Source organism: Abrus precatorius, unplaced genomic scaffold (genome assembly GCF_003935025.1).
Source record: "Abrus precatorius isolate BTA unplaced genomic scaffold, Abrus_2018 Scaffold11, whole genome shotgun sequence".
Taxonomy (NCBI): Eukaryota; Viridiplantae; Streptophyta; class Magnoliopsida; order Fabales; family Fabaceae; genus Abrus; species Abrus precatorius.
This window is the reverse complement of record NW_020874303.1, coordinates 28463485-28530274: the sequence shown is the minus strand read 5'-3', so window position 1 is coordinate 28530274 and position 66790 is coordinate 28463485. Positions and strand designations below refer to the sequence as shown.

Here is a 66790-nt window from a genome sequence, read left to right as displayed (position 1 = left end):
TTGTGTAAGACTGCTCTAGATCTACTTTAAATTGTTGAAAGGTTCGTTATACTGAAAATATTTAGCATTAAGATTATTAAGCTTGCATGTAAAAAGTGGGAAAAGGATAAATTTTAACAATTTTTGAGACATGCACGATTTGTCCTGCGGAGTTCATCTTTTGTAGGCAGCTGAGATATCAAAGAGTTATTGCCAAATTGATTTTTAACAATAAAAAGGTGCAGCCGTGGGGGGCCGTGAAAAGCAACCATTTACAACATGGCTGTGCTATTGGCCCGACTTTTGAGAATTAATATGCAGAAATAGGTTCATACCATGGACCAATAACTGTCATGATAAGCAACTCTGTTCAGGTATGCATCTACCAGGCTGTGGGCATTGTTTGGTGATGTTAAAACATTGCTCGACGGCACATTTAGAAGGGTATAACTCCTTTGCGGCCATAATGTTGTTTATTATAGAGAAGTCTCGACCATCACCATCTATTGATAGTTAAAGTTATAGATATATCTAGTAAATTGGCATATTACTGACATTCTAAGCACGTTTGAACAGTTTTTCAGTGCCTTATGATCTAAGCATGAGAGGGAGTAATGAACAATGGGCAAAGGCTTTTCTGGCTCACATGCAGGCAAAGTGGGAAAGATGTGCAAATGCTTGGAAGTCATTAAAGATGGAGGTTAGTGAATGTCATCCTCAAGCTATCGTGTTATAGTATTCAGAATAGAATATGGATCCCACGAAGTGCAGGACGTACTTAAAAGAATAGAATGTATTTAACTTTAATAAACGAAAACATGTCAGAACATAAATTGCCCCGTGAACTATTATAAAGTGCGACATTTTATATGGAGTTTTGAACCAAAATAACTTGCGTTTCAGATTGTTTGAGCAGAAGCACTCATTTATTACATCAATTTTGTCAACTCCAGTTCCGTTGAATTTAATCATTTAAAAACAATAATTTTTATTGAATTATTTATTATATTAAAAATATAACTTTTTTTTAATAAAAACTTATTATTATTAGTTATTTAAACTCAATTTTGAAAGTTAAGGCTAATATTCTTTAAGTTAAAATACATATTTGATTCATGTAGTTGTGGATCATTACTAAATTAGTTCTTGAATTATAAAAAAAACTTGCATTTCAATTTTTATACTAATCTTACATTTTAGTTTATGCGTTATAAAACCATTAATAAAAATTATTATTCACTGAAGTGTATTTTTGCTATTGGTGTTATAACAAATACTAAAACGTAATAATTTATTACATTTGTGTAATAACTAAAATGTAAATTTTTAATGTATATAGACTAATTTGAAAAAGAGTATCAATTAAATAAATATATATTTTAGCCTCCTCTTATTATATTAAGCAATTTGATGAACACCTAAATCTAAAATAAATTGATCTCAAGACACATGGAGTGATGATTGTTTTGACACCAAAATACTAGGCATAGGGAGTGTCACATCCAGGAAATATTGTTGTGGAGTCGTGGACAACATCCATGAAATAGAGATTTGGTTCTTCAAGTAACTTAGGTGTGTTTTGGTAAATAGAAATAGCTGTTTCGACTAATACCATGAAATGGTGAATAAATGACACTCATGGATCATTTCTTGTTCTAGCTGCTACTGTTTTTGAACTGGATGAAGTCCACAAGTTGAGCATTCGCTCTTCTATTTTCTTTAAATGTTAGGTTGATTAGTAAATTATGAAGCTACTTAAGAAGTTGCAACTATGGGCCGAGCTCATGAATCGAATTTTCATTCAATCACTAATCTCAAAACTTGAAAGAAAGCATTATTTGGCTGAAAAACAAGTGATCTTGCCGCCAATGCATAACAGGAAAAAACAAAAATACAAAATAAACTGGAGACAAACTTCCTCTTAAATTGATAGTCATCAAATCTAAAGGAAAAGTGAAACATGGGGGAAGAAAACGAAACCATGCTAGTACTTGGGTCAAGAGATTTTATGCCCCTTTGATGAGTTTGAGAGCATCCTCCTCTTTGGGAAGGGCGGGGATTGCTCCCTTTTTAGTAGTTGTAATTGCTCCACATGCATTTGCAAACTTGAGTACTTCTCTTAACCTTGATTCATCCTGCAACCAGTAAGTGAAAATGAATCAATCATCAACATATTTTTTATCGTGGCAGTTAATGTGAAAGTTTATTAAGCGGTGTGATAGCTAAGCACTCACTTCAAGGATAGACTGATCATCGACAATCTTGGTCAGTAGAGCACCAACAAAGGAATCACCGGCGCCAGTTGTATCAACTGTATTGACATGAAATGCATCTACTGATCCATGAAAATTCTGGTTTATTCAAAAATGGAGAAAAACTCGATCAGTTTTACAAAACCAAGATATACCGACAGAAAGCAAAATTATTACAAACTGGACCTGTGATAAGTCCTTCCGGAACATATTGTTTTCTGTTTAAAGGTGAAAGCTCAATACCCAATATCACCGAACAAATAAAAAAATGCAGAAAGGAGAAATTTAGTGCGTAGGCCACACAGCACACGGATGGCTATAGCCTAGAGCACATTGGTTTATGCGGATAACAGTTGATAAGCATATTCCACGAAAGCACATAATAGTATAATCAACCACTAGCTGTACATGAATCCTTTTTTTCTTAATAACGCTAACTAGGCCTCAGCAATTGGCGAGAGTTGGCTTAATGACTGAAAGCTTTGCTCTCGTCGTCCTCCCCTCATTTACACAGGATATTCAAAATTTAATAAGGTGAGCTGGAATTCCAGAGCTACCCCGAATCCGTTGTACGAAATGACGTAAATAAAGCGCAATGAGGATTAATTTAATTAATAAAATGCCGGGAACAGAAAAACACGTGGTGGCCCTGCCTCAAACAATGCTGTGAAAGCAACTTGATTCATGCCTTGCAAGTTGCAATTGCAAGCATTCAGAATGACTACGACTCGTCATAGATAACCAAACAAATATCTACGGATCTACCATACCGTGACAACACTAAAGGAGCTAACAGTCAAAAGAATAGTATTTTTGACAAACAAATAGGAATAGGTATTTCAAGTTTAGGGTTTACCTTGGTGTAGTATCTGGAACCATGCTCCCCAAGAGTGACAAGGAGTAACTTCAAATTGGGGTGCCACAATGACAGAGCAGAAGCATCATCAATTTTGTCACTTCCGGTGAGGAACTCAAGCTCCACATCACTGACCTTAATCAAATCAGCCTTTTCCCATATGCTGAGTATTTGCTTTCGGGCTTCCTCGGCCGAGGGCCACAACGGCAGACGAAGGTTTGGATCATAGGAGAGCAAGCAACCAGCCTCTTTGGCAACTTCCATTGCCTTCAGGTGTGCCGATCTGCATGGCTCCACGATCAAGCTTATCGACCCATAATGGAAAACTTTTGCCTGACAACACCAGAAACACCCAGTTAGTCACCAACCTCATACTGGTAAATGCTAATTCACCAAATCCAATCTTAACAGTCACTTTAACCATGGTGTTAATAATGTTCATGAATACATAATTGATTTACTTGTACCGGCTACCAAATAAGGTACCTAATTATTTATCAAAGACGTACTTACTAGGGTTTAAAGAATGGACCTACAGTTCTTCCTTGGCAAGATAAATAATTCAGTGATACCCCACCGACGTCTCGGGATTCTATATTTCTTAAAAGGACAAACATACCACTAAATTCAATGCAGCTAAAAAGACAGAATAAACAAATTTTTTACTGCGAGTGCAATGATATATCTATTAAATAATACTTTTTTATTAAAATTTTTAATTCCACTAGTAGAGTTGATATCTGATTTTGAATGAAAAAATTATACACATAAAATTTAATTAGAAGCAACATTAGAAAAAACCATTACACAAATAATCCACAAGCAATTTGGAAACAAAGCTGTAAAGTATATAATGCATGCTATCAATTAGTTAAGTTAAAGTAAACAATTCAAAAAACAAAAGAGAATAAAAAGGCTAGAATCGCGTGGGAGCGTTGGTCAAAGACAATGATTCCTATGCCGGAGTTTTTATCTTCTTCAACAAATTCTCTTAATAATCCTTTTTTAGTTAATAAAGCAAATATTCAATAACATATATATATATATATATATATATATATATATATATATAATCTTCAAAATACGAAAATATTTAATAACTTCTCAAGTTGATAATTGAAAGAATTTACAAACGTAAAAAACTAGAGAGAGTTAGAATTATTCACTGAAAAAACAAGGGAGAAGACAAAAGTATAAAACGGATGAGGAGCAAACAAAGTAGATTAGATGACAACAGGAGACGTATAATTGATCCTCCAAAGACCCAACCTGGTCCTAGCGCGTGGACAAGCATAAACTGAAAAAGAAAAAAGGAGGAAAAAAATGAAAAAGTAGAAAATTGAAAAATCCAAGACTTTTGTTGGGTTGTTGGATCAGAGGGAAACAGATCTGATTCCACTAATGGCTGCATAGCCATAGCTATCGAGGAGAAGCACGTGAAGCACGTCTCCATAACACACCAACCCCACCCACCCACCCTCTTCATTATCGGTGTTTTCGGCGTCCCCATTTCGGACCAAAAAAAATTCATCGGATTTCGAGAACTTTAATAATAAATATTATAGTCAGGAGCGTGAATCCTAGATCTAGGAAAGGGCCCCACTACACTGAAGCTGATGTGGCAATATCTTTCACCTTAGGCCCACGTGTTCCTACAGGCGCGTGACATCCCGGGCTCTCCCCACATAGCGTGCACCCATCTCAATCTCAGAGATCATAAAGCATCACACAAACACTTCATTTTCAGCAAATGGTTAAAATTTCAGTGAAAGAAGGATTAGAAGCTTACAGATCTGATGAGTTCGAGGTTCAGTTCTTCGGGTTGAAGAAGCATGTCAGCGCTGGGGTTTCTGTAGAACATAAACTCACGCTCCCCGTCGGCGCGTAGAGTCACGAAGGCCAAAGCAGTGCGTGCGCCTTGGTCGAAGGTTATGCCGTCGGACCGGACGCCGTTCTCCTTAAGGATTCCGGCGAGCATGTGACCAAACTCGTCGTCGCCGAGCTTGCCGACGAAGGCCGATTTGCCGCCGAGTCTAGAAACGGCGATGGCGACGTTCGCCGGGGCTCCGCCGGGGGCCTTGAGGAAGCCCGGTGCCTCCGCCAGGGACACGCCGGAGACGGTGGGAACGAAATCGATTAGCATCTCGCCGAAGCTGACGATGAGACCGTTGCCGGTGGCTGGCAGGCCATTGTTCAACGCCATGGCTACAGTGTGTGTCTGGATTTTTCTGAATGACTTTTTGGGAGAAAGAGAAGAATTGATAGAGAGAAGAAATTGAGTTTGGTGGACTTTATATAGAAGAAGTTGTGCACATTAAGTCAATTAAAAATGGGTGGAAGTTTAAAAAATTTTATATTAAATTTAAATTAAATAAAAAATTTAATTAAGTATAAAAAATTTTAATTGGTAGAAGAAGGTTCTTCTTTTATTTAATTTAATGCTATAATTGCTCCTAATTGTTGAAAAATTGGTGATAAGTCATTGGTTTTAGTTGGGGCATGGATGTTGTTGGATTTGGACTCAATTCTCAGCTTTAAATTTAAAGTTGTCTTAAATAATAATATGGTATTTTTTTACGGCTCTAGTATTTAATCAAATGGTATCTCATTTACTCTCTCACTCTATTTATATAAATATTTGATGTGTGCTTGCTGACCCTGAACCGTTCACTATTTTTTAATTTCAACTTTTCATTTACTTCAATATATTAATTCAGAATACACGTAATTAAAAGCAACTTAATGTTTTGTATATATTATAAAAAATTATGATGAGATGCTATATTTTCTTACATAATTATGAACCTTATTGGTTGAAACGTTTGGTGGAATGCCCAAAACGACACAGAACATGTGAGGTAGGCCAATTTTTTAAAAGGGATTCATTCCTTACATTACAAATTTGTCGGATGATATGTGTGTGTAAGCTTTTTAATATATTCTGTCTATGAAATTTTTGCATTATTTGATACCCTATAATGATTTTTATTTACTTAAACTGATTCATCATCACATTGGTGTTGTATCATGTTTATGTTGGCTTAAACGTAAGCATGCATGCTTTTAGTTTATCATTTTCATAATTTTAATGAGAAAACGAAGCTTTGCCTAACTCTGTGTGCCCAGTCCTCATCGCGTTCTGGGACTTGCCTTTTGCCTTTCTAATCTGAATGGTACTAAAAATCTGCACCAAATTTGGTAGCTTTGCCTAACTGTATGTTTTAATCACATTTAGTAGCTTAAATTAACTTTATCAGGAATTAAAATAGACAGATAATTATTTATGCATTTTTTGTAGTGTTTCATAAATTTTATTTTTAATACTGTTAATTTTATAAAATCAGTTTTGATCTAAATGATTTTTAAGTGAAGTCATTTGTTTTTTGAAAAAATTATTTAAAAAATTTGTGTGTGATAAAAATTAATATAAATTTCTTTAACTAGTTAAATATATATTTTTTAGTGTAATATAGTCCCACTAGTGTTTTCATATATGATTAGTAATTTTGTTTCAACTACTTTCATATAAAATTTTGATCATTTATATTTATAACTTGTTCAAAACTACAAAACAAAAATTTTCAGGATATATATTTTTATAGTGATGATTAAACTCATAAATTATGGTCAACAATCGATTTCAACTGCAAGGCACATTGGATTAAAGTTTATGGTTATTTTATCTTACATATTATTTACCTGTAATTATTAAACATTTTTGTAACAATAACCATAAATACATTTATGCGATAAGTATTATGTGCCTTCACTTTTTGTCCAGTTTATATTTTATCTCCTTAATTAATTAAATAACAAAACAATGTTTTTATAACAAGTGATTTTTAAGTAATATATTAAACACTAAACTAATTCATATTAAGTCAAGTATAATTATTTCGAAGAAAAACATTTTTTACTATATTCATAATAACTAAATTTAAGACTATTAATTAATTTAGAAAATTTTACTAGACTCGGTGAATTTCTCCCCCTCCAAAATAAAGAGTATATTTTGAAAACATCATGATTGATCACCACATTGAATGGTGTTTTTTAATCTGTTCTCGCTTTCTCTTGTCAACTTGTCATCATTTTTATCTTATAATTAATAACATGGGTAGTGCATATTTAACTTTAGAATATGACTTCATAACGTGTTTATTGTAATTGCAATTTGTATCGTTTCTTAAATAATTTGTTTAATATCGATTCTTTTGAGTTATTTAAATTAAGAAATACTAATTTGTGTCCTTAAAACGTTAATTAAAAAAAATTATTTGCAAGAACTTTTAAATTATTATTTTAACTTTGTTTTTATATCAATTTCATGCACCACACATAACTATAAGCTTAAAATAACAATTCAATTTCATTAATTCAAACCTACTTCATTGTATTTGTGTCGTGTTGTATTCCAATCGGTTCAATTGAATAGTAGGGAACAAAACTGCTTCGGATTTGAGAAAGATAAGGAGAAGCAAATTCATCCTTAAATGAGTTTTAGTAACTTTATGTAGTAACGACAAAGTTGCCATCAAATGTTAAAAATAAGCTCATTATTTACAATTTTGAATGATCTTTCTCAACACAAATATTTTAGTCCCTACATAAAAGATTCTTTACAGTTCTAAAGAGAACAGAAATAATAGAAAGGGAAAAGCATAGTATTGACGCAATGTCCAGTTAATTTTCCTAAAGCTTTTCTATCCCCAGATTCTACTGGTAAAGTATAATTGTCTCCATATACCAATTGCTTTTCATACAGAAAAAACGATAAAAAAAGAACAAGTACATAGACCAAAAGAAAAGGGGCATGTATGACATATGATATGACAAGGTTTAATATACCATTAAAAGTGAACATTTTTAAGTATTGTTTTTAATGTGTATTTTCAAAATGAGTATATATGTACCAAGTTTGAGCAGTTCAAATGACATAAACTCATTCAAAATTCATATAAATAGAATTCAAAACCAATAATTAAAAATTCTAACAGTATATTTAAACTTACATTAAATGTTTATAAGTTTATATTTATTTTAACATTATTAATTATATAATTTTTATATTAAATTTATGTATTTAAATTATTTTAGCTCGTTTTATTTTTAATGGAGTTTGATGATATGCATATATTGGTATTGTTGTTTGAGTAGACACAACCATATTACCATATCATCCACATCGTCTCCTTCACGTAAATGGTTTGGGTGAGAGAGTCAGTTTGGTAACTTTGCCGTACTTATCACGGATCATCCATTCCATGCAAATTGCTATGCGTCCATCTTTTTACCAACCTTTTAACATTCCTTTTTTCTTTCTACCTCAATTTCAATTTCAATTTCAATTTCAAGAATATAACACTTTTTATCAAACATTCGTAGCATTCTTTCCACCAGAAATCGTTTCTACCAAATAAATAATTAATCGTTTAAAATTGAAGTTAGTTTGGTTTAACTTTTTAATCCTCATTTATTGATCAACAAGTGTATGTTCGATAAATAAACTTGGTATATTTTAATTAAATATACCTGTTTTTTTCACCATCTCTTCAGTTTGGAATCTGATAGGTTGTCATCTTCAGAATCTGATTCATTCATTGACGAGTTTTGGTATTTTTCAAAGTTATCTTTGGTTTTATGAAAGCTCTACATGTGTGTGAGAGTGGAATCAGCTTCCACCCAGAAAGATGTATAGAAAAAGAAAATTAATTGCCACTCAAACCGATTGAGGGATACATTCTTTGATGATTCCCCTTTTATCATGGAACCGTGAAGTAGTGAAAAGGGAACATGAATATGGTTGTTTTGGTCTCTAATTGATTATAAGCAATAACATTGCATCAATAAAGCACTCTTCGAGACCCAGCGAGAGCATAATCACATGTAAGTAATAAAAGAAAAAGACACTTATCTTAATAAATATAAAAATGACTCTAAAATTATTTATGTTTAATTAACAATGAATGAGGATTCATATTTATAAGGCTGAATCATGGGATCTTTCTCCACGTAATTCTATTTTTTCTTCTGTTTTCTGCTAATTAATCCTGTAATTGGGTGAGGAACATCTTCTACATTTGTTTGCTGTTTTCATAAACTCGTTTAATTTTCTTAATTCCTTACATGGGCCATGGATTATTGTATAATGGGCCGGGTTGGACCGGGTGGATTATTACAATGGGCCAGGTTCCTATAACAGGCCCATATTGAATATAATGTCCTTGACATGAGGCCCATGTTGACTTTTGTAACTGTAGAAGAATAAGGTACACAGAAGGGTCCATACGGTTTTCCTTACCTGAATCCCTCTCCTCTGTTCTGAATCTGCTCTCTCTGCCTCTGCACGGAACACAAAAATAAAAATAATTTTGCACAAACACGGACCCTTCCTACGACAATCGAATTTGCGTCAGCCTCAATTCTCAGTAAGTGTTTTGATTTACCTCATTTTCAACCTTTTCCCTTTTCCCTTTTCCCTTTCGGTACTCAATTCAACCAATTCCATTCCGATTGAGTTTTAGGGTTTTCCTTTTTCCGGTTTGTTAATGTCATGGACACCATCATTAGTGTTGAATTGAAGCGGTTAAATGCTTTTTTTTTTTTTCATTATATTTCTTCGAAGGGAGTGAGCCAAGTTACTCAAAACTGAAGCTTTATTTTTTTCACTCCTGTGTTTTCTGAAACTGTCGTAATGCCTATTTTGCCTCTCTTTTTACTATTACGCATTTCGTTAGTGGTTTTGATATTAGCTGAATGTTTGGGTTTTATTTGAACTGTAGTGTTTAGGGACTTTTGCTGAAGACCCGGGAATTCTTTTTAGCGCTCTGTTTCACGCGTGAGAGTTTGGAAAAAGGAAAGGAAAAGCCATCCAAAATGAATATATTTTTTTTTCCCTCTTTTTCTTTTTTGAAAGGGTGAAACATTCTTTTACTCAGTCTGACTTATGGACTCATTGATCTCATTTCTTGGCTTCGAATGTTACATTACGCATCTGTAAGAATGATGAATTTTTGAAAATTTTACTCAGTCTAAATTTTTTTCTCTTTGCCATATTGATTTGCCCATGGTTGTTAACTCTTGGACGGGTAAGTGGTTCTTACCAATTTATCGCGCATGATTTTGTCAAAACTTCAAATTCTGGCAATTTCTTTTCTAAATGTGTATAACTAATTATTCATATTTCATTCACAATATGCGACCGGAAAGTGCAAAATAAACAGAGAATAAAGTTTGAAATGCTTCCTTAAATGAAAAAAAAATTATATTGATTTGTATGTTTTTAGTTGTCATTTTTCTGCATTACTTAAGCTAGGAGAAATGAATTATGAAGAACATATTCCCGTTACTTTATCCCACCTAATAAGATCAACTTCATAAATAATTCAATATCATTACTCATTAGGCTCTACCAAAGATCAATTTTTAATAAATCCATGTAAAGTAAGTTTTGATAAAGAAAATAAAAAACACCCTAAAAATTTTTATACTCAATCTCAAGTTTTCATTTAACTAATCAATCTGAAGTTTTCATTTAACTAACACCTAATGAGTTATATGTTTTTAGGTGTCGTTTTTCTGCATTACTTAAGCTAGGAGAAATGAATCATGAAAAACATATTCCTGTTACTTTATCCCACCTGATAAGATCAACTTCAATAATCATTCAATGTCATTACTCATTAGGCTCTACCAAAGACCAATTTTTAATAAATCCATGTAAAGTAAGTTTTGATAAAGAAAATAAAAAACATCCTAAAATTTTCTCATATTTTCTCTTTTTTGCTTTGATATTTATTGGAAGTATACTTTTTTATATATTTAAAAAAAAGGAAGGATCTTCTCACACTAGTGTAAGTCTAAAAGTTTTTACACTTAATCTAAAGCTTTCATTTAACTAACATCTAATGAGTTGTATGTTTTTAAGTGTCATTTTTCTGCATTACTTAAGCTAGGAGAAATGAATCACAAAGAACATATTCCTGTTACTTTGTCCCACCTGATAAGATCAACTTCATAAATCATTCAATTTCATTACTCATTAGGCTCTACCAAAGACCAATTTTTAATAAATCCATGTAAAGTAAGTTTTGATAAAGAAAATAAAAAACACCCTAAAATTTTATCATATTTTCTCCTTTTTGCTTTGATATTCACTGGAAGTATACTTTTTTATATATTTAAAGAAGGGAAAGAATCTTTTCACACTAGTGTAAGTTTAAAAATTTTTATACTCAATCTGAAGCTTTCAATTAACTAACATCTAATGAGTTATAATTTATTACTTTACTGATTGTTAAATGTTAAGTTAAAGTGTAAGAATTTTTTAATTTCTGATAGTGTAAGAAGATCCTGTTCCTTTAAAAACAGAGTATTTGTTTTTCCTTCACATTGACTTTGTGAAAAGTCTTTTGGAGTCAGCTTGGTTACTGCCTAACTGGTTATCCATTTTAACTGTTTTAGTGGAGTGTACTTGTGTGGTCCTCTATAAATGACTTTGGCTTGTATGGCTTTCTTTTTGTGATTCTTTGTAGTACTTATCATATACCCTTCTGCTGTTTAACTTTCCTTTTCAAATTTTTATCTTCAATGGAAGAGTATTTCATCAATTTTATACACTGTTCTTTAGGATATCTCCTGGAACTGAAAATCTTATAGCAGATCTTTTGTTGCTGCAGTGGAGTTTGGGATTGATGGCTCCATTAGTGCTGAGACAGTTGGCAATGCTACTGTGGGGGAGATTAATAGCAGCATAGCTGATGAAAACAAAGTGGGCTGCAGTTCTTTTAATCCTACTTATAAACAAGATCAAGATGATAATATAACTCAAGATTCTTCTGGAGGGGACACAATACCATCAGCAATTCCTGCAGTATCGGTTGTGTCAGCTGAAGAGCCCTATGTGGGTCAGGAGTTTGAATCGGAAGCTGCAGCTCATGCATTTTATAATGCATATGCTACACGTGTTGGATTCATCATACGTGTAAGTAAGCTCTCACGATCAAGGCGTGATGGATCTGCTATTGGACGAGCTCTTGTTTGCAATAGAGAAGGTTACAGAATGCCTGACAAGCGTGAAAAGATTGTAAGGCAAAGGGCAGAGACAAGGGTTGGTTGTAGGGCAATGATTTTGGTGAGGAAAGTAAGCTCTGGTAAATGGGTTGTTACGAAGTTTATAAAGGAACACACGCATCCTCTGACCCCTGGAAAAGGTAGAAGGGATTGCATTTATGAGCAGTATCCGGTGAGTTAAGTTCTTTTATTACTGAAAGATGGTATTTACAGTTATGTTTATTCTGTTAATTGTTGTTTTATGCTTGATAGATTAGTCAGTTACTCATATAGTTCTATTTGCTGTCTATCAGGCCCATCACACGAGTTCGAATTTTGCACTTAATAAAGTTCCCATCTTATACCTCTTCACAAATTACCCAAAATTGCTTTTGGGTAAACATTCCCAATTATAAAACTCAGTTCTTCTGAAAGCAATCAATGTTCTGTGAGTTAACTGGAGTTCCATAAAAGCTTAGATGTGTGTAGATTTATTTTTAACAAGAAATAAAATCATTTTTGGTTTTGAAAAAAAAGCATTGTATTGTATTAATATAGAATATAAAGGACCTTGCACTAAATTTTGTTAAGATGTTCATCGATCATATTTCTAATACTGTCGATAAATAAGTTAAACTTACTGTTAAGGAAAGGATAAGTGAGAAGAGAAACAAAGCAGGTTTTAACGTTTTATATCTATGCCTATTGATTGCAATTTAAACGATGTTCAATTTTTTTTTTTCAAATAATTGGAAAATATTTTGACAACATGTTCTGTTTGGCAATATATGCTTATGTTAATGACTAAAAAGAGTAACTTGAGCGATTTGTTAATCAATTTTTCCCATCCTTACGTCTTTGTTCTATGCAATTTCCAGAATGAACATGATAAAATTCGAGAACTATCACAGCAGTTGGCTATAGAGAAAAAGCGATCTGCAACCTATAAAAGGCATCTTGAATTGATATTTGAGCACATTGAGGAGCATAACGAAAACCTTTCAAAGAAAATACAACATATAGTAGACAGTGTGAAGGAGATGGAAACCAAAGAACAACAGAGTCATAGATAGATTCAGCTCTCAGTAGTCTTTTAATTCTTTTTCAGTGGATGAAACACGGGAATCAATTGTGAGGGTCAAAAGTGCTGCTAGACAAATTGTGCAATAATATAATTGCTGACATAGGTATCTGCTTCGTTCCAGCTTTAGGTGTCAGGTGAGTTCTGTAGTTCAGTTTGTTAAGTTCAATGGAATTCAATAATTCATTAGATTGCTTTATATGCTATGATACTTTTAGTTGGCAGAAGAAACTAGTTCAGTTAATGTACAGGTCCTTTGAATCCATTCTTCTGAAGTTATGCTAACAATGTGCTTCTCATAACAGGGCATTCAAATGCCTTGATAGAATTAAATTGTTCCATTGCTGATTTTGTAAATTTTGATCCATGGCTCTCTTCTTTGTATAGAATGAGATTGTTCGAGAATGTACAGTCCCCATGTTCATTTTATTTTCAATAACCAAACTTTCTTCAATGGATTTATTTTATTGGCCGCATTTCATTACTATATAAAATTATTGTTTTGCTGTAATGAGAGGTATCAGGTGTTTACGAGAAGAATTTGACTCGGCTTGAATCCATCCCCATAATCTAACTGGGCCTGCTCTTTTGGATATGATCTTCTAGACAAAATGAGTGATGGTTTTGCTACCACAAGTCTACTTTGATTTCCTTCTTCCATTTAATATATTTCTAAAGCAGCGTTTAATATTCTTTTTAAAATTTAATTCCAAAGGGGATTTCTAAGTTATTACTTTTTTTAAACTAATTTTTTTTAAAATAATAAAAATGCCCAAGTAAAGTATGTATCAAGAAATCCCCCCATTAGCACGTGCGTACAGTTCTGTCACTATATATAGTAAATTATTTCATTTAATGTTATTATTTCTTAATGTGTAAGTTCTTATCTTTTTTATAGTAAATTTTTTTTTATGGATACTTACTATATGCAGGACCGTCACTATATATACCATACTTTTTTTTGGCCTAAATTAGAAATTTTTAACACAATTTCAAACGATAATTTTTTATCAATTAAATTATTTATTAAAGAATTTTTTTAGTTTATATGTTTAATACTTTACATGTATTCAAAAGTATCCATTCGCACAAAAAAAAAAAAAAAAGGTGTCCATATAATAGATAGGATACTTGCTAATGCTAAATATAAACAGAGAAATCAATATGATTTGTGCATTCGGGTGCGTGCCACCAGGAAGCTCATTTTTCTCACGTACAAATGCATTGAGGACTTATCTTTTGAAGGAATGATCAAGCATGCCCCAAATTGACAAATGGCGTCAAACTAAGAAAAAACTCTATGATAAATTATCAGTTCCATATGAATGTTCATGTACAATCAGAAAAGCGTCTTAGAGCTAGGTATACCTTCAAAGAAGAAACAAAAATTTCTACCGGAAAAGGCTAACTTGCATTTTTTTTTTTATATTATTCAGTGAGTATAAATCTTCCAAGAGAATAAAGCAAGCTGTTGCAGCCAGTTAACATGGTTTACATAATCAACTTAAATTTTAATTAGTTATATTAAACATTTTTGTGGGGAGATTGCCTCAGAATATAGTGTCCAGATGCAGAAAAATAAGCTGCATAAGAAAGCCAACAGCAGCAACAAAGTACAAAATTATAGGGCATGGATTTTATGTGTATTGATTTCTAATTTCTGTTTTGTATGCTTCCCAAACACAATCACGTACAGAACAATTTTCGAAGTGCTTCTCCACCCACACAGCCATCCAAGTCCAAACCAAGGATTGAAGTTGTTGATTCACAAAGATTAGAATTTCATGTAACCTGATATAAAATTTTAATTTCATGACTTTTCTCACTGCTTTTCATGGTTCTCAAAACTAGATGAAATCATAGTTGTAGTTCATACCTACTAAATACCATTCTTCAATTTTAATTCGTTGAGAAATCTGGAACTAACGCTTCCAAATGAAGCGTACAAGCACCTCATGAAATCACTGAACAAGTAAATCGAAATCATAAAATGTGGTAGCATCAAACAAGTAGAAGAGAATTTCACAATCAAAGTAATTTATTTTTAACAAATATGTAAATAGCACCTAAAGAAAAGTATGAAGAAAGCCTTTCACAAGCTACGCATACCTGTATAGTGTATTTTTACCATATGTAACCAGGTATGCAAGAGTACAAGTGAACAGGTTAACTTCTACGTGAAAGACAAAAGGGCAAGGTTGGATCGTATATAAGTCAATATGGCCAATAGTTTCTATTCTAGACTGAAACAGACTAATTCTGTGGCTTCAATTGGGAGCATTATTAGGTTTTGAGTAGTAATAACGAAGTTCAGTTCATGTTAAAATTAGCAAATATAAATGCACCAAAAGACCAATACGTAAGTGGTTTAAAATATCAGGTAATTACTTTTGCCAACATCTGAATCGTATTATTAAAGACATTGAATGCTGTAGCTGCAAAAGGATTCAATAAGTAGGTTGAACGATTGTATATTCTTCTACCTTTTACGCCTACAAATCCTCCTAATTACTAAATGAAGAAAGTGTTAAACGCTTATTATGTTTTCAAAGTAATAAATACACGTACTTCAATACTTACTTTACAAAGTAGCAGGAGGAATATTAAGAGGATGTGTATACTTTCAGGTTTTGTTATTCACTGTACTTAATGCTGTAACTGTCAAAGCATGCCGTTTAGATCTTCTAGGCATCACTGCAATATTCTTCATGCTTCTTAAAAACATCACATCAGGTTTATCACTGGAACTTTGAACCTCAGAGTGCATGTGTTTCCCCTTTTTGCGAAGTTTCATTCTAGATTCCTGATCACCATACTCTGGGCAAGACCTCTTAAGTGGGTCATCAAGTTGGGAGCATCTGGAAGAAGCATAGTATGAATATGCTCAAATCAGTTGTATAGAAACTTAAATAACTTTGAAAAATGTTGCTGGGGCCTGGGAAGAGTAATTAGTCTGAACTCTCCCTTCCATTAACAAACTTGCTCACCTCCTGCAAATAGCAGGATTTTTTATATACTTGACACAAGTGATTTCATAAAAGTAAAGACAAATATTAGGCACAGGGGAGCAATGAGAAAATGTATGCGACTGTTTAGATAGTCAATTTATATTATTTTCCCTAAAAAGTTGTCTTCATAGCGAATGGATTAAACAGGGAATATCATCAAAATATTATGTTTAGAAACATCCAGCAAATAATGAGAAAATACAATAGCAGGTAAATACTGAACAAACTACAATGAAAATATACCAATTTGACTAATAAGCTGGAATCTTCAACAAGTAGAATGAGCTAGGCAACTACATTTAGTAATAATATGAATTTGTGTAATGATGAGATTAAATTCAAATTTTTCACACATGTAAACCAAGCATCAAATCAGCATTCTAACTGAAGAGAAATAAAAAATGAAGTGAACATACACATCTATAAGGATAGAGAAAGCACCATACCCCTTCTTCAGTTAGTGATGGGAGATTCTTCCCTTTAGTATCGTTATTAATTTTGCTCGAGTCAACTAGTCCACCCTGTTCCATGTCTAACGTGTTTTCAGGATCACTTAAATCCAGGAACCCATCATTGTCACCAAGTGATAGTGATGCATATTTATGACAACTAGCAACTTCTGAAACTTGTAGCTCCAAAGAACCACTTAAGGAAGTTCCAGGACACACCATAACAGAATTCATGGCACAAGAATCATTTATCATAGCACAATCTTCAGAAATTTCATAATCAGGCTTTGGATTTTGAATCTCTAGTGTGCCAGGATCAGACAGTGAGGTGCCAGCAGAACCATATATTGACTTGATAAATGGAGTATCAGTAGCATCTGAATCAAGGATTTTCTTAGACACATCTTTAGCACAAGATTCAGCACCAGAAATATAATTGTTTGGTGCACCATAACTAACTTCAGCTGAGACAGTTGATTCATATTCCTTCAAATTATCTGCTACAGTTACAGTCAGTTCACCTGAGAAAGTTGATTGATTTTCCTTTACATTTTCAGTCACATTTACAGTCATGGTGCATGGAGTTAATGAATTATACATTGAAACACCACAACCTTTATTCTGTTGATCAAACTCAGTAGCACCTTTTAACAATTTCAAGCTAGGGGAAGATTTGCTCTCTCCATTATGAACATCAAATAAGGAACTTTTTCCTCCTAAGCAACCAAGATCCTGCCAAAGACTCGTAGATTCTTTTCTATACACATTCTCACTCGCACAGACCTCATTTCTAAACCTGTTAGTCCAATCTGATGGGGATGAATTTAAATCAATACGAAGATTAATTCCCTCATCTGACCAGACATAAAACTCAAAAGACCGGGGTTCAGTAGTTGCTTTTAATGAATTAAACCCTTTTTCTGTTGAAGATACACCAGTTTCTACAGGTCCACAGTTTTTCTGGAGAAAATTTGGCTCAGTCTTGTCTCTTGTTTTGCGCAAGTGAATATCAAAGCCTCTTCCACGCAACTTGTTCTTCTTTGAACCTCCCTTATACATTGTATAGCCAAGGCCCTCCTCTGTACAGAATGAACATGACTTCATAAACATGTGTTCCAAATGATTGTACCAAGAAAACAAAAATTGCAACTAAAGGTGGAATACCTCAGTATCCATATCATATATATGATAACAGGAACATTAGTCCAATCCATAGTATGAGAAAGCATGAATTTTGTTAAGAATAAGATCACAAGCATAGTTATAGATTCCAAACAATTATCTCATTTCATTAAAATGTGCAAAAGAACCACCCTACCAGCTCTTATGAAATTGCTTTTAATTTATTTAAATTTATAAGAAATGGAAAAGGAGAGAGTGAGAATGAGAGTACCTGATCGGAGATGTCGCGGAGAATGAGAATGTGAACCAAAAATGGAAATAAACTTTTAATACAAGTTGTAAGGTTTGAAGCTTTAACTGGATACTATATATATATATATATATATATATATAATATTCCTATGACCAAAGACAAAGACAAAAAGAGACAACAACGTGCCTCGCAATCTACTTTCTGTGTTCACACTCTTTTTTGCAGTAACTCGGTTTTAGAGGTCAGTGAAACACTCTCCTCTCGTTGGATCATCTTCTTCCAAAAGCCACCTTCTTCCATCGTCCCATTATTTCACATTCAAAGTAATCAATACTATTATTATTTGTTTAATACTGTTTCTGATAAAATTATATTAAAAATAACTTATAAAAATGATAAATTATATTTTAAAATTTTAAACAGGTTAAAGATTAATTATATATATAGTTTGTTGATTCCCATGTTAAGTAATTTTTTTAGCTATCGTAATTTGCATCTCAGAGATAATTCAATTCAATGAAAAATGAATGTTAATGTATCATGAAATTAATCATTATTTTAATTTCATCAGCTGTTTATTTAGCCCTATCTTGGAGGAAATTGTTCAAATAATTAAATAAATTCAATACTCATATATTTAGAAAATAAATAAAAAATAAAACAACAATTAACATAAATTCCAATAAATTTAATACAACCTTGTCATATTTTTATCAATTCACCTAGAGTTTATTTAAATGATATTTTCATGTTATTCTCAATTCTGTTTTTGTTGAATTAATAACTTCATTAAATAGGATAAGAGAAGTCAATTCCTTTATAATAATATTATATAAACCATTTATAATTACTTTTAATTTATATTTTTATTTACGATTATCTATATAATATACGCAATACTTATCAATTTTAATCTCAAGTAAAAGATTAGAACTAAGCTTACAATAATCTTTCAGACATTCAACAACACACTGAGCATTTTTTTTAAATGCATCACTATTGATAAGACTATGATAATTGGGAACCATAAAAAAAATTTTCGTCCTTCAACCCAAAATTAATTTCCTTAGTATTTGTTTAGCTATAGATAAAATTCATTAAAAAGTAAAAACAGTTTTTTATTCCATCAAACAAAAAAACATAAAGCTTAGAAATTATAAAATCATAAAAAAGTCTTCTAATATGTATATGTAAATTATAAAAGTGACACAAGCAATGTAACACGTCGCTTTGGCCGAGTGGTTAAGGCGTGTGCCTGCTAAGTACATGGGGTTTCCCCGCGAGAGTTCGAATCTCTCAGGCGACGTCGTTTTGAAATGCTTTTTTTATAATAAAATAAGATACATAGAGAACAGCTAAGCTTAATAATTAAAACTAAAGAAGAAACACACATTATAAGATTCTGTACCCACGTGTGCGACCCATACATAAAATAGTTTGGTACATGTTATGTTCCCTTCAATGTGTCTTGTTGTACTTTAATTAGCATACACTTATGAACCATACTTGTCTCTTGTCTGTGGAGCAGGAACATAGTTCCCATGGAAAACCTCGAAGATCTCTTTTCTGTATTGATATATTAGTTAATCAATGTCTTAAAATATTGAATAAAGAATACAAATTTTATTAATGATTTTTTATCACATATTTTTAATAAAAATTATATTTATATTTTTTTAGTTAATGTCTAAAAATACCTTTTAAGAAAACCAGAAAAGCCTAAATATAAACATCTTCAGCACTGAAATTAAGTATTGGCAAGGTCACATTCTTTTAAGTGTCTACACTAAAATTATGCATTCATGTTGGTCGACCCTTATTCATAGTAATGTAACTGAAAATGCAAAAACACAACACGAAAATGAAATCTTATTTAAGATGCCAAAATTCTTACTACTTGAATCAATAGATCTGGGCGCATTAATTCATTTGGAAAGAACATATTTTGATAGTTGAAAAGAAAGACAATTTTTTAAGGAAAAAAAAATATCATATTTAATTTTATTTTATTTATAAGAATCAACCATTAATAATTTTTTAACTTTAAATATCAGAAGTAAAGTTTTTTTTATGTTATTATTTGTTATAAAATCTGTGTTGACTATAAAAATGAATACATCTATTTATTTTACATATAATACACTAAATTAACTATTTAATATTATAAAAGATTTTAAAATAAAATGTAAATTTATTACATATAATTATTTTGAATTAATCTTATAAATTATGTATTTATTATTTACTATTGGTGATTGCAGTAGAGGGAGAAAATGAAAATGACTAGTTGGTGGTGAAATGTTGGGGCAGCTGAAGACAGATGGGGTGATTAATGAGTAAGCTGAATATGAAAAGAAAGACTGAGAACAAGAAGTGGATGAAGTTTGGAGAAACATAAATTGAAGGCATGAGACCAATACTTGTGGAATCCTTCAACTTGGATCGTTTCCATTCAATCCAAAGTACTTAGTTAGGAGTGAAGCAACGAATAAGCTTGAGGGTTGAGGCCTCCTCTGCATGTAATTAATAGGATAATAATAAGGTTGGATCGGGTCACCGTTTCAAACAGCTATTCCAAGTGTTTCTTTGGACTTAGTCTCCATTTATTCCAAGGGTAAACAGTCCTACAAAACAGGCAGAATAGCTGTTGAGGAAATGCAACAGTCACAAGTGACATAATACAATGCCGGCCCCCTCATAGTCATTATTATTTGGCAGCCAAAGCCAAAAGAATGTTTCCCTTTTATCCCTTGAGAGAGGAGAGGGACCACAAATTTTTCCATGGTATGCACCACCATGGAGCATGCTTCCACCAATACTAACACACTATTTTGTATTTTTAAAAGAAAAATGAACACTTGGTAAGGTGTGAATGGTTATGGTCTCGAACCACACAAAAATGGACAGGTTGACAGATCTTTCTTTATACTTAATTTATGGTTCAGATGAGTAGTTAGTTAAACAACAACAATAACTTATAGGCAAGGCAACACAAGTGAAGTGACAAAGGGGCAAATAAAAAGGCAATTATTTAACATGAACGCGTCTTTGAACAACCAAGTCCTAATGAATGATGATCATTATTATATAGTACCACTAGCAGTAGGTTTGATTAAGTTAAACCATCCAAATACGCGTAGAAGTTTAAGTGCCTAAAAGACAGCTCTTTGGTACCTCTTAAAGCTGCATCAACCAACTTGCCTTATTTAGAACCCCTCAGCCAAAGTAGGAACCAAAGAACCCAACAATTCCCTTTCCAATGCCAACTATTTTGCTTAGAATTTTCCTTCTTTACAATCTCCTCCGTTCGTTTCTCCTCTCTCTCGTCCCCAAGAAGGTGAGACCCTTCCTACCTCGTTCTTGGTTTGCCCTTGTTGAAACTACCCCTTCTTCACTTTCTTCTTCTTCATCATCGAGGGCTCTCAAGAGAATTATAATGGAAACCAATGAGCTGAAACGTGTTTTTCAAATGTTCGATCACAATGGGGATGGGCGAATAACGAAGAAGGAGCTGAACGAATCGTTGGAAAAGTTGGGAATTTTTATCCCAAACAAGGAGCTGACACAGATGATTGAGAAGATCGATGTGAATGGAGATGGGTGTGTGGACATTGATGAGTTTGGAGAATTGTACGGGTCCATAATGGAGGAGCGTGATGAAGAGGAGGACATGAGAGAAGCGTTCAACGTTTTCGACCAAAACGGTGATGGGTTCATAACGGTTGAAGAGTTGAGGACAATTTTGTCGTCTTTGGGGTTAAAACAAGGAAGAATGGTGGAAGATTGCAAGAAGATGATAACGAAGGTTGATGTAGATGGAGATGGAATGGTGGATTTCAAGGAGTTTAAGCAAATGATGAAAAGGGGTGGCTTTGCTGCTCTCACTCTCTCTAATTAATTAGTTTACCTTAAGATTAATCACACGTTAATGTTGTAAATAATAAGTTTGGGATTCCGACCAATCCCATTCATCGTCCACTCGCCATGCATGAGTCATGTATCCATGTCGTTGAGGCTATCGTTTTGTATATTGTTTTTCCAGTCCCAGATTGAGATGAACCCTGCCCTGGTAATGGTAACGGTGATAGTACCACTTTTTCTTCCTTTTTCGGGGGGGGGGGGTGGGGGGCAAGGCCAGTGGAATCGGGGGACTGTTGTTACTGTGTTTTCTTACTTTTATGGTTCAAGTTTTGAGGCGAGAAAGGATGATTCTGTTTTCACTTTGTAAAACTATGTTTGGTGATTCTTTATTGAATTTTGTTGTTTGCTTTTTATTTTCTTTTGGTTGTATCAGTAGGTACCACGTATATTTGCTACAAATCCACTAAAAAAGTTATATGAATTGAATTAGTTAACAGTGCTCTTATTTGAACAACTAAAAATTTACATAGCAATTATTTTTATCTCTTATTTTATTTTTAATTTTATATATAGACATCTAAACAATGCAATCTAAATCCAAGGAAAAACACTTTTAGTATGGCTGCAAAAATCACTGCAATGCTGTTATGGTATTGTGTTTTGGGCATGCAACAGCATTTTACATTGCAGTTGGCATGTTTGGTAATTGGTAAGGTCCATATGCATAATGCCCTGGTTAAGATTGCGCACGATGTTCCTAAGCCACCCTCTATCGAACAAACAATAAAATTTTGGTAAATTTACGATTAAGGAAAGAAAGGAAAGAACATCCTCACGCAGAGCTTGCTAGGCAGTTAAACAAATAAGCTTCTAGATCTTATGTTATTAAGGATCCTCTCCGTTCATTTGCAAGCGCCAACTCCTTGCTTTTACCCCATCTTTAGGGCGCACAGGAAAATAACTCCCCAATCCTCAGGACTCAAGACCATTTTCTTCCCCTTTAACGCCATAAAAAAGAAAATGTGGTAAAAAAAATGCCATAAAAACAAAGTGACAATGATACCTATTCACATCACAAACTGAAAATTCATGTTAATAGAGACAATTTGGAGAACTCACAGCTACAGAATTTCGGATTCTTGAGTTGTGCCTTTTGTTATATTTTTTTTAAAATAGTATTTTTAAATCTTTATTTAATTTATTTCATTTTAATTCTTTAACGTCAATCAAATAAGTCAATTTTCGTTAACTACACATCAATTAAATTAGAGAATGAGAATGTAAAAAAATAATGATAACGTTGATGAAAACAATAGATAACAGAAAAAAATTAACAGATTTAAGTATAATTAACAAAAAAGTAAAATATTAAAGTTGTAAGATTTAAGTAAAATAAAAAAAATAAAAGAACAAACTAAAACAAAAAAATAAAAGACCAAAATAAACGAAAAGAATAAGTTAAAAGACTAAATAAAAAATAAAAAATATTAATTTTGCCCATTTAAATTCTTCGGCTTTTGTGAATGTTGGAAACTTGGAAGACCATTACTTCGGCCGAAATATAGGTAAGCAGAAATGACCACTACATTGAAAATTATTCAATTGGTAAGCAAAGGAGGGTAGACTAGAGTCAATTTGCGATGTCAATTATAGTCCATCAACTTGGAAAAGGTAAGCGATCATTGCGGCTCCAAAATGGTTTAGTCCACCCAATTGAAGAATGAAATGGCTACTTTACGCAGTACTCACAATACAAATAAAAATGTTTATTTCACGTTTTCTTTTCCTTCGATACCCCACCCCATACCCTTTTATGATAAAAAAACGAAAGAGATGTTTTAGGGTAGTACAAAAAAAGTAAGCTATGAAAATATCATTGCTCGGCCAAAGGTAGCTTTTCAGAAAGAATAGAAGTGTATAAAACCTATATGATACAACCAGAGAAATTAATTTCCTGGTAAACTATATGTTGCCTGAATTTGAATGTAACCAATACACTACTTCAAGCCGATTCACATCTAAATATCAAACAGAATTATGTTAGGAACCTTCAAATGTCAAATAGGCTTCTTAACAATCTCAACCAGGACGTCTGGTGGTCAACAAGGAAACATGCCTAATGGCACTAATTACCTGCCCTCCGAATCTGATTTTTCCTCCTCAATCTCTCTTATGCTTCGAACTACAGAAGCCACTTTCTCAGAGATGTGTTCTGTATGCTTTTCCAAATCATTCAGAATCGTATTTAACTGCTCTTCATATGCAGCACAACGTCGTTTGCACTTTTGCCTTTCATTGTACAACTCAAGTGATAGCTCACGGATTCTCTTATCTTTCTCATCCTGTGACAGAAACCATCAATAAAAAGTTTGAGGCACTAAAAAGGAAACAAACAGAAAATAGACATTCAGCTGTAGCAATGAATGACAACTGCACATGAATCAAATCATCGAACATCCTCAGCTAGCTGATTCAGATGAGGCTTCAAATTCTATAATCTATGTGACAGTTTAATAAATCATAGTCACAAGCTTTTATGCAATCACAATACAGATCAATCTCAGGCAATAATTGACCAATTACCATATCGTCTTGGCGTTACATAGATAGAACTCCATCACTACTTTAGGGGCATATCGTGAAGAGATTTAGGAAAAGCAGGGGATGCAACTTGGAGGGAAAGGATTTCAGTTGGATCAGTGGGGGATATGGAGGAAAGAGGGGGAAAGATAGAAGGCAACAAAAGTTTCAGTGAATGTTTGGGACCTAGAGAGACCAGGCCAGGCACTCTCAAGTTGCATGGATTTTGCCAGTCAATTTCATCTTGTTCTGTGTATTTCAACCCCACCAATACTGATGTCATTCCGCTAACAGCAGGAGGAGGAGGGGAGCTAATCAGTGGTCTATTTCACACTTTACAGTCCAGTTTGATCAAGTTAAGTATACTTAAATTGTTAGCTTAAAGTGCAGCATTCAGCTGAATTGTTATTTCTTGACAACAGAGTAATAAAGGAATAAGAATTTGAGCATGGTGTTTTAAAATCAGTACATAAGTACCATCTAGCGATATTTGCCACTGTTTGGAGAGACATACCTCACTAACCAAATGCTTCCCAGATCCACGCCATGGAACTTTACTAGGACTCATTAGTTTATGAGTATGCTCCTTCACAAATTTGGTGACAACCCATTTCCCTCCATCTCGTAAAGCCAACCTTATCATGGCCTGACAACCTTCACGTGTGGTTGGTGGAGGAGGTAACACTCTATCTTTTCTGTGTACATACTTTTTTGCACGAAAGCCTTCTTTTGAGCAGACAAAATCTTGACCAATTACCTGGTTATTTACTCGTGAACGACGGTTATGGTGGATTCGTACTGTAAATCCTATCCGCCTACCATAGGTGATATAGAATTCTCTGGCTTCCTCTCTTGAGTTGAACTCCATGCCTATGAATGGTTCTACAGCTTCTGTATCTGCTGATATCTCTGCTAAAGGTTGTTCCACAAACTTTTCATCTTCAATTTCACATAATTCTAGGTTTTTAGAAAACTCATCTTCTACTTTTTCATGTTTCTCATTAATTTCTACTTGTATATCAAGGTCACTATCATCTGAATCAAATCCCGGGCCAGATTGGTGATCCATTGGAGCCCTACTATGGAAGAATTAAACAAATAATCAGATTATTCTTCACAGTTCATCAGAAAACATAATGACGATTGGATACATTGATAAAATCAGTATTTATAAACAATTAAAGAAATTTCCAATTTAAAGAGTTTCTTTCTTTCTTCTTTTGTTCTCCTTGTTCAGGACATAAATAGTTAGTACCAGCAGTGCTTCACATTATGGATGGCAAGGAACAGATATCCAATCATTTTTTATCCATATGTTATCAGGGAAAAAAAACTGATATACCTATTCAATCCTATAATAATCAAAATTATTGATAAACAATGTTTAGCTAGAAAAGAAAACAGCACAACTGAGAGGGCATTTGGAAGAGCTTTTATGAAGCTTTTTTGCATGGATCATATCACACAAGCACTTGTGTGAAAATTGAATGTGTTTGGTTAAGCTAAAAGGAGCATATATGGGGGTAATAAGTCAAAATGAGCTTATTGAATGAAGGGCTTGTGATAAACGCCATAACTTTAATATGCCTGGATGCTAACACAAAATATAAAACCCAACTTCATAAAAAAAAACAGCATCAGAAAGTCTTTTTTTTTTAATTTATATGGATATTCGCTATCCTATCTATTCAAAATTCTAAAATGAATATCCGATATTAATGGTACTTAATGGGATCTTAATTATAGTGCAAAGAGAAGACATACACATTTTAAAGTTTTCACCATTGTTGCAGCCCTGCAGGTTATGCAGCTCTAAACCCTAGACTATAAAATAATTGACCAAATGAGCCAACAGGATCAGTGCATATTGCATAAAGATACAGTACATTGATGAATTTAATTAAAATTTTCATCCAAGTAAACAAAAACAGGCCAATTTTCATTAATTAAGCTCATATAGTGCCTTTTTTAAAATAGGAGAAGATGAAGACAATTTGTTTACCTATCCAGCACACAACCTCCCACACAGATAATCAACCAGACTTCAGCATATTCCTTTTAGACACAAGATACGGTACAAGCACAACCTGCAAATTAAATTTGCATTACACTTGACTTTTATTTAGGCAAATTACGAACTGTCAAATTAAGCACTCGGAAATGGAATAGCAATTTTTTTTGCTAATGTAACGTTGCAGGAAAATAAACGTGATTAATTAAAAAATTGACAGACCGAGTTGGTGAAAAAGGCATTGGTATTGGAATTTGGAATGGGCGTAGCAGAAAAATGGCATGACGAAGGGGAAGTTGATGAGCCCACTGGATGGAGTATAGAAACTCCACCAACCTAGATATAGCAAGTGCCCGAGTCAAGATGGATCGGGTCGGGTCAATCGGATTTTGGATTGTTGAAATACGACGGCGAAAGAAGAGTTCCTCCGAATCCGATACAGTGATAAACGCCGTGGATGTACGGATGCACCACCAAAGAACAGCAAAGCCACGCTGTGATGCGATGCACGCTTCAGTGTCATTTATTCATGGTCTATTAATTTCACCCCTGTTTTGCACCAACCAAAAACATAAATAAATATTTTTTTTTACCATATAAAAGTTTATATACAAATATAATATAAAAATTGAAAAATAATTAATTGTTTAAAATAATTATTTTATATCATTTCATATTTAAAGTTATAAAATAAAAAAATTCATTAATCATAAAATTCTTATCATTTTATTGATTTTCTTAAATAGTAAATAAAACAAATTTACTTCAATAATTTTATATGATTACATATTAACATAGCCTAGTCATGAAATTTTGATAAGTAAATTTGTCCAAGACTCCTAGTCCTAATCTTAGAAGATTCTTTATGGTTTTCTCACCCTTTTCGTTTGGTCATTAAACTTGCAAGTCACTCTACATTGGGCCAAAATCTTTTGGGCTAAAAAATGGGTGAGCCCAATGTGATAACAAGAACATCTTTGGTTCATACGAAAAAGAAGAGGAAATTAGGAAGGTGGAAGTGATGAAATGGGTGGCGCGTACCATAACCACCACCACCACGTGTTGCAGGTGGTGTTGTCGTGCCGGAAGATCACAGCGCAGGTCACAAACACCACCACTTCATCCATCATAGCCATGGCTTCCTCTTCCGAGCAGGAATTCGTCGCCTACCACCGTTCCAAGCTCAATCGCTTCCCCAGATCCCACCGTTTCTGGGACGCTAAAGTCGCCTCTCGCGTCGGCGAAAAGCTAGGGCTCCGTCTCCGAGAAATTGGCGTCACCGGCGTCCAAATCGACCCTCTCGAGGAACAATCACGCCCCGTTCATTATCGCCTCATGCTCTCCCCCTTGTTCCATTCCGTCAAACGCGCCGGCGTCGAGGTTTCCGGCGTTGACTAATTCAATTGCTTTTTCGGCCTCCCTCCTGTAAGTTTCATTTTTGAGGATTTTCCATTTTTTTGCCAATTCTTCACACTCAATAAAATTTTGACTCTGAGCTATTGCCTATTATGATTGTTGGGATGACAAATTGTTGTTGTTCTGCACAACAGAAACTGCTGAATATTGTTGCTATTTGTTTTTGTATCCCAGAATGTTAGTGTTAATATTAATAATGTGTCTGCTCCAGTACCCGGATTCTTATTTGTGTTTCTTTCTTTCTGGTTCTGGAATTGGTATTATTGTGAATTTGTGATTGTGATTAGCAACTGGTGTTTTATCTCAACACGCTTGAAATATTAAGTTAGTTTCAGTTTGGACAATATTTAGCTGCGGTAGCATTCGTAAATTATGTGTTGTTATTATGATAGAATTAGAGTTGGTATATTTTGTGGCATTAAATTTCAGTATACTGGTAGTGTTAGTTAAGTAACTCTAATTCTAATTTAAAAACAGTATACTATTCCTCCCAAGTTTTTCCCTTTTTCTCTGCAGATTAGGACTGAAATTTTAAGTGGGTCTCCTGTAACTTCTCTTTCTCTCCTAGTTTTATGCAGTTCCATTTTATCAACCAATCTTTCTTAAAACCTATTTACTTTCTACTCATTTTCATCCTTATTGAATAGACATTGCTTCTTTACAGTTCATATATTTATTTTCTTCTGTACTCGCACTAGCATGGACAAATACCACTAGCATAAAATTGTGAATTATCTAATCAAATGATTATCCTTAATGTTGCATAAAATATATGTGTTATGATTGTTTGTAGTTTGGCTAATTGATGGTTGTGGTCAGTGTTAATTAATATTGATTTTTATTAGTAGGGTCACTTCGAGACTTCATTGTATTCACTTGTACTCATTCTTTAACACTGAATTTATCGTATACGTGGTATCGGCTTTCAGGCGGTTTATTGTTTCAGGTAGTTTAATGAAAGCATTGAGTTGCAGTAAGGAATATAACGATATCATTAGCATTTAATCGTAAACGCACAACCGACGAAGAATATTTAGACAGCAATATATATATATATATAGTCCAAAACTTCTACAGAGCTCGTAATTAGAATTACATTTACTTTTGACTAAATTTACGATAAATGTTAATTCTAAACATTCCAATACTGATTACAGATAATAATACTAAAACTTTGTTTACCAACTAAAATATGTAGCAGACAGCTACATAGAAAGACTGCTAAAAATGCAATAGGGTTTTATAAAGAAAATGCCTTCTCACCTGTTAATATCCAAAGACGAATCCAAAGAAATAGGGGTAGTTTTCATGACTGCACGATTATAACCTTGAAATCTCCAATCACTGTATATTAAAAAGGAAATCATAACGGGCTGCATAAGTAAAATACAAAACAATAATATGTAAACTTCAATAATAAAATGATCATGACTAAAATCATGGAAGTGAAGAATGAGACTGAGATGAAAGGGAAGTACATTATGAAACGTGGGACTTTATTCTTTTATGTATTTGATTAAGTGGATTATGAGATAATCATTATGTAATAGATCAATATAAAAATCAGTAACATTTTGTTTTTGGTTAAAAAATAAACATTTATAAAACAAATTTTATTTTGTAAGAAGTTTCAAAACTTTACAAATACCCAAGTGAACTTGCATGCAGTTTTGATTTTTAGTAGTGTCGAATGAAGCAAACTTTCTTTTAATTCAGAACGAACACATATTTACTCGTGTATATATACGTGGGCACGTACAGCGGCACACATTTTTTCAAATTATACTTTCACCTCTCTTCTAAATTAGTCAAGTGCTTTCTAAGAAGACATGATCCTATTATCTCTCTCTCACAAGCATAGACATTTACACACAAACAATACAATATTAATATTAATTATATGATTTAATCAAAATATCTGTCATCTTTATTTATATGCATATCAATCAAAATATTTATATTAACAAATATAAGTCCGTTCAGTTTTTAACGTGTTTAGATAAACATCGGGTTAATATTTCAAACAAAAAAAATCTTTCCAACTTGGTTTTAGTTAAAGCAACTGTTGTGTAACTTCTGAGTTGAAAATTACATTAAATTTTACATAAACTTGCTTTTGGCAAACAAGTTTCTAAATTTGAAAGTTTGGAAAAAGTTGAGTCAATATTTCAAACGAGAGATTTTTTTTTCTTCCAAACTTGATTTAAGTAAAAATAACTTTATGTAATTTTTGTGTTAGATAAAAAATTTATATTAAATTTTATTATGAAAATGTTTGAAACATAAAAAATTAAATAGAAATTATTTCACTTCAAACTTAATTTTAATCAAAATTGATTTGTCAAAATTAAGATCACAAAAAACTTAATTTGTAACACTCAACAATATCTTGTTAATAACATTTACTGTAAGCATTAATATATGTATTATATGTTATGTAGGTTAACACTTCCCTGATAAAAAAAATTGGATCCTCTTGTATAAATAAATAACACGATATCATCACATTAGGATATAAAAAAATATCAAAATAAAATTAATAAAAACAACATAATAACGATATGTCACATAATTCGTCTATTTTTTTTTGGTTAACATGAATAAAATTAGCATAACTTGATATTGTTCTATTGACAAACATGTGCAAGTAAATAAAGCGTTGGCAAAAAGATGAAAGAAATGATTAGGCGTGTGAACAGGAAAGTAAAGTAGAAAGAGAGGAATGAGGGGACTTTCCTTCCTTTCCAATTTTCCTTTACATAAATCTAATTCCAATAAATAAAAAAATGCAGAAGCGCATAATTTTGGGGACCGTTGGGACTTTGCAGCGTTATTAATGTTTTAATTCCCTAAACAGCTATTTAAATTATGAAAAAGATATATTTATTTTTCTTAAAAATAAGATTAAGAAAAAATAAATTCTAAACTCACGAGTCATTGACAATATCTTCCATGACAACCCAATCGCCCACGTTCGTTCTTCAGAACTGTTGATGGTGTGATCGTGAAGTGAAGGTGGTCAACTTTGTACTACACACCCTATCAACATCCCACAATGTGTGATGCTGTGTTCGCGTGATATTATTATTATTATTATTATTATTATTATGGTTTAATGGTTCAATAGTATGATTCAATTTTCATCTTTGAATTAAAACATTACTGTCCATCATGTTCACAATAATGTCAATGGCTGGGGGAGAGTTGCACCCTTGACTCTGACCCCATTGCCATTTTTCCGTTATTTTTTTCATTCGTTGAATTTGATCGAGTGATTGGCGAGATTTTCATCTTTTGGGCGTTTCTCCCATTCTCTGAGCACAACAATTTTATTTTATCTGAATTTTTGCTTCCAGTATAGTCTAGATCCCGATCGGAAACGTTTGATTTTGCGAACAAGTGGAAATTCTGTAATTCGAAGAGGTAGGTTTCTGATTATTAGTAAGTTAATATAGTTTCTAATTTCTATCTCTCGTTTGTTTCTGAAATTTCGTACCGTAAGTTTCTTTGTTTTGCCGAAATTCATTAAACCCTGTGTATGCTCTTAATCGAGATGAATTTGACTCTTATGGTGAATATTGCCTGTAAAATTGAAGTTCTCATTGCTGGAATGTGAATGGCGGTGGGAATTTTGAAAGTGAATTTCGTTGTTGAAAATGTTTCAGGGAAGGGTTTGTGAATTCATAGGAAAATGGGGGTTATGTCCCGGCGGGTTGTACCCGTCTGTGGTAACCTCTGTGTCTTTTGTCCGTCTCTGCGTGCAAGATCAAGGCAACCGGTGAAACGTTACAAGAAATTGATTGCTGATATCTTCCCGCGTAATCAGGTGAAATTTTCAGCTCATGTTTGTAGTGCCTGCACTTCTCTATATCATTATCCATGACAAAATAATGCACTGGCCGCTAAGATCAACAGTAATGAAACACAAGATGGCATTCTAAGTCTAAAACAATAAATAAACAAACCATTTGGTGCAGACACTAGTAAACAATAGCTGAGTTCACTTATGATTCCAGGGTCTCATGAGAGTAAATTCCTAATATGTTTCAGGTAGTTTGTTACTCTCATGGGACCCTGGAATCATAAGTGGACTCAGCTATTGTTTGCTAGTGTCTGCACCAAATGGTTTATTTATTTAGTTTTTTAAACTTAGTAATGCCATCTTGTGTTTCATTACTGTTGATCTTAGTGACTTGTGCATTATTTTGTCATGGATAATGATATTCCAGTTTTCTGAAGAGAAGTAGTGCACTTGGGGGGGGGGGGGGGGGGCGCTTTATTATAAGACCGGTTTCTTATACTAGTCTCATGTTACTGTGTTTGTTAGGTTCCTGAAGCTAATGATAGGAAAATTGGAAAGCTATGTGAATATGCTTCTAAGAATCCATTGAGAATTCCCAAGGTAATAATATTATTCTTAAAAATCTCCCTTTTTTCTGTCAGTTCTAGGCCAGTTGTTTAGTGCAACTAATCAAATTATGATGTGGAGGGCGAAATTTAGATAATCATTCTCATAAGACACTATTATATTAGATTCAATTAAGATATCATTGTAGAGTATTCAGTTGTCTTCCATCTGATTGCATGTTTGATAAGAATGTAAATTTAAGTGCCAAGATTTTTACTGACAAAATTTGAAGCACATAATGTTTGACAAAACATTTTCATAAGTTCTGAATAATTTGTCAAAAGAAAATTTGGTCTTTAGATATTTTGGATGAGGCTGCACTGAAGGAAACAATTGTAATTTAATGTTTGATACTTCAAATATAGAAAGAGATGCCACTGAATTTATTTATTGACCTCCCATGCATTGAATCTTTTCATCACTTTTCACCTAATCTTTATTTTGGTATTTATTAAATTTAAACAGACACCGTTAGGTCAATTGAAGTGCTTTATATTTTCACTTTCAGCATTGAATTGAGATCTCTAACATATCCTTAGTTTATGCGGTGTTTTATCTTGGCAGATTACTGACAACTTAGAGCAAAGGTGTTACAAGGATCTGCGTAATGAAAGCTTTGGTTCAGCAAAAGTTGTCTTGTGCATATACAGGAAATTGTTATTGTCATGTAAGGAGCAGATGTAAGTTTTATGCCATATAAGTGCATATTCCTTGGATTGGATTGTTATTTGATTCCAACTTAATTCCTTGAAACAAAAAGGGATGCTCAGGGGAGGATTTATCTTCCAAACTCCAAGATTTAGGTACCATAAGAGTATTGTATTGCAGAAGTCATTTTACAATTTATGGACATTTATGAGCTTTTAGGGTCCGGGCTTCATTCATGTAAAAACTTGGGTGTATGAGACTACGGGTAATGATTTACATGATGAATGTACTCAAATGAGCAATCTGCATTTGTAATAAAATGAGAAACCTTTTTTAAAACATGATTTCATATAGAACTCTTTCTTTTATGTTCTGAGCAGGATCAACTTGTCTTCCTATACAACTATTTGCTAGTGACTTCACTATAATATGATTTGATTTTTTCTGTTGGATACTATTTTTCATTGTACTAAGTAAAAATATTCAAATGATGCTTCTTAATCTTTCAGGCCACTATTTGCCAATAGTTTATTAGGGATCATTCGGACTCTTCTGGAGCAAACACGAGTGGATGAAATGAGGATCTTAGGTTGCAGTACCCTTGTAGAATTTATAGATTGCCAGGTATTTAGTTATTCAACCTGTCTGACTTGTTAATGTTAAAATCACTGTAGGATAGGCTCAAGTGCATGTTGTGAGAGATTTCCCAACCCTTTGAAGCAAATTTACTGATTTAAGTTTAACTTTATAGTCTGCAACTCTGCATTATAGGTTATGCTACTTGACATATAGCATTATGCAGACCATGTATGGGTTTCTTTTTTTCACAATTTTTAGAATGCCATAAGTTTAGTGATATTGACCCTTTGATATAAAAGTAGACAGATGGTACATACATGTTCAGCTTGGAGGGTTTTATCCCAAAACTATGTCAATTGGCTAACGAAGTGGGAGATAATGAGCGTGCTCTGCTTCTACGTTCAGCTGGTCTACAGGCTCTATCTTATATGGTAATTTTTTTTCTCTGATCCATTAGTTATTGCAGAATTTGCTAACCCTTTTTCATAAGTTTTTAATTGTAAGGACTAACAGCTTTTCTTGGCTTTTTTTTTATCAATGTGCACAACAATCTACACTTGAGTATTTTTATGAAAAAGAGCTCTTTGCAGAGAATATAATTAAGATGAAATAATAGGACAGCTATTGAAAGTTGTAGTCATTTTTTATAATTCATTGTCAAATATAAACTTCTTCATACTGATTTTCCATTTGCGACTTTCTTTAATTTGGTAAAATGTTCTTAAAAAATGAAGCTGTAGTAATCTAAAGATTGAAATGAAATTTAGCAAAATTAAAGTGTGAAAATGGTAGTTTGTTGTAATTTAAGCTGTAAACTAAAAGGCTAGAGATTTGGTTTCTGGAAACAATTGTAAGATACATTTCAAGGTCACCTGTACGGTTGTACCTTCCTTAATGCCTTTTGTTATTCTCCCTATGTTATTTTGACCAGGTGCAGTTCATGGGCGAGCACTCTCATCTTTCCATGGATTTTGACAAAGTGAGTATCATTTCCCTACTCTCTTTCCTTCAATCTGTCGATTGATACCAGCAGTGACTTAGCAAAGCATTGCATTAAACGTTGAAGTTTAGTTTCAATGTATTTATTTACTTAATCCAAAATTTGAAACTCAACTTGGGTCTTGATTTTTGAGGTTAGTTTACAGTGAGCTAAACATTTTTTTCTTCATTGGGTTGATGGGTACTGGAATAGATTATAGCAGTGATTTTGGAGAATTTCATGGATCGCCAATCTAAATTTGACCATCCCAAGGTAGAGGAACTGAATTCACAACCCCAGAACCAGTTGGTTCAAGGATTTTCCGAAGAACAAGTCCATCTACATTCTTTACCAGATATCACTAAGAAGGATCCTTCCCTGCTCAATGTTGTGACAGGATCTGAGACAGAGTCCAAGTTGTATGTCTTCTCTTACTGTTCTCCCTTCCCCCTTTATTATGAATCCAGCATATACAATCCTGATAGCCATTGTGCGTTCACCACTTTTATAGGGATTCTGCTAAAGATCCTACTTATTGGTCAAAGGTTTGCTTGTATAATATGGCCAAATTGGCAAAGGAAGCTACAACTGTGAGGCGTGTCCTTGAACCACTTTTTCATAATTTTGATACCGAAAACCACTGGTCTTCTGAAAAGGGAGTTGCCCTTTGTGTTTTGATGTATTTGCAAGCTGTTTTAACAGAATCAGGTAGCATTGTAATATTTAATATTACAATTTTCTGTAGGTATGAAGTTTTCTATAATTTTGTTTGTAATTGGTTGTCACCTTTTGAACTCCAGGAGATAATTCCCATCTTTTGTTGTCCATTTTGGTGAAGCACTTGGATCATAAGAATGTTGCCAAGCGACCTACCCTTCAGATTGATATTATTAACACCACAACGCAGCTTGGACAAACTGTGAGGCAGAAGGCTTCCATTGCAATTGTTGGTGCAATATCTGACCTCATTAAACATTTAAGGAAATGCCTGCAAAATTCTGCTGAAGCATCCAGCATTGGAAATGATGCATATAAGTTAAATACTGAACTTCAGTCTGCCTTAGAAATGTGTATATCACAACTTTCAAACAAGGTATGTGTGCTAACATTATGCATCGATTTCTTGTTGGTCTTTCAAACTGTTAGAATATATGAAGATGCCTTATCATATGTTAGATTATGCTTTGGATTTAGTTTCCCTATTTCCTCCTTACTGCTTTGGATTACTTATCATGACTTGTTTCCCTATTAGTTAGAATTATGGTTAGTATAAATAAGAGTTAGTGCTTTAGGTTTTATGAACAAATCAATACATTGTAATACATCTCAGTTAATAACAACTCAGTATGTGATTCGCTTTTATCTGTCTTCCTTTCTCAATTCCTAAAATCCCATAATTTCAACACAAACTTTATGTTGATCATTCTGGAGCTTTAGCAGTGATTCCCGTGAGTTAAGTTTATTGGATTATACAGTGTAGGCATTCTTTATGGCCTTGTATCATTGATTACCAATCCTGTGACAAGAATGTTAAAAATCCACCTCTGAATCTCTGAATTTAATAGAAGATTAACTAAATTTATTCAAAATTTTCTTCTTTTCTTAATAACTTTTCCTTTTTTTTTTTTTATATTGTTGGAAAACAAATTTCAAAAGAATTATTTGGATTGATTGTGTTGCAGCAGTATTTCACATTGCTTCCACTATAACAGGTTGGGGATTTAGGACCCATTCTTGATTTGCTGGCTGTGGTGCTAGAGTATATCTCGACTACTGCCATCCTTGCAAGAACAACAATCTCTGCTGTTTATAGAACTGCAAAATTAATCACTTCCATCCCTAATGTGTCATATCACAAGAAGGCAAGTGTTCTTACTTTTAGACTGGAAATGGGTTTTTCTGGATGCACAGCTCTAGCAAATTGTTTGAAGTTTTGGGTTGTTTTTGGACCTTTCAGGCTTTCCCTGACGCCTTGTTTCATCAATTGCTCATGGCAATGGCTCATCCTGATAGTGAAACGCGAATTGGAGCACATAGTGTCTTCTCAATGGTGCTTATGCCATCCATGTTTTCTCCTAGGTTAGACAACAAAATTAAGATTGCTCAGAAGGTACAGAGTGACAGCCTCTCCACTCAGAATAAAAGTTTTACTGGAGCAGAACACTTGAATGGGAAACTGGAAGAAGGAAAGGCAATAGCTGGCATTAATGGGAAGAAATATGCAATTCATCCATATCAAGATTACAGCTTCATTCCCCAGCTAACTGATGGAAAAGATGTAAGAATTTATTTTTTCTTGTCATTATTAATTGTATTCATTTAATAGTATTTTTTGGATGGAGGGGCAGGAATGTGCAGTTCTTGTTGATCATAATTTAATTTTAATGATTCTTGTTGATTTCAGTTTTGTGTTCCAGTTAGTTTGGTTATTTTTTCCCCAATAATGGGGACCCTGGATCTTTCCTTGCTGTTGTTCCTAACGACACATGTTTTGTGTCTGAAATTTTCAGGATCTAAGTTCTCTTAGGCTGAGCAGTCACCAAGTGAGTCTCTTGCTTTCTTCAATTTGGGTTCAGGCAACATCTGGGGACAATAGCCCTGCAAATTATGAGGCATTGGCGCACACTTATAGCATTGCTTTATTATTTACTCGTTCTAAGGTGAGATTGGTGCATGCCAAGTCCCGGCTGCTTCTAAAGATTTAAGTTCAGTAAAGATTAGAAAAAAATACTTTGCTGATTTTTATTTAATTGTTACATTTTATAGTTGTTCAATTTACGTGCAGCATTTAGTTATTTTAATTGGTACCAGCATTTAGTTATTTCATCTCTTTTAAAATTAATCTTCGTTGCTTCTAAAACGAAGTGAAATTATATCATTAATTTGAAGTTCACAAGGTTAATTACTTTCCGCAGACGTCAAGTTACATGGCTTTAGTAAGATGTTTCCAGCTGGCGTTCTCCCTCAGGAGGATCTCTTTGAACCAAGAAGGTAAGTGGGACAGACAGGTGACTTTTTATTCAGTAGGAAGGAATGACATATAATTGTTGTCTCAATGGAATCAAATCTTGTAATGGAACCATCATTCCGTAACTTTTTTCATACCAAACAAATGAATGTTCTTTCCCATGGAATGGTGGCAAGAATGGAATCACAATTCCAGTGTTCTCAAAATGTTATAGGAATTTCTTAATTGAGAATAATATTTTCTCTGGTGAAAGTTTTCTGACATGTTTCTTTACATGCTTGTTAAAGGAGGCTTACAACCTTCTCACAGGAGGTCCCTTTTTACCTTGGCTTCATACATGCTTATATTCTCTGCCAGGGCAGGCAATTTCCCTGATCTAATTCCAAAAGTTAAAGCATCCTTGACAGAGACAACAGTTAATTTCTTCTCCTAATCTCTTGACTTCACCATTCAACATCTTTAGCTTCCTTTCAAAAATGAGTGTCACAATTTTTTCATTTTAATTATGATTGGATGAACTGATTAAAGTCATAAATCCACAGGTAGATCCTTTTCTTGAAGTGGTTGATGATGTCCAGCTGCGGGCTGTTTGTGTAGAATCAGAGAAGATAATTTATGGATCTCAAGAGGATGAGGTTGCTGCTATGAAGGCACTTTCAGATGTAGAATTGGATGACAAGCAGTTGAAAGAGACTGTAGTATTGTACTTTATGACTAAATTTTCAAAATTGTCTGAGGTAATATGAATTAGCTTGGGCTGACAAAAAATACTTTGATCCCCCCCATATATACTCATATGAAAGATAATACTTGCACATATCATGTGAGTTTTGTGCAGAATGTGGACCATTTAGCATAAGTTGCAATGGAGTGGCTTGGAGAGGAATATGTGGGTTGTGTGTAGTATGTGGAGATAACAGTTTCTTTTTCCCCTTATTTATCAGGATGAGTTGTCCAGCATAAAGAATCAACTCCTACAGGGTTTTTCCCCTGATGATGCATATCCATCAGGACCTCCATTGTTCATGGAGACACCAAGGCCATTTTCCCCACTTGCTCAGATTGAGTTCCCAAATTTTGATGAGGTAAATTCTCCAAAATTGCATCTCTAAGTGGCTTGTCAAAACTTGTGTGACAAATGCCGTTTGGCTTTTCCAGATAATGGCTTTAGATGATTTTGTGGAAGAAGAGACTGGGCCTGAACCCAGTGGCAGTCAGTCAGATGGCAAAACATCACTATCAACCAATTACCCTGATGTTCTAAGTGTTAATCAACTCTTGGAATCGGTAAAAAAAAACTCTCATGCTTTTATTTCTGGAATCTGGCTGATTGGAATGTGATTGTATTTTGAATATATTTTTCATTCTTCTCCTGGAGTGTGGATATTATGTTTCTCCCTTTAAGATACTATGGGCTTTATTTTATGGATAGGTTTTGGAAACTGCACGACAAGTCGCAAGTTTCTCCACTTCTTCAACTCCTTTACCCTATGACCAAATGACGGACCAATGCGAGGCACTTGTAACTGGGAAACAAGAGAAGATGTCAATCATTCACAGTTTTAAGCATCAACAGGAGACTCAGGCCATAATTCTTTCAAGTGATAGTGAAGTAAAAGATTTCCCTCTACCTCCTAAGGTTAGTGTTTGTCATACTAGGGTAAATTTTCAGTGTAAGAAATGCATATAATGGTCTTGGATGATTGGAGTATTGACTGCTATGGTTGAAGAGTTTTGGTAGAGTTCGAGTTAATTATTGACCATTTTTTCATTAAAGGAAAAAAAAGAAAAAAGACGCACACATAAATAGAAGGGCAGCATATTCTCATTTGTCACAATATACTTCTAAACCAAAAATAAATATCGTTTCATGAATTCTTGATTACTTTGGAATTTTATAAACCTTTTTATATGCGATAACTAGCTACTTGTAGATGATATATGTGGAGAGGGTGTGAGCATATATTTGTAAATGGCAAAAGCTAGCATCACTCATTTATTTATTGGACGAAATCTCAAACTAACTCCACTCACAAAGAGCGCATGCAGGTTATTATGCAGGTTATTCAGTGGGGTCAGCAGAAGATTTCATCCAATAATAAATAGTAATGAAAAGTCTTTGTTAATCGCTACATTTTGATATGGAAGGAAACTTCTATCATCACAATATAATGTCTTGTGCCATGTTTTTTGTTTTTAGTGTTACTGACGAATTACTCCCAAATTACAAAAGAATTTTTTGCATTAGGCGGGGTTTCCCCACACGATAGGGGGCATGGTTTTTACTTATTGGTACTTTGACATTTGTAGGGTATAGAATATTCAAATGGTGATTTGAAGTTAGTGACTCATGAGCAATTTCAAGGGCAGGATCAAGTCCCTCTCCGTTCACACGACTCTGTGCAGCAACATTCCTTGAGACTACCACCTTCGAGCCCCTATGATAAATTCTTGAAAGCTGCGGGATGCTAATGACACTAGACTGCAATAGATGCCATTTTTTCATTCTTTGCAATTATGGTAAAATGTTTCTTTTGACGGGGTTTCTACAATTCATGCCCAAAGTACGTGAAATGTGCAGCGGAGTATATTTTTTTGTTATTTTGCAGGTGGAGGGGGATAGTTCTTCTTTTCCCCAAATGTATGATTTTGTCTATAAATTATATTCATGTTTGTCAATATTTAAAGGTTTTACTTTATTTTATTTATGTGAATAAAATGTTTTGTTGATACTTTCGTTTTACTGAATTCTTTTTCTCGTTCTCGTGTGTGGATCAAATTCTAGAAGCTCTTAATGAGTCATGAAGAACGAATTCTTGTATGGCCTGTCTCTCTGAAAAAGCAAGTCTTGAAATATCACATATAAATTTTAAAGTTTTGTTTGAGAGTTTAGAGGAAAAGGAAAAGAAAGAGTTTGAAGGGAGAAGAAGAAGAAGGAAAGGGAGAGAAAAGGAAGTTAAACTTCTCCTTTATGTTTAATATTGAGAATAGAGAGTAATATAGAGTTTAATTATATAAATAATTTTAAAATTAATATTTTTATTTTTTAAATTTTTTTGAAAAAAATTATCACTTAAAAAACTAATATTTTAAAAAAAATTTAAAAAAATCATATTTGTAAAATAATATAAAAGAATAGGAGAGAGAAAACTCTCAAAATAAAAAAACTTAAAAAATAAACTTTTGAAAAGTTTAGAAAAACTCTTAAAAATTTTTCCTCCTAATTAATCAACTTTCAAACAAGAATAATTCTCTCCTAGTTTGTCCTCTCTTTTTTTCTCTTCCTAAACTTAACTCGGAAATATAGTTTAAAAGAATATATTTTATTTGCATGCTAGTTAAATAAATCAATCCTTTCGGTCAACCAAGCATTCAAAAGCAATACTTTTACTAAAAATACAAGTACTTATTTCATTAAAAATACAAAAATGTAGTTAAACAAAATTGTTAACTTTAAGAGTTAAAATTAAGTTTAAGCATTTAAAATTAGTTTATATTTTTAAAAAATATAATATTTATTATATTTGTATATTTGTAAAGTAATAAATACTTTTTCTTTAATAAAAATCTATCACCTTCAGTTGCAAATAAGTATTTTTTTTAATAAAACTTATTACTTTTAAATTCTCAAGGTTATAATTAAAATCAATACATAAATAAAACTATAGAAGACGATATTTATATGCGTGTTAAATAGTTTATGCATTCTAAATGTATTAAGAAATTGACTTTAAGCATAGTTATTGGGAAAAGGATGTACATTTTCTTTCAATGATATGGTATCATATTAAATAAATTCATTCAGTGAGGTATTAACACGAATTACACCGTAAAATGTTTTATTGGTCAATTACGAGCAAAATTAAATAGTTAGGTCAGTTATTAAACAAATATAAATAAATTATTCAAAGATAATTAGTTTTTCATTTCTGAATATACGTGTATAAACTATTAATGATGCATCTAGTTGATTGCTAGAAGTAGATTATGACTAAATTTTATTTTGTATGTTCAAAGATTAAAAGACACTTCTCAATAATTCAATAGCAGTTAATTGCAGCGAAATGAACGCCACATCGTACGATCTTTATTCTTCATAGAGCTCTCTTTATGTAAACATAAATATTCTATATGGACATACAATTGCTGATAAAGCCTACTGAGTAAAGCAAATAGTAGTTCAAATGAGGATACCATGGAATGATAATGCACAAACCACCGGTCAGGCTTTTAGGTACTCTAATCCATTGTTTGACAAATTAATCATAGTAAAACACTTCCAAGTTCCTTAATATTCTCACTTTACAGCAAAAATCAAGATCAAGAACGTTACCACAGAAGATAACAAACCAATAAAGCATACAATTTCTATGCTTCCAATAGATGAGCCAAACTTACTGGTCCAATTTTGCCATGCTTTTTAAGTTGGCCAACATCTGAGCAGCAGCAGATTCTCTTGCTTCCCGAGGATACGAACACAGGTTACCCCCACACGAACACTCGAAGTCTAATCCTTTCACAGCTACATTAGCTTGGAATCCACCTTCAAAGGATGCACATCATTTACATGCAAGTCATGTACATGACAATTTCTCAACATATACACATAAACAGAAACAATGGATCATTAAATTTCAGTTGATCTCATTTCTTTATATTAATTAAAAGGCATCTGTGAATGATGCATCGCATTCGCACAAATCATAACAAGATTTTAAATAATCCAGGATTCTACATCTAGATTAGACTATCTCACCATCTGATTGAGATAAACGATAAATCGGTAGGAGCCAATTATTTTCATGACATATATCATCCAGCTCCTGCAAGATTGAACAGAATTCTAACTATTCAAGTAAAAAGGAAGGGAACAGTTAACGTCTACTGCTAAGTGCCAACTAACTAGTTATGCTTGAATAAAGATGAATTATAAAACAGCTAGCATCTCTACTCATATTTCGGGTATAAATTCTGAGAAGTAAATAATCATTTTAATGCACCACAAACACCAATCAGAGGTGAATTATAAAACGGTAAAGGCCGGTCATAACATATGTTTAAACTAAACACGGTCATAAAAACTGAAATGTTAAAACTAGTAATTATCATTTCTTGCCTGGCAAGGACTTTGCATAATGAGCACTGCCTCTGTCAATCTTCTCCGCTTAATATATGGAGGTAAGCATTGATCCTCAAAGTGTTGATACCTCCTTCCTTGATTTTTTAAGCAAGTATCATTACAGCCTTCTATTATGGATTCTATCATTAATTCCAGGTCATCTTCCCCACCTACTTTTTTCAAGAAAACATAAATATGCAAGCAATAGTTTTTCATCTTTCACAGAGAAAAATTTAATGTAGATGGATAAATAAGTTTACATAAGCCAACTATTGTCCCATTCTCTAAGCCACAAAATAAATAAAAAATAATCAAAATTACAAACTGCAGAACTGAAAAGATGGTCTTTTTTTCTTTTGTCAACAAAAGATAGCTTATAATTGGTGCTATGCAATTTTGACCTTCTGGTGCAAAGGCTAAAAAGGTGGTCATTAAGACAGCATTCTCATATTGAAAATTTAAGATTCAGTTCAAGGATAGAATGATAGATTAATAAGTCAAATGATTCAACATAAGATACCTTAATGGATTTCAAATAAAAGGCTACATACCCTACTTGAGAGCTTACGGGCTTCTTTCATTAAACCATATTTTGTACCTAAAGTGCTTGTTGAATTTACAAAATCTAATAACAGAATCAAATAATTTTTAGAGGCTTTTGGTAATTGACCAGAAAATCTATCATAAGAAGAATGAAATTTAAATGCCAAGAAACACTATAAAGGTTAAAGGGAAAGAAAAAACCATACCGATAGAAGGATGCACCAGAGAAGTAAAAAATAAAAGGCCACAAGCAACAGTAAAGGAAAACATACTAGTTGACATTCTCTGAATTTTTTTATCATACAGTGCAATCTCATCTTCTATCATTCGCTGCTGAAGAGCCTGCACAAGGAAACCTTCTCTAAGATAGATGTAGAGGCAGAATTTTTTACCCTCTAGTAATAGTAGTACGCTAATCCATATATTGAAGTAACACCAGCAATAGAAGCTATGACTGTAGGTCATGTCACAGAACTGGTCTTTATTAAACTGGTGAAAACCGACAAACTGTACAAATCAGACAACAGTGATTGAACCGGCTCTGTTTAATCATTGTATAAAATGCTGAAAATATTAAGCTACGATTCATACCACGCTCCTAATGCATGTAGGCAAGCCATACTCAACTAAACCACCAAATCACCTTGCCTTGCTTACCTATATACGCATCTTTTAAATGTATGCAAAAAAGGAAGTCATGAAATTAGTATATACCAATTTAACCTTGATTAAACCGTTGAACAGCGAACCAGTACCTTCCCGTACTCAATTTAAAAACATTGCTATGGGTACATTCCAAAGTAAAAATACTCAAAATACTATTTTAAGGGTCTAAATAAGCATAGAACAAACATCTAAGTAATGAACTGTATTCTATTTCATGCATGAGGCATGGAGTTACTCCAATAAATGATGGTCACAAGCACCAAACCTATTTCACTATTTAGTTAAATTACAGATATGTAAAAACATGTATATGATCTAAATAATCATGTGTACATGATCTATGTGTGCATGCACAGCAATGAACAAGTAGGGTGAGAATGAATATGAACAATTTTGTCACTAGAAAAAGGAAAAACAGATTTTTACCAGCATGTTCCTCTTTCGTATAAGAGCATTGAGTGCAGTTTGTGTCAGTGCCTTCCCTTTTGAAGCTATAAGAGTTTGGAGCTTTTCAAGATCAGAATTGGAATTATTTGCAATCAAGGCATGTTCTTCCATGGAATCGTTTTCAAAAGAGGTTTTGGTACAAATATTTTCACAAGTAGATTGATTTTTTACTCCACCCTCAGTGATGAGCATCCTAGTTGAATCAACATTCTCATCCTGCCAAACCAATGGAGAGTGATGATTCAGAATTAGTGGCCTGTATCTGCAGGTTGTGCAATTACTAAATACTAAATAGATAGGGGAGAAATGATGAATTTCAGACTAGAGTTCATTGCTTCAAAAAGGTTAGTTTGCTTTGTTGCAGAATTATTAAATATATGCACCACATTATCATCTTTGATTTCACAGTCAAGGTACAAACCTCACATACTCAGAATTAGCAACTTTGACAAGGTGCCTCTCTTAGTCAACTTCAACATACGATAAAAAGGTACTTAAATCATATCATAATTCAAAATACTAAAAATACGCAACACTTTCAACCCTGCTAAGAACTTGTAGCTGTAGTACATTAACTGCAGTCAGATGAAGTAGCAAATAAAATAGTTAGTAAAAAGATATTTCAAACCTTGATAGGGCTTTTAGATTGATTAGAGTAATGTTGCATAGATGGATTTTCTACTTCTTGATCTTCACTGACTTGTAAAGTATCAGCAATAAGTAGGCATTCTTCTTCATTTTTAGATGGAGAAACTAGAGAGTTGTCCACATCCATATCTTGGACTTCCTTGATAGAATCAGACCATGTAACTGTACAACTTCCATTGTTCTCTTTTTTATTAACAATTTCAATAGTGTCACTGCTTGGCTTATTCGCAAGGCCAATAGGCATGCCCTCATTACTTACATGTGATTCTGTTACTTTGGGGCTGCTCACTATCAGGTTTTTCTCTGCCATCTTTGAATCTTGCAAACTATTTGAGAACGTTTCTCTACAAAAATAGAAAATATTACACAAATAGTCGTTCTTATGTTGTGGAAAGTGATGCCAAAGAAAACAACAAAGGAAAAGACCAATTATTTGAGGAACATTATATTAAGTTACCTAAGCTTCTGATCGCCCAAAATCTACTACTGCCCTTAGAACACTATAGTTAATCAATATTTCTAACTCATGAATTATGGATGGGCTCATAATCATGGTCACCAAAATTAATTTTAAATAACACAGTAGTTATACATTTAAAAAAAAAGACGTCCTAGGCTGCCTGACATATAAAACCAAGCCAAAAAGAAAAATTGATGAAACATAAATGAAAATTAGCACCACTAATGGAATATAGTATGTAAATTGTGTAAATATATTCAAAACAGTCTAATTCATGTGTTATCAAATGGATAAAGAACACCAACCTAGAAATCCACCCTGAGATTATTTCAGAATAAGGAAGCACGTGAAAGTACTCAACAACTGGAGTGATTGTCCAACTTCTAGAACTCTTTTTGACCAATGGACCTTGCAAGCTATCCGAAGAAAATTTTAAAAAAATATGTTATCCAAAAGCATGTGCAATGTGAAAAGTTCATTAACAATTCAATCTACTTCTTCATGACAACCATTTGCGTCCAAGGACAAATATCCAAGTATTAAATCTAAAATACAAGTACCACTTCAAGACCAATAAGATGGCACGTTGTTGCTGACATCATTCTATGATCTCCTATTGTATAACACTAGAACAAGAACAGAAGGCAGCCTTATGATAAATAGTAGCTACCTAAAGAAATCTTGGAAACATGAAACTAGCTATCAAAATGGATGTCAATATACCAGATACCATTCAAAATTTCATAAACTAAATCATAACTTATTTTAGAAGCAAGTGAAGTTAATTTGTACTAAGCAAAAGAAAACATTTGACTTTCCAGGGGAAAAGAGCAGATGAATCCATCTGAATGGCAGGCATATATGCCTTGAAACCAGTGTCATCAACCAATAGCAGGATATTAGCAATAAAAGTAAACCTTTCAAGCATATCTTTGATAGGAACTTGATTAAAATCCTGATTGATCAACTTGGTGCACTTCATTATATAAAAGCGTGAAGCTGTCTTCTCTTTGGTTTGAGAATACACAGTGTAGCTTTCCAATAGCATAATATCAGTCTTATTGACACCTGTATAGTGTGAGAATCATTCAATTTTTCATTAATAAAAAATCACCTGTTAAAGCAAACATTTAAGAGATAAATGATACATTAACTGACACAATAGCTTTTTAGTACAGAACAGTACCTATTAAAGAATAAGGAAAGGAGAGTAAGACCCAATATTAATTTTATTAACCTCAAAATAAATCAAATGCACGATCAAAAGTAAACAGCATAGCACTGCATACTGTCATTTTGACATCTTCAGTAGGTAAAAACATACTAGATAACGAAAAATCCTTACACGGAGAATGTCCCCTTATATGTGATGGCTAATTTTAGAATAAGTTTAATCCAAAATACAACAGTTGTAAATAATAGCTTTGGCAATCTTTCGGTACAAGGATAATTACCTGCAGCTTCCATTACAGCAGAATACCCAACTTGCAAAAATCCATCTTCATCAGCATTTAACTCATTGTTTGTAGGCTTTTTAATGAATCTTTTCTTTTTGTATGTATATTTGGCTCCACTGGTAACTTCAGAACATTGGCTGGGGATATTCACATCTTTTTCAACCACTGACCATACCCCCTCAGTGATTGAACTAAACAGCAAGAAGCAGCTCTCCTTCTTACTGTCCATTAAAAGGACAGAAACTTTTGAAATGGGCAATCCCTCAATATCAGGACTGGGTTTTGATGCATCTAAACATTTACATACAACACAAGCGTTCATGATCTTCTCCTCTGTTAATGATAGCTTCTTCTTCTCATCAATAAGCTCAGTTTCATCAGGCTTCTGCATGGAATTCATATGTGCTAATAGAGTTGGTCTCAGAACCACAGCTAACTTGCAAAATTCATCAAAAGGCAGAAAGGCAAGCTCTGGATGCTGTTTTCTGTGGTAATAGTTGTACAGTAACACAACAGAATGAACCTGACATGGATGACCCAAAAATCAAGAGTAATTAATAATGAGGCAGACAATTACTTCCCCATGTCTCTAAAAAACTATCAGTATATACTTGTGATGCTTACAATTTTTAAAACACAAGGGAATAGGGATTTGATTTTTTTAAGATTACTTTGAGACAAACACTAATACACCAGAAGGATGCCAGCCCCCAAAGCTTAAATGGAAATTTTAATTAATAAATTGAAATGCATATTTTACTAAAGTTTTAAAATATGAAAGAATAAGGCAATTTAATGCATGTTTGGATCTGCAGTGGCAGACTATGTGCACGTTACTAACCCAGAAGTTACCTTTTATTGTGTTCATTTGGATTCACATTCATGGAAAACAAACGCCAATTCAAACACACTGTCAGTTAGATTACTATTTGACTTACCACTTGTCAATATCTAAGTCAAAGACATCATATCATGACAGTTTGCAGTAGAATTGAAAACGTGTGTGGCTCTCGAGACTAGGATGGGAAATTATCACTACCACAATTATATCTTCATTATTGAGAGAGAGAGAAATGTTAAAAATACACTCTTTTTAACACAATCATAACTATTGGCTAAAATTTATTAAAAACTACAAAAATCATGTTTTACTCTTTCTCACTCGTAATTTAATGTTTCTTTCTCATACTCTTGTAATTTTCAATAAATTTTAGGCAATATTTATGAGTGAGTTGTTAAAAAGAATGTGCTAAGAGTGTGTTGTTAACGTTTATCTGAGAGATAATACTGAATGCATGCTTATCAAGGATAAATGAAAAGGATGATGGCTAAACCTTTTTTTTCTCTTTAAGCCTAATTCATCTTGAGTTAAGCAGGACAAATCTTACGTGCCAGTGAATGCAAGTTCTTCAAACATTTTAAATTTTAATATCACCCAAAAATAGAAGTAAAGTAATGTAACAATAATCAGTAGAGTAAGGAATAACTTAAACCAATATCCAAAAAAATCACCTAGGTTAATCTTCGGATTGCTATACTATAATTGTTGTACAAGAATAAAAGAGATGAATGAGGATACCTGTTTTGCAACTGATTGTTGTTGAGATAGTGAAGGATTGTCACGTATAGAATAAGGTTTTGCTGGCAGCATTGGATCAACCAAGTATTCTAGGAATGCCTTCAGTGCATCCTCAGGGGAACAAACATCTGTTGAAGCCATGTTCTACCACTGATTTTCAATTCCAGTCACCCTCGAGTTTCAGCTGTAACATACAAGATAGCATTTAAAACGCACATTACAGCTTACAGAACAAGGTTGCATTATCAGAATGTGTTAGTGCATGTGTGTGTGGTTGCCATTGGAATCTAAAGGGGAGAGAAAGAAGAAAAGGGTATAAAGAAATAGTAAGAAAAAATGCAAAAAAAATTGAAAAAGTATCACAATTTAACAAAAAGAGTCTTTGCTTCGACATGCATTGCATGCTCTACAATTCCAAAATATCCAACTTTGCCTAACCATAGTTTCAAAAATGTTTCTACATTCTCAGAACAAGTTCGTTTTTTTTTTTTTAAACCCCGAGAACACAACGACAGAAACAGGGTTTAATTGGAATTTTTGACGGAAAAGGCGCCACCTTTGAATGAAACAATGCTATGCAAGGGTGAGAAAGGGAAGAAAAGAAAAACGCTTTGTCTGTGTTGGATTCTTTTCACTGTCACTGTGCTTTGTCCAAAAGGGACAGTGACTTCTGTTCGTAACACTTGCTGGGAACCCAGATTGAAGGTTTTGGAATGTTATAAATAAATGATCAAATGCATGCAACGCTGAAGTTGAAATTATTTAGAGGGAAAAAAAAGGGTTATATGAAGAAAACTTGAAAAGGAAAATGAGAAAAAGCAATTATTGAGAGTGAAGGTCACGGGTTTTACAATTTTTTAGAGTGAGGGCAAGTTTGGGAATTGGGAAAGGAAGATTGAAATCACAATGCACAATTTCTGGGAACTGTGGACTGTGTTCATGGCAGTAACAGTCTCTTGAAGTTGGGAATTGGGATGGAACCATCGATTTATAGTTTCACAAGACACAGGAGTTTATAAAAATAAAATAATAATATACCCTCCTATATCATAATCTTTAAATTAATTTTGTAATACTATTATAAAGAAAATAAATAATATATTAATATCATAAAATATAAAAAAAACGATCAATACTTTTTTACTTACAAGAAATTTTAAAGTTATTCTTACAAAAATATAAAATAAAGTTTTAATTATGCAAATATTTTTATTAAGTTATTCCTTCTCAATTTTTAAAGATTGATTTCCAGTATACTATGATGGTTACAATAATTTATGAATAATTATGACTTAAAGTAAAATATATATAACGTTAAAAATATCATAAATTGTAATAATCTTAAATTTAATTTATTTTAAATAAGACATTTATAATTTATTGTAATGTATCAATATTTAAAATTGATATTTTTGTTAATAATAATACATATTTTATTATATTAAATAGGAATATTTTAAAAAAATAAAGCTTTTAAAACTGATCAAAAAAACTATTCAAATCAAAACATATCATCTATATCGACATAGAATACAAAATTTTATATTTAAATAATTCAACTTAAGTTTAATCAAGATTATAATAATATTTTTTAAAAATATAATATAGTATATTGAATTTAAAATAAAATAAACAAAAAATATTTTGAAAAACATTATATGTTTAAGTAAAAAAAAACTACGTAACTTGATAAAAACATAACAAATATTAAAAATACTTTGATTAAAATATAAACATTCAAACTTATAAAATAAAAATTAGATAAAATCAATATTAAATTATTGTGAGAAAGAAAATAGTGAAAAATAGTAGCATCAAACACAAGAAAAGAATGCGTTATAAACGATAAATAAAATTTTATAATTATAAATTGAAATTTTACCTAGTCAAACTGACCTCGCACGTCAATCTGAATACCGATAAGCTTCGTTCGAATGGAATTCAACGATCAGAAGATAGAAACTATGGAGTACGGACCCACCAATCATTGCACTCTCTCTCTCTCTCTCTCTCTCTCTCTTCACTCCAAAACATCAAAACAAAAATTTACTATGATGTTTGGTTTAGGGCGAATCCAAGTGTCGATGTTTGCCACAACAGCAAGAACTCATTCACCTCACTCCACTCTATCACTCACAAATGAATTGGCTCAAAGTAGTGAGTCCCTTTTGCCTCGTGATTGTGCCCTTTGTTTAGGAAGCTTAAATTAAGCATTTCATATATGTAGGTGACTCCCCTGCACATTGGAAAGAGGTTCTTAAAGGAATTCGTGAAATGAGGTGTTCTACAGATGAACAAGTAGATACTATTGATGCACTACCACCTAAGGTCTATCTCAATATCTTATTCTTAATAACGTGATTTCACACGTGAGATAAGATTGTGATTATAATATATGTACATTCCATAGCACTTCGTAGTTCTCACTTACATCATTGGGGCTTTCTATTAACTATTGTGATTATTGGCGCATTATTTTCATTTATTTTCAATATGCAGTTCATGATATGGATAAAATTACCCGCATATTTAATGGTTTTGCTTCTGTTTTTAGATTGAGTTTATTATTTATAAATAAAAAATATTAAAAGTTATAAAATTATAATAAATAATTTTTATTAGTGGTTTATCCTAGTTTATTAGTGGATAGTGAAGAAGTTAACAAAACTCTAAATTTAATTAGGAAAGAAGATTTGCTGTGCTGGCATCTTCCCTTTTATCAAGCCAAACTAAGGAGCATGTTACTCGTGGTAAGTACATATGCCAAAAAAATGTTGATCTTTTGCTTTTCCTTCTTGTTAGCTTTCATTTGTATGCACAGATTTCTTCTAAGATAATGAAGTTATAAAATCTTGCTTCCGAAACAGTTTTAATTACGTGTGTGTATTTTTAAGAATAGGAGCAACTCAACGACTTCATGAAAATAGTCTTCTTACTGCTGATGCAATCAACAAAGCTGATGAAGAAACCATCAAGAAGTTGATTTACCCTGTACGTTTGGTAGCTCTCCAAAACTATTTTCTCTTGTGATTCAAATAATCTAGATTTGGTGGCAAATGAAGGATGCTACCTCTGAAGCTTTTAGTGTTTCCTTAGTTTTCATGTTAGCATGTCAATGTCTTTTGATTTGATTCATTTTATATCTTATTAATTAAATATCTATGCTTGTATTTTCCAAGGTTGGATTTTACACAAGAAAAGCCAGTAACCTAAAGAAAATTGCAAATATTTGTCTCATTAAGTATGATGGAGACATACCTGACTCAGTTGAGGAACTACTCTTACTTCCAGGCGTAGGTCCTAAGATTGCGCATCTGGTATGTGCAAAATGCTTTTGTAATTCAAACAGTATGTTCCCTTGTTCTTTGTTAATTTTGTTAGTGGCACTATTAGGTTATGATTGTTGGATGGAACAATGTCCAAGGGATATGTGTAGATACTCATGTTCACCGCATTTGCAATCGGCTTGGATGGGTTTCGAGATCAGGCACAAAACAGGTTCCTATAAGTTTGGCTGTAGCATAGCATATCTTATGTTTCTTCACTCACTTTATGATTACATTACAAGAGTCATGTCAAGTAAGGTATTTATTACTGCATTAATTGTCTCGTAACATCTACCTATCTAGGTGCTGATATAGACAAGACAATTGTGACGTACATGCATGTAATAAGATTCATTAATGGGTAGATAAAAAAAAATTGCAAATTAGTTTCTAAGATTATCATGGGAATGTCATATCATGATTTCTCAAAGTTGCTGGACTAGAGAGTTGGTGTCAATCAGCGATTAGAAATTTGTCCTTTGCTTTCATTTCTTTTGCTAAATTGTTTCTAATGTCTTAATCGAAGGTTATTAATCCTCTTCCCTTTCTAGAAAACTTTGACACCTGAAGAAACAAGAAAAGCGTTACAACGGTGGCTTCCGAGGGAAGAATGGGTTCCAATAAATCCACTTTTGGTATGCTTAGCGCATTCCTTTTGTTGTATCCCAATAAATTCCCTAAATGGTTATACTTTGGATGCTGTCTGTTGTGTCACTCCTGCATTATTAAAAGCATTTTGTGGCTTCTTTTACACTCTATCTTACAACATTTTTTATAACAGGTAGGATTTGGACGGAAAATTTGTACTCCTCTACGGCCTCACTGTGGAGAATGTAGTGTAAGTAGGTTCTGTCCATCTGCGTACAAGGAAACTTCAAGCCCATCGTCCAAGTCCAATAAGTTTACACCAAACAAGAAGCCTTAATCAAGCTGATTAAAGTTGATCAATTAATTATAAGGTCAACATTGAACACAAGGGTTTATTTAGAGATATATGTTTTGAAGTTGATGATAAATGTGTGCAGGCTTATCTCCCACATGCAGAAAGATTATTGACAGAATCCAAACTGTTTATCCTTTTGGTCAAAATCTGAACTTGTCACCTCCACATTGCAAGACAATAAACAATTGCGTCAAGGCCTGTTCTTTTTCAAATGAGTACCTAATGACTCTTCATTGACCGTCTCATTGACATGGTCGGTGGAATTTCATAATTGACGATTCCTTTCTAGTTTTTGTATGGGAATATTCGTTTTCCATTTCTTGTTAGGTAATTAGTGGCGCAACCGACGCTTTGTGGGCCCATAATCCTCAAGTACTTGCATTAAAACTAGGCATTATGCAGAGTAGCTTCATCCATTCATTTTGTCGACCAAAAACAAATACTGGGTGGCATGTTAAGTAGTACCATACGTTGGCCCAATTTATCCAATTCGTTGGTTTTTATATATAATAAGACGTTAAATTAATGCGTGGATATGCTTGGGATAGTTAATGGACCCCATGGCCACACCTATCATAAGCTTATTCCAGTGAAGAGCTCAAACCAAAAAACAGAATTCTCTATTTCTGCAGAGCTTATATTAATTTGGCTTCCAATACTCGCACTCAATCGCCAGTAATGACAAAACCAAGACAATTTTGCACAAACAGAAATACATGACAACATAATAAGAAATAAACATCCAATTTGAATAGACTAGTACAAATTATAAAGATGACATAAAGTTGTCCTTGAATAACTATGATACTAAGCTGTTCGAGGAAGCCTGCTCTTACGCCAGATCCAATAGTTGGCTCTAATTGGATCAACTTGTTCCAAGATAGAACAAATATTTCTTGCTATATCTAGATCTTGTTCATCCATATCTGAAGTCTTTAACGTGCCAATGGCATGTATAATGTCTTGGTTTGGTTGATAACCATAGCAGATTAGATCCAAAATAGTGCTAAGAGCAAACAAATAGTTGCTCTTAGTCCTCAAAATCTTTAAACATACTGAAGAAACTTGAGGATCATTTACCCATGATGTGGTTTCACCTTTATAAAGTCCTCGCAGATATCTCCACGAGCTTTCATTCTCAGGGTAGGACAAAATGGCTTCAATGGTGTAAAGCACTTCAGACTCTCTCATAGCTTTTAGGCCCCCTAATAGAGGAGACCTTGTTATGACAAAATATCTCTGCATAAATTAATACATGTTAATTTTCTAAATTGAAAAGGAAAATGAAGAAAACATTTAAAAAATAAAATAGACTGTCAAGTTATTCTATACGAGGTAAACCCATGCTGCATCTAATAAGCCAGTACAAATGAAAAATATCAGAATATAAGGTTTTATCTTTATTGTCTTTTTCATAATTGGCAACTATTTGCGTGTGAATGAGTAATTAAACAGCAAGAAGTTGTACCTTGCCAGACACTAGACCTACATAATAAATTCCTTAAGAGCTTTAAGCACATTAATAATCCCTTTGCCCCTAGGAATGCTACGTGTTCTCAAGGAATTCGCTTCCTAAATAATTTAATGAGGCCGGAGAAGGCAAAGAGTATAAGACAGACGGTGACAAACGTGCAAGAAAATTTCTTGTGAATGCTTATAGCAGAATTAAACTCATTAAACTATATTGAAATAATTAAAGGGATTGAACCTCAAATCAATTTACTATTAGAGATCTTTTTGTTGTAAACCTAAAAGAGAATAATGACCAATGGCAGCAAATTAGCTAAAGTAAGGAAATTGACCTAAGTACTAGGAAACGGTTGCTTTTCAATTGTAATTACTAGAAAATGTAACATTAGGAACAGTGACATGAACAACATCCAGGTATATATATAGGCATTTGATTTCAATTAGTTAGGCAACAATCATACAGTCCATGCTGAATATTCGTTACCCCAAGTTGTGCCTAGACAATACCATAGTCGCATACCTGATTCCAAGCAGAATTGTTAAAAATGTCTTCTTCGAGGAGTTCAGTACAATAAGTAAGTTCATCTTCCCATCCTCCTAGTGCTTGAAGAACCCACTGTCCATACAATTAAAAAATCAATTTCATTGAGTCTCGATACTTAAACTAACACATAGAGCTCAGAGCCTCAGAATAGTATGCAAGGGCAAAATTTGTGAGAATTTTAGATTAGTAATGACAATATGAGAAACAAACCTGTCTATGAGACCATGCATGATAATGTTTGGCGTCAATAGACAGAATCTTCTTAGTGAACTCAAGCTCGTTGTTTCTAGCTTCAGGTCCTAATTTATCAGCAACCCATCGTCTATGATGCCTACAAACATCTGGCATCAAGATCAATGTGATGATGTGCGCGTAAAAAAAGTTAAATAACTCAGAAGCACTTCAATTCAGGAAAACACTACCAAAAGCGATCAATACCAAATATAACAAGCAGGAGAATCGGGGTAAAAAAAAATTGCTTCTGTGCGATCATAACACCATGTCATGTCATCATGAACATAGAAGCTTCTAGAAATGATTGGGATATAAATTGATTCTAATTTATGCGCTAAGTTTGATTCATTTTATTTTGTTATTCTATAAAACTAAGTTGATTGAAACAGGCTCTCACAAAGCATAGAGAATCACGGAACATTAGCTTCTGATAAAGAAGAAAGAGAAGAGAATCTCACCATATCTGATAATTCTTGGAATTTTCAGTGGCTATACGCTCAATAAACTCGAGTTCGCTGTGCAAGTCAACTTTGAGCGAATCAATTAATAAGCGGCGAAAATGCCACACCTGCAAGAGGAATTGGATGAATGAGAAAGAGAAAAGCGGAAAGAATGATAGAGTTTAGGAAGAGAGATACAGTGTAGTTGCCAGCGTTGAAGTGGATAGCTTCGGAGGTGAGGGAAAGGGCGCGTGGGGAACGCTCATCGGAGAGGTAAACGGCGCGAAAGTAATCCATAACTTCGATGAAGTCTTGGGTGTAATTGATTGAAACGACGGGGCTAGGGCCGTCGTTTTGGGGAATTGGAGTAACATCTGACCACTCTGCTCTCTCTCTCAGCGGCACGCGCTTCTGCTTCTCCTCTTCGCCGGAAGTCGATTCCATGCTTCCTGATTCTTCTTCACTTCACTTTACTTTACGCACTCTCTATCTTCGAATAATTTTCAGTTCTTTCGGTTTTAACCTGTCCTTATGGGCTTCCATATTTTGGCCCAATAGAGTACTTAATTAGATTTCTCTTTTAATAAATAGGAGTTATTCAATAAACTCCTAACAAAAAATATTATAAGTTTTTTCTATAAACCTTTTATGAGCTCTTTTAAACGCCTTCAAAGGTTATAAGTTATTCGTTCTCATGGTGAATTAAGCTGCACCCTTATCTTAATTTAGGTAAATTTTCTCTTCATTTTTTTAATTTAGAATCTATTTCCAAGTTTAAAGAAAAAATAAATTAAGATTAAAATAATTTGATAATTACATAAGATTTAAGTATAATGTTTTAAAGTTTTTTAATATTATTTTTAATTAAAATTTTATCTTATAATAAGTGCAATAAGTCTAAAAGTTGCACAGGTTATTGAAGTGAAATTGTAATTTTTAATTATAATTGAAGAATAACTCTAAATTATTATCCTTTAATTTTTCATGATAATTATAAGTTTTTTTAGCTTAAAAGTTAAAAATCACTTTTAAGTTAAAAAGTTATAAATATTGTGTTAGTTGCCTTGAGATTTGAAACAAAAAAAGGAGAGGAACTCCTAGTGTACTACATGATAGGTCACATTGAAATTTTATATCTATTAGGAGAGATAAATACTAAAATTCAGCTTGACCTAGTCATTTTAAAATTCAACATAAGTTAGGTATTACATGTATACCTTGAGGCTGATTTGTTCTTTAAACTCTTGTAAGCACTCGTTCAGAGATAAAGTTGGCGTTTCATTCAAATCCAACAATGCACAAAATTTAAAACAAGCTTAAAGTATTAAATGAAAATGACACACTTACAATAAACAATAATATAGTATTAAGTTAAACATAACGTTTGATTTACAATTTCAATATCTGAATTTCTTTTCCAACGAGATAAGTGTGCAAAAGAATTAAACGAGACAACTTCTCACTGAAGACATAAACTGATCTTTCAAATTCAGACCTATATTATTACTATGCTATAAGAAAATTGGAGAAATTATGAATTTTAAAAAACAAAAGAATACTTATGATTCAAAGTATAAAAATTCACTAGAAATTTCGTGTCTGATATTTGCTAAGGTGAGTCCATCAGATTTTTGAATTATTGTTCACTTGTGAAAGAACTTCCAAACATCCCTGTCAGCCAAATCCTTGACTAAATGAGCCCCAAAAATGCCCTCCTCATCTACTAGACTTCTCAGTTGTCGTACTCCATTATTGAAGCCAACATAGTGCCTCTTAGTAGGAGCTAGATATACTACCCCATATGGAGGCCTCAAGCACTGATGTCAAAAGGAAAATACAAAAGAGGAATTAAAAGTTCTGCAGTTACAATTTGAAACTCAATTTAATAATTTAGCAAAAATATAAAAGGAGAAACTTTGCACAAGGACATCAAACTTGATCATGCATCATTATAAATATACAACTGGAAACGGAATCAATTTGTTGTGCCTGATAGCACAATGACAAGTGAAAGCACCATAGCCCACAACACACACTGCAATTTCACTAAGGCTAAAACTAAATCAACAAATTTGACCCAAAAAAATCAACAAATGAAGTATGGAAGACAACTTATATCCATGCACATCACGATCAACCACTTGCCAAACTAATACATGCCACAAATGTGATGTTTAGCATTACATCAAAATACAGAAGCATATACAAGATTTTCAATGAGTATAGATAACCAAGTATAAAGGCAACAAACCTTCTTAATAAGTGTGTACAGCTTCTTCAAAGAGGTAATAGAGTATGGAATCTCTGTCATTAAAATAATATCATAGCCACCCTCTCCCTGATCTGCCTCGCTGCCTCTTTCCCATGCTCGACTTCCTGAGAGCTTCCTAGACCGTCTTGAGCAATATTCATGTCCAATGATGCTACCATCTTGGCTGCTACATCCATCCATAAAATCTTCCTCAGAGAAGCTCAAACTCATTCCAGGCGTCATTTCACATCCATCACTTTTCACAATAGACAACACAGCGGGTAACTCTTCCCAGTCCCCAGCATAAAAGTTAACCGATGGTGCTAGAGTCTGTCTTGAAGGAGTAAGGGGAGACTCTGGCTGTCTACTCTGCCTATCACGAGCTTGCTTGAGATTAGCAAGGACATTTGGTACAGTTGTGCATCTTACCGTTTCTGCATTGTGATCTTGAAAATGCACCACAGAAGCTCCCTGTAAAATAGAGCCACGTACAGGACAAGCATGTTATTTCCAATGTGAGCATTTCTTTGAATATCCAGGATAGAAGTTTACTAGTTGCCCATTATTTTCCCCAAAACACTATAAGTTTCTTGTCTTGACATGTACTTGCACCCCCGCCCCCTCTCCACCACACACGCGCACACACAAAAGAAAAGAAAAAGAAACAACACAGAGGCTTCTTGGTGGTAACACCAAGTATACATTGTAGTTCAAGTATTCAAACTACAATGAGACATCACCTACACAGTTTAAATTTCTGTCCATGTCATCAATTGCACAAACAGTTTACCAAACAGAGTTTGCATTGTGAGGAATACATCTAAACAAATGTAGGTATTCCTTCCAGCATACAAATAGAATAGTGCCAAATGAACCAGCAAAAAGAGAAGTGATACCCAATCTTAACTGTATACCTTCAAGCAAGCAAAAATTCCAGGAAGTCCATAGTTGCAACTGAGCTGCAGAATACATGAAATAGATAGATTAATAAATTATGAATAATAAATACCACAAACATGATTGAAAAAATACAGATTAAGGGAGAAGTAAAGAAAGGAAACTCATGAAGATATAGTTAATATTGTGAGCATTTGTAAAATGAGGGACGGAGGATGGAGCACAAGGAGAATTCAATACAGTCAAGAGGTAATAGCAACATTTGAATCTTGATAACACAATACCTCAAGTACTCTTTTTCCTCTAAAGGTCAGTTGCCCATCACGAATCTCATGCTTAAGAACACTAAAAAGATCAATGGAACTGGCCCAAGATTTAAGATAACCTACAAAGTCAGATAAACATATTTGATAATACCAGTCCTTTGTATTCATTGATGAGAAAACAAATTACATGTATATGGCACAGCATAATTGTTAAAAGAAATTTTCCTTGCCAAGAATCATGTCAATATTTTTCTAACTTAAATTGGGTTTTTAGGTTGCTTAAATCTCTTAAACTAATACCACACTAACCTTAGGAATTTTTCAGCTTTTGTTAATGCCTAAAATGTTTCTGTTTTAAGTACTATAACATCCTAAGATTCTCTGCTGCATTAATTCATTGAGTATGTTATTTTTAAGGAGTACTTCACTTGAAAGAAAATGGTGATTCAGAAGAAAACACCACCAATGTATTCAATGCCTACAAGTCTGAAATATATCAAGTACATACCATCAGGTTTTACGGATATTGCCTCTGAACCACTGAACCCAATGATATCAGCAACACTAACTAAACCCTGTAGGAAGTTTAAGAGATCATCTCATCAGTCCAACTATAAAACTAATTGACATACAAAAATAAGCTGTGACATTATGTTAAGCTTATTTATATGAGAATTTTTCAAAAGCAATTAAACAAGACAGTTTTAAAGCAAACATAAAAACATTAAGTTCTTGTCATGCAATATTGAAAATCCATCATGTAAAACACTTCAAAGCGCTCAACATACAACAGGAATGTAACCAAAAGGTCCTATTTCAGTATGACTTAACAGGCACATTTTGTCATCAAAGCATAATCTTTACAAGGTGAAGCCTTTCCCACGTCAATTTCAAGAGATAAACCCTACATCCCATTGTATTGATATTTACAAAATGAAAGAATAAAAATAACCTGAAATCCTTCTACTATCATTGCTTCAACAACAACACCAATCTCCCATGAAGAATTAAATATTTATTTGACAAGCCATCTGATTATCCCATCCTTCAATACACAGATTCTCTGATATTAAAGTGAAGACGTACCTTAAATTGGTCTGTATTCTCGCCAGCATCCTTGTCTGTGTGAAGCACCTGCAGAGCACGACAAATTTAAATGTGTTACACTCTTTAACCCCAACGGTTTCATGTTCGTTCCTTCTTTCTTTTCTTTGCGTGTGCGTGTGGAGTGGGTTGGTAATTTAATGAATAGTGATATAAATGGGAGTTGTACCTTTGAAGGGAGGATCTCTACAGCTGGTGATGGGAGATGAATATCTTTCTCAGGAATGGAGGATATGCTGTGACTTCCACGATCAAGGGCAACTAGACCAGGTAAACACTGTGCAAGTAATGCTGGTGCACGCATTGCAGTTGATCTTTATAACCAGTCCCCTGCAATAACTCACAAGATAAGCTACTAAATAACACACCCAAACAACAACAACAACAGATAATAATCACGAACACCAAGTGTGTTTTAGCTACAGGCTACAGCTATGTCCACGTGAGGAACTCATAATCAATCATAAACCAATAAACAAAATTATACACAGAAATAACAAAACCATCTTCATGAAAATTAGAAAAAAGGTTCAAACACAGTCTGAGGTCGTCAATTGCATACACAGAGACAACAACACACGAAGGTTTTTTTTGCCAACAAGCTGAGAATTCAAAAGAAGAGGGGAAATTTCGGGGCGGGGAAGCGAAAACACTACCCGGCGTCCAATTAATTAGGAGCTTCAAATCGAAGGCGTATGCAAATTGAAAGAGGAAAATTAAACAATACATCAGTTATTGAATTATGAAGTAAATTAAACAATAAAAGGGAGAAAAAGAGATGAAAATAATAACAAAAAAAAAAAAAGATGAAAAGAGGAAAGGGGAACAGAAAACCTGAAGAGAGAAGAGGTCAATGGCACTATGGATTTGGCGAAGAAGTGAAAAATGAAAGAAGCAAAGTTGAAAATTGTAATTTGCAAAGAAGAAAGTGCAGAAACAGAGAAGCTTCGACGTCAGAGGCCTGCAACTGCCTCAATTCCCAAAATGCCCTTTTTGTGTTTTCTGTTGAACCATTATGGGGAACGCTGCGGTCCGATCAGATCATACGCTTGTCTCTAGACTACAACCCTCTTTTCTTTTCTTTTTTTTCCCTTATTTTTTATTTAACAAAATTTAGGTATTTTTTATAAACATTCTTCAATATAATTTTTTAATCAAAATTAAAATTTCACCTTAGTAACCCAAACAATTTCACATCTAAATATTCTATCAAAATAGTTCAATAGTTGAAGCTAAATATGTGTTAATTTTTAATTAAATTTAAATATTTAAAGGTAATATTTTTATTACATAACTTTATTTTTTTAAGGTTGAATTTAAATACATTAAACTAAAAAATATAAAAAATAAAATATTATTACAATGTTTTATTTAATGTAATAAATATTTTTTATAAATTTTTTACATTAATTACATAAAAACTTATGTAGTTATGTTGACATTTAAAAAAATTAATACATTTTTAATTATTATTAGATAAAATTTATTAGATTATAAAATGGGAAGAAATTGTCTCTCTTTGTAAGAAATCTTATTCATGATTTTATTTAACATTTACCTAAATAAAAATGTGTTATTAATAATTTTCTAGTATTTTTTTATATATTTTATTACAATTAAACAAAAGATAAAAGATGTAAAATAAATAAGTAAGATATAAAAAAATAAAAGTAAAAATAATAAAATATACTGTTATAAAATAACAGATTTAACATCTATCTAAAAACAATAATAAATATTTATATATAATATTTTTTATTAAAAATTATATGATATTACAAGATTGAACATATAAATAATATGAAATATTATAATTTTCAATAAGAACATTATGAGTTGTTTTCAAAAATCAAAATATGGCAACGCGATTTTCAAGGCTACCCTGTGTAGAGATTATTAGGTATACTAACCCGGATTAAAAAGTTACTATTAAGAACTGTTTAGTCATTTAAAATTAATAAAAATATATCGCATCAGCAATAAAAAAAAAATTGACCAAAAACTTTACTCTTCTCTTATTTTCCATCATTTAGACTTGAATATTATCTTTCAATGGTCGAAAGTTAAAATCAAAGAGCGTCAAGTATAATACAATTATTGACCTGACTCATGTGTTACTTGAAAATTATTAGATAAAATTCAGTTTTATAAAACTTGAATTTCATCTATTTACTTTTTATAAGCGTTTTTTTGGTCCCATGTGCTTTTTACTTATTTGACTTAATATAAAAACTTATATAAAACTTTTTTTTGTCGTAATATATTTTAAGTAAGTAAATAATAATAAATTACAGATCTAAATATATTTATAATAATCCAAATTCATTCAACGATTGAATTTTCTATTAATTTATTTAATTATGAGTAGATGACAAAGAGTTGACCTGAAACAAGCTCGTGGAGAAGGTAAGGAACGTTCATTATATATATAAAAGAAATTGTTTCTGCTCATGAAATCCAAAACTTGTTACGATAAGCATCAAGACTATTTTTTATTAATATGATTATTTTTACAATTAAAATATAATACTTTATTATGGAGGAATCTCACCTTCCAATAAGAAAAAGTTTTGCTTACTTGTGAGATTTGAATGGGATTATGGATTAAATTAAATTATTTTCATTAATTAATTCATATGTTTTGATTTTTAAAAAGTAACACAAATTCTTTTGCCTGACCTACAAACGCGTTTTTCTCTTGCTTGACACTAAAATAGGTCAAATGTAAACGCAAAAAAGAGAAGAAAATAAACAGAGAGCGTAAGATCAGAAAATGTCATTCCCAACAAGTTAATTGCAAAATAAGATTAATAAAACAATCACCAATCACTTAATTGAACAAAGTAAGTTACGAGGTAAAAACTGATTACAATATCAGCTAAAGGTGATTCTTGTGATGAAGAAACAGTGTAACTGCATCAGCACTAGCCAAAAGTATGGCTAGTAGCCTAATTATTGGTGTTGGAACATGATGTGACCTATATCTACAATGCCTAATTACCTATTTGTTCTTCAATTAGAGGAAATACACATTTAATTAAGAAGACAAAAAAAACCTGATGCTGTTTATTTTCTAAGTTATAGTCATGCTTGCTGTTCACTAGGTTAGGAAGCTCATGTGCTTAAACTATTGGAGATATAAAATTTCATCCATCATAAAAACATCATCATTGAATTCCCAATCAAGCCCCTCATGTCCATCAAATTCCTTGAGCCCCACCAATGTCTCAATGGGAAGCTCTTGATCCAATGCAAAATATTCATTTCCCAAAGGAAGGTCTTTGTTTGAATAAATATATTCTTCATCAAGAAAAGTGTTAAGAGACAAGAGTTTGTTGTTACTCAGCACTTCTCCGCGTTTAAATGCAACTTTCTCACCTTCACATTCTAAAGGTTGTACTATCATTGCTGAACTTTTAGACCACATGCTTAACCTTGAAGTTTCAGAGTTCACACTGCATAGATCCTCATTGCATTTTTGTTCACACCCCTTTATCCTTGATGTCATTGATATAGAGTTCAAGACAAGCCCTCTCCTTGGAGAGGTACAAAATGAACTCCAAGGTTCCTCACAATTCCAATTGAATTCCTCTTCAAATGGCCAAAAAAGGGGTTGTTCGCCACTGAACTCCTCTATGTCAGCGGTTTCTAATAGATGCTCCACTGAAATATCATCTTCTGAAGAAACAGTAGAGACACAAGGAGAAAACTCAACACCCCAACTTCCCTCATTAGAAGGGCTTGAAAAACCATCCAAAACACACTCCACTTCTTGTTTTGAGTCTGAGATCCATTCGTTGTCTTCCCCTTCAAGACTAAGCAATGAGTCCCAATAACTGAGTGTGTCTATATCAGAGATCTCAGTGAAAGAATCACACTTGTAGCTAATAGGAGTTGAAGGGTTCTCAGCTGAACATCCATCAAGCTTTGAATCTGAGAGCCACTCAGAGTCTTCATCTTCGAGACTAAGTAAAGAATGCAAATAACTTGCTTTGTCCAAATCTGAGATCCCCCAGTAAGCATCACAGTCAAGTCCATCATTATCTGTTCTAATATTTGAGATATTTTTCAAACCGCGAAAAAAATTGACATTTTTTTTCAAGAGGAAGTAAGAGCTTGACACCAGGAACAACCAAAATGCCAACCACTCGTTGGCGTGAACATTTAATGAATCAAAAAAACAACTTTGGTGTTCAACAGACAGTGAAGACTGTCTCCGGTTGTTGTCTGGTGATAACTTTCTTTTGTCTATGCATCGACGAAGATCAATTTCATCCTTTTCAGTCAAACTCATTCCAGTAGCTATCATCATTAGACACTGTTACATTGGTTTAACCAAAGAAACATAAGGAAAAGACAAGAAAAAACTGAAGATATCACTCTAAAAACAACTAGAACAGACACCACCCTCAGTCAAAGGAGGATAACTCCACCACTATAATTAACGAAAAACAGACATCAAAGGAAAAATAAAGAAAAAAATGTCGATCTTACAGTTTCTTATAGTTTTTTTTGGTCAAAATTACAGTTTTATGTCGCTAGCCAGCGTCATTCCTAAATGTCGATCTTTAAGCAGAAGTCACTAAGATAAAAATGTAAGGAACTGGGTCTTAAGTTTAAGGGTTGAAAAACTTAAACCTAGTCTAAACGGCAAATTAACTAAGCATATGATACGTTGAATTAAGAAGTCACAAATAGATAAAAGAAACAAATCCAACACTCATAAATCTAAAAATTAACTGAATTATATTATCCAATAATGAACAACCTAAAAGAAGAACAAAAACACAACATCTAAGGCTCAGAAGAAACAAACACACGAAGAACGAAAATATATAACTGTCGATTACAAATTAATAAGATATGATAATTGCCAATTCAAAGAATCGAGTATGTAAGAGAAAGCAACCAATATACATAAAAATTAATAAATAGCCAACATAGGCATAGGCATAGGCACATAAAATAAAAGATAAAGAACAGTAACAAAAACGATTACCTTATATTATTTTGAGAAAAACAAACAATTCTGAAAACTAAGAGATTTGAGAGACAGAGATCTCAAAAGGGGTTTAGAGAGAAAGAAATATTGAGGAAAAGAGGTTAATATGTCATATAATATATAAGAGAAAGTGGTTATGTTGTTGGAATTGGAGTGTAACTTAAATTCTTAAGTAAAATCAAAGACATAACAAAGATGGTAATGTGTTGTTAATTAGCACCAAAACAAAAAATTAGTAACTTCGCGCGCTCACGGTAGCTTTCGCGCTTTGGACTGAAATGGTAAATATAGAAACCATTTATACGATTGCATTGCGTTCTTTCCTCTTTTTTCTGCCGTGTTGGCAATTTAATTAATAATTTTCTAAAATCTCTTAATATTTTTGATTTGTTTCCTTTTAAGTTTATTTCCACATAATAAATTAAGGAAAGTAATCATTTCTTATTTAAGAAGGTGTATATTTTCATAGGAAAAATTCTAAAATAGAGATAAGATTGGAAATAAAATAATAATAAAAGTAGTAGTAGAATAACAACTTGTTAATAAGAAAGGAAAAGAAAAAGTGAGAAAATAAAATTGATATGGGAAAGGATACCAGATAATATGAGAAAGTTAAAAAAAAGTTTCATGGTGAGTCAATAGGTTAATATTCGTTAGATATTTATAAAAAAAGAGACAGCTATACTTTATTACATATAATTTGATTAGATAGTTGCCACAATTATTATGATTGTTGTCAATTAATCCATTTTTATAAGGAAACAATTGCTGATTTTTTCTGCAAGAAAACGGGTAAGAAGCAATGGAGTGAGCAAACCTTAATACAGCCAATGCAGCTATTTAATCTAGAACACCACCATGATTTAACAAAAATAAATAAATAAAATAAATGACATATTTGCTTAAATTAACCATTTTTTGTGATCTACTAAATCCGAGGCTTCATCTTTTTCATTAGACTAACACTTCAATTAGGATATTATTTTATTTTATTTCATCTTTGGAAAAATAAACATTTAATTATATGGTGCAAAATACATTTATGTCCATTAAATTTGACATTATTATACTTTTAATTTTTTTTTACATTAATATTATTCGTGTAGTGCATATACAAAGGGACTTATTTATTGGTATTTTAAGGATATACTAGTTAAAAAATGGTAATTAAAATTTTAAAATTACATTAGTAATGTATTAAAAATTTGTCATCCTAGGGTTCTACTCAATGGTTCTTCTATGTGACAAATTTTGACCCCATTATTCTCTAGTTATTGTCACCACCCAAATGCTAATTTTCAAAATTAAATTCCGACTCAATTAAATTAAATAAAAAAATAAAACTTAAATACAGTACGTGTTTTTTTATGCCTTAAAAATGTATATTTTAAATATTTCAATTGATTAAAATTTGGATTTGTATCATTAGATAGGAATATGTGATTCCAAGTGGTTAAAACTCGAATTGCTTTTGGCGCATGAAGTAAATGATTGACAATTCAGATTTCTTCATGCCATCTATGAAGAAATTGAACTTGAGGGGAGAAAAGTTGTCCTTCTTTCGAATATTGGACCTTTTGCATATCCAGAAAAGGAAAATAAAATAAAATTTAGTTTTAAGGTGAGAGCGATATTGCTATAATTATAGTCATTAATTTTATTTTAATAAGAATGAAAGATTGTAAAAAAGAATAAAGAGATATAATTGTTTATTGAAAAATTAATAACAAATTTTTTTTAACAGTTTTCTTATTTATATATTAAATATGCAAACATTAATTTTAGTTGATAGTTTTCATTCAATGATTAAAATTATTTTTTTATAAAATTGCATTTTTTTAGTATAGAATAATTAATTTTAATCTTTCAACTCTTACAAGGATTGAATAGGGG

General features: G+C 32.9%; 13 protein-coding genes and 1 non-coding gene across 28 annotated transcripts in view; 7 read left to right on the top strand and 7 right to left on the bottom strand.

The window, feature by feature from the left end:
* Positions 1-863, top strand: part of LOC113856590 — a 2710-nt gene extending 1847 nt beyond the window's left edge. Inside the window, exon 6 of the mRNA XM_027488468.1 lies at positions 556-863. Within this exon, the coding sequence (XP_027344269.1) occupies positions 556-715 (160 nt within the window). The 3' untranslated portion in view covers positions 716-863. The remainder of the gene's footprint in view (positions 1-555) is intronic.
* Positions 864-1757: 894 nt separating this feature from the next.
* Positions 1758-5402, bottom strand: LOC113856587 (fructokinase-2). Of its 2 annotated transcripts, XM_027488464.1 has the most exons (5): positions 4877-5402; positions 3223-3420; positions 3088-3135; positions 2214-2330; positions 1758-2114 (listed from the first exon to the last, which is right to left on the bottom strand). In XM_027488464.1, exons 1-5 carry the CDS (start codon positions 5288-5290, stop codon positions 1986-1988), a joined length of 906 nt encoding a protein of 301 aa, XP_027344265.1. In that variant the 5' UTR covers positions 5291-5402; the 3' UTR covers positions 1758-1985. The 2 variants fall into 2 exon arrangements, with proteins under 2 accessions (XP_027344265.1, XP_027344264.1); XM_027488463.1 differs by having other exon boundaries at positions 3088-3420.
* A 3972-nt stretch (positions 5403-9374) lies between these two features.
* Positions 9375-13670, top strand: LOC113854544 (protein FAR1-RELATED SEQUENCE 5-like). 3 transcript variants are annotated; one of them, XM_027485576.1, is made up of 3 exons: positions 9375-9515; positions 11766-12331; positions 13017-13670. In XM_027485576.1, coding segments are annotated over exons 1-3 (762 nt in total). In that variant the 5' UTR covers positions 9375-9514; the 3' UTR covers positions 13212-13670. The 3 variants fall into 3 exon arrangements, with proteins under 3 accessions (XP_027341377.1, XP_027341379.1, XP_027341378.1); XM_027485578.1 differs by having other exon boundaries at positions 9386-9515; positions 13247-13530; XM_027485577.1 differs by lacking the exon at positions 13017-13670 and adding an exon at positions 12453-12657 and having other exon boundaries at positions 9386-9515.
* LOC113854543 lies at positions 13553-18134 on the bottom strand. Of its 2 annotated transcripts, none has more exons than XM_027485574.1 (3): positions 18070-18134; positions 16674-17755; positions 13553-16209 (listed from the first exon to the last, which is right to left on the bottom strand). In XM_027485574.1, exons 2-3 carry the CDS (start codon positions 17733-17735, stop codon positions 16168-16170), a joined length of 1104 nt encoding a protein of 367 aa, XP_027341375.1. In that variant the 5' UTR covers positions 17736-17755; positions 18070-18134; the 3' UTR covers positions 13553-16167. The 2 variants fall into 2 exon arrangements, with proteins under 2 accessions (XP_027341375.1, XP_027341376.1); XM_027485575.1 differs by lacking the exon at positions 18070-18134 and adding an exon at positions 17841-17855.
* A 1141-nt stretch (positions 18135-19275) lies between these two features.
* TRNAS-GCU lies at positions 19276-19357 on the top strand. The gene has a single exon. It is a non-coding gene; the product is annotated as a tRNA-Ser (tRNA).
* A 1876-nt stretch (positions 19358-21233) lies between these two features.
* On the top strand, positions 21234-22047 carry LOC113855459 (calmodulin-like protein 3). Of its 2 annotated transcripts, XM_027487102.1 has the most exons (2): positions 21311-21368; positions 21435-22047. In XM_027487102.1, the coding sequence occupies exons 1-2, from the start codon at positions 21311-21313 to the stop codon at positions 21947-21949; spliced, it is 573 nt and encodes a 190-aa protein (XP_027342903.1). In that variant the 3' UTR covers positions 21950-22047. The 2 variants fall into 2 exon arrangements, with proteins under 2 accessions (XP_027342902.1, XP_027342903.1); XM_027487101.1 differs by having other exon boundaries at positions 21234-22047.
* Positions 22048-23797: 1750 nt separating this feature from the next.
* Positions 23798-27027, bottom strand: LOC113856077 (protein FAR1-RELATED SEQUENCE 5). Of its 3 annotated transcripts, none has more exons than XM_027487715.1 (4): positions 26726-27027; positions 26495-26579; positions 25007-25571; positions 23798-24254 (listed from the first exon to the last, which is right to left on the bottom strand). In XM_027487715.1, exons 3-4 carry the CDS (start codon positions 25559-25561, stop codon positions 24042-24044), a joined length of 768 nt encoding a protein of 255 aa, XP_027343516.1. In that variant the 5' UTR covers positions 25562-25571; positions 26495-26579; positions 26726-27027; the 3' UTR covers positions 23798-24041. The 3 variants fall into 3 exon arrangements, with proteins under 3 accessions (XP_027343516.1, XP_027343515.1, XP_027343517.1); XM_027487714.1 differs by having other exon boundaries at positions 26840-27027; XM_027487716.1 differs by having other exon boundaries at positions 25007-25568; positions 26840-27027.
* Positions 27028-27484: 457 nt separating this feature from the next.
* Positions 27485-27994, top strand: LOC113856479. Its single transcript, XM_027488307.1, has one exon. The coding sequence runs from the start codon at positions 27530-27532 to the stop codon at positions 27899-27901; it is 372 nt and encodes a 123-aa protein (XP_027344108.1). The 5' UTR covers positions 27485-27529; the 3' UTR covers positions 27902-27994.
* A 3035-nt stretch (positions 27995-31029) lies between these two features.
* On the top strand, positions 31030-40245 carry LOC113856537. 7 transcript variants are annotated; one of them, XM_027488387.1, is made up of 21 exons: positions 31030-31342; positions 31585-31745; positions 32247-32321; positions 32892-33007; positions 33485-33599; positions 33857-33985; positions 34486-34533; positions 34747-34952; positions 35045-35241; positions 35334-35626; positions 36246-36395; positions 36491-36811; positions 37044-37193; positions 37449-37524; positions 37789-37916; positions 38044-38238; positions 38446-38586; positions 38660-38788; positions 38934-39140; positions 39551-39606; positions 39812-40243. In XM_027488387.1, coding segments are annotated over exons 2-21 (2868 nt in total). In that variant the 5' UTR covers positions 31030-31342; positions 31585-31610; the 3' UTR covers positions 39813-40243. The 7 variants fall into 7 exon arrangements, with proteins under 7 accessions (XP_027344188.1, XP_027344189.1, XP_027344185.1 ...); XM_027488388.1 differs by lacking the exon at positions 39551-39606 and adding an exon at positions 33088-33130 and having other exon boundaries at positions 39812-40242; XM_027488384.1 differs by lacking the exon at positions 39551-39606 and having other exon boundaries at positions 39812-40245.
* A 1483-nt stretch (positions 40246-41728) lies between these two features.
* LOC113855983 lies at positions 41729-49372 on the bottom strand. Its single transcript, XM_027487612.1, has 11 exons — positions 49353-49372; positions 48421-48604; positions 46839-47364; positions 46302-46452; positions 45690-45800; positions 44905-45268; positions 44256-44492; positions 43436-43505; positions 42618-42790; positions 42258-42324; positions 41729-42044 (listed from the first exon to the last, which is right to left on the bottom strand). The coding sequence occupies exons 2-11, from the start codon at positions 48559-48561 to the stop codon at positions 41896-41898; spliced, it is 1989 nt and encodes a 662-aa protein (XP_027343413.1). The 5' UTR covers positions 48562-48604; positions 49353-49372; the 3' UTR covers positions 41729-41895.
* A 944-nt stretch (positions 49373-50316) lies between these two features.
* LOC113853849 (endonuclease III homolog 1, chloroplastic-like) lies at positions 50317-52893 on the top strand. Of its 2 annotated transcripts, XM_027484522.1 has the most exons (8): positions 50317-50577; positions 50648-50748; positions 51104-51170; positions 51320-51411; positions 51600-51737; positions 51814-51918; positions 52298-52381; positions 52528-52893. In XM_027484522.1, the coding sequence occupies exons 1-8, from the start codon at positions 50355-50357 to the stop codon at positions 52669-52671; spliced, it is 954 nt and encodes a 317-aa protein (XP_027340323.1). In that variant the 5' UTR covers positions 50317-50354; the 3' UTR covers positions 52672-52893. The 2 variants fall into 2 exon arrangements, with proteins under 2 accessions (XP_027340323.1, XP_027340324.1); XM_027484523.1 differs by having other exon boundaries at positions 50368-50748; positions 51109-51170; positions 52528-52881.
* Positions 52894-53288: 395 nt separating this feature from the next.
* On the bottom strand, positions 53289-55870 carry LOC113853848 (protein farnesyltransferase/geranylgeranyltransferase type-1 subunit alpha). The gene is made up of 5 exons (XM_027484521.1): positions 55576-55870; positions 55396-55505; positions 54914-55034; positions 54680-54775; positions 53289-53928 (listed from the first exon to the last, which is right to left on the bottom strand). Exons 1-5 carry the CDS (start codon positions 55819-55821, stop codon positions 53497-53499), a joined length of 1005 nt encoding a protein of 334 aa, XP_027340322.1. The 5' UTR covers positions 55822-55870; the 3' UTR covers positions 53289-53496.
* Positions 55871-56724: 854 nt separating this feature from the next.
* Positions 56725-60880, bottom strand: LOC113855088 (histidine protein methyltransferase 1 homolog). The gene is made up of 8 exons (XM_027486556.1): positions 60730-60880; positions 60065-60225; positions 59878-59925; positions 59300-59366; positions 58810-58910; positions 58543-58587; positions 57629-58099; positions 56725-57194 (listed from the first exon to the last, which is right to left on the bottom strand). Exons 2-8 carry the CDS (start codon positions 60197-60199, stop codon positions 57021-57023), a joined length of 1041 nt encoding a protein of 346 aa, XP_027342357.1. The 5' UTR covers positions 60200-60225; positions 60730-60880; the 3' UTR covers positions 56725-57020.
* Positions 60881-63009: 2129 nt separating this feature from the next.
* On the bottom strand, positions 63010-64204 carry LOC113855982. Its single transcript, XM_027487611.1, has one exon. The coding sequence runs from the start codon at positions 64202-64204 to the stop codon at positions 63023-63025; it is 1182 nt and encodes a 393-aa protein (XP_027343412.1). The 3' UTR covers positions 63010-63022.
* Between the last annotated feature and the right edge of the window lie 2586 nt (positions 64205-66790).

What these genes read in the sequence shown, in the direction of transcription:
- LOC113856587 (XM_027488463.1), bottom strand. Translation starts at nt 5,290, where the DNA reads ATGGCGTTGAACAATGGCCTGCCAGCCACCGGCAACGGTCTCATCGTC. An exon ending in ACCTCGAACTCATCAGATCT is followed by an intron (nt 3,421 to 4,876) that starts GTAAGCTTCTAA and finishes TGGTGTTGTCAG; the next exon opens with GCAAAAGTTTTCCATTATGG. An exon ending in ATGATCAGTCTATCCTTGAA is followed by an intron (nt 2,115 to 2,213) that starts GTGAGTGCTTAG and finishes TACTGGTTGCAG; the next exon opens with GATGAATCAAGGTTAAGAGA.
- LOC113854544 (XM_027485576.1), top strand. An exon ending in GCATTTATGAGCAGTATCCG is followed by an intron (nt 12,332 to 13,016) that starts GTGAGTTAAGTT and finishes TGCAATTTCCAG; the next exon opens with AATGAACATGATAAAATTCG.
- LOC113854543 (XM_027485574.1), bottom strand. Translation starts at nt 17,735, where the DNA reads ATGTATAAGGGAGGTTCAAAGAAGAACAAGTTGCGTGGAAGAGGCTTT. An exon ending in CATCACTAACTGAAGAAGGG is followed by an intron (nt 16,210 to 16,673) that starts GTATGGTGCTTT and finishes TGCTATTTGCAG; the next exon opens with GAGGTGAGCAAGTTTGTTAA.
- LOC113855459 (XM_027487101.1), top strand. Translation starts at nt 21,311, where the DNA reads ATGCCAACTATTTTGCTTAGAATTTTCCTTCTTTACAATCTCCTCCGT.
- LOC113856077 (XM_027487715.1), bottom strand. Translation starts at nt 25,561, where the DNA reads ATGGATCACCAATCTGGCCCGGGATTTGATTCAGATGATAGTGACCTT. An exon ending in GGAAGCATTTGGTTAGTGAG is followed by an intron (nt 24,255 to 25,006) that starts GTATGTCTCTCC and finishes TTTCTGTCACAG; the next exon opens with GATGAGAAAGATAAGAGAAT.
- LOC113856479 (XM_027488307.1), top strand. Translation starts at nt 27,530, where the DNA reads ATGGGTGGCGCGTACCATAACCACCACCACCACGTGTTGCAGGTGGTG.
- LOC113856537 (XM_027488384.1), top strand. Translation starts at nt 31,611, where the DNA reads ATGGGGGTTATGTCCCGGCGGGTTGTACCCGTCTGTGGTAACCTCTGT. An exon ending in TCTGAGACAGAGTCCAAGTT is followed by an intron (nt 34,953 to 35,044) that starts GTATGTCTTCTC and finishes CCACTTTTATAG; the next exon opens with GGATTCTGCTAAAGATCCTA. An exon ending in AGCTAACTGATGGAAAAGAT is followed by an intron (nt 36,812 to 37,043) that starts GTAAGAATTTAT and finishes TGAAATTTTCAG; the next exon opens with GATCTAAGTTCTCTTAGGCT.
- LOC113855983 (XM_027487612.1), bottom strand. Translation starts at nt 48,561, where the DNA reads ATGGCTTCAACAGATGTTTGTTCCCCTGAGGATGCACTGAAGGCATTC. An exon ending in ATCTCAGGGTGGATTTCTAG is followed by an intron (nt 45,269 to 45,689) that starts GTTGGTGTTCTT and finishes CTATTTTTGTAG; the next exon opens with AGAAACGTTCTCAAATAGTT. An exon ending in TACGAAAGAGGAACATGCTG is followed by an intron (nt 43,506 to 44,255) that starts GTAAAAATCTGT and finishes TTCCTTGTGCAG; the next exon opens with GCTCTTCAGCAGCGAATGAT.
- LOC113853849 (XM_027484522.1), top strand. Translation starts at nt 50,355, where the DNA reads ATGGAATTCAACGATCAGAAGATAGAAACTATGGAGTACGGACCCACC. An exon ending in TTGATGCACTACCACCTAAG is followed by an intron (nt 50,749 to 51,103) that starts GTCTATCTCAAT and finishes AAATTTAATTAG; the next exon opens with GAAAGAAGATTTGCTGTGCT. An exon ending in GTCCTAAGATTGCGCATCTG is followed by an intron (nt 51,738 to 51,813) that starts GTATGTGCAAAA and finishes TGGCACTATTAG; the next exon opens with GTTATGATTGTTGGATGGAA.
- LOC113853848 (XM_027484521.1), bottom strand. Translation starts at nt 55,821, where the DNA reads ATGGAATCGACTTCCGGCGAAGAGGAGAAGCAGAAGCGCGTGCCGCTG. An exon ending in TCCAAGAATTATCAGATATG is followed by an intron (nt 55,035 to 55,395) that starts GTGAGATTCTCT and finishes AGATGTTTGTAG; the next exon opens with GCATCATAGACGATGGGTTG. An exon ending in ACAATTCTGCTTGGAATCAG is followed by an intron (nt 53,929 to 54,679) that starts GTATGCGACTAT and finishes TAATTTATGCAG; the next exon opens with AGATATTTTGTCATAACAAG.
- LOC113855088 (XM_027486556.1), bottom strand. Translation starts at nt 60,199, where the DNA reads ATGCGTGCACCAGCATTACTTGCACAGTGTTTACCTGGTCTAGTTGCC. An exon ending in GAGGAAAAAGAGTACTTGAG is followed by an intron (nt 58,588 to 58,809) that starts GTATTGTGTTAT and finishes TGTATTCTGCAG; the next exon opens with CTCAGTTGCAACTATGGACT. An exon ending in GAATTTTTGCTTGCTTGAAG is followed by an intron (nt 58,100 to 58,542) that starts GTATACAGTTAA and finishes TCTATTTTACAG; the next exon opens with GGAGCTTCTGTGGTGCATTT.
- LOC113855982 (XM_027487611.1), bottom strand. Translation starts at nt 64,204, where the DNA reads ATGATAGCTACTGGAATGAGTTTGACTGAAAAGGATGAAATTGATCTT.